Source organism: Vipera ursinii (assembly GCF_947247035.1).
Source record: "Vipera ursinii genome assembly, chromosome: 2".
NCBI classification, from domain to species: Eukaryota; Metazoa; Chordata; class Lepidosauria; order Squamata; family Viperidae; genus Vipera; species Vipera ursinii.
In genome coordinates this window covers 283646624-283703221 of record NC_139513.1, presented here as the reverse complement: position 1 = coordinate 283703221, position 56598 = coordinate 283646624, and the positions used below count along the sequence as shown (strand labels likewise).

At 52.8% G+C, this 56598-nt stretch overlaps 3 protein-coding genes across 11 annotated transcripts; 2 read left to right on the top strand and 1 right to left on the bottom strand.

Moving 5' to 3' along the window:
- Positions 1–3696: 3696 nt before the first annotated feature.
- Positions 3697–22302, top strand: TPM2 (tropomyosin 2). Of its 8 annotated transcripts, none has more exons than XM_083356554.1 (9): positions 3697–3938; positions 4303–4428; positions 14906–15039; positions 15997–16114; positions 16216–16286; positions 16909–16984; positions 18306–18368; positions 19830–19899; positions 22126–22302. In XM_083356554.1, the coding sequence occupies exons 1-9, from the start codon at positions 3825–3827 to the stop codon at positions 22206–22208; spliced, it is 855 nt and encodes a 284-aa protein (XP_083212680.1). In that variant the 5' UTR covers positions 3697–3824; the 3' UTR covers positions 22209–22302. The 8 variants fall into 8 exon arrangements, with proteins under 8 accessions (XP_083212680.1, XP_083212678.1, XP_083212677.1 ...); XM_083356552.1 differs by lacking the exon at positions 16909–16984 and adding an exon at positions 18078–18153 and having other exon boundaries at positions 3698–3938; XM_083356551.1 differs by lacking the exons at positions 16909–16984; positions 22126–22302 and adding exons at positions 18078–18153; positions 20154–20633 and having other exon boundaries at positions 3698–3938.
- Positions 22303–25788: 3486 nt separating this feature from the next.
- On the top strand, positions 25789–34749 carry LOC310633674 (gamma-secretase subunit Aph-1b-like). 2 transcript variants are annotated; one of them, XM_083351517.1, is made up of 7 exons: positions 25789–25929; positions 26024–26194; positions 32899–32972; positions 33235–33357; positions 33439–33566; positions 34079–34202; positions 34337–34747. In XM_083351517.1, exons 1-7 carry the CDS (start codon positions 25817–25819, stop codon positions 34366–34368), a joined length of 765 nt encoding a protein of 254 aa, XP_083207643.1. In that variant the 5' UTR covers positions 25789–25816; the 3' UTR covers positions 34369–34747. The 2 variants fall into 2 exon arrangements, with proteins under 2 accessions (XP_083207643.1, XP_083207642.1); XM_083351516.1 differs by having other exon boundaries at positions 34079–34749.
- Positions 34750–37366: 2617 nt separating this feature from the next.
- On the bottom strand, positions 37367–48174 carry CA9 (carbonic anhydrase 9; the record flags this gene model as incomplete). The annotated part of the gene is made up of 12 exons (XM_083353531.1): positions 47789–48174; positions 46982–47074; positions 46072–46138; positions 45254–45411; positions 45041–45173; positions 40307–40354; positions 39744–39815; positions 39318–39365; positions 39013–39111; positions 38118–38153; positions 37643–37736; positions 37367–37436 (listed from the first exon to the last, which is right to left on the bottom strand). Exons 1-12 carry the CDS (start codon positions 48107–48109, stop codon positions 37367–37369), a joined length of 1239 nt encoding a protein of 412 aa, XP_083209657.1. The 5' UTR covers positions 48110–48174.
- Positions 48175–56598: the final 8424 nt, after the last annotated feature.

The window sequence follows — 56598 nt, the reverse complement described above, 5'->3', positions numbered from 1 at the left end:
GATCTAAATCCTGATCTAACCCCTGACCCCGGGGATCTAAATTACCTCTAGGGCTCTTGACTGCTTTTTCCAGATCTCTTCTAGAAAAGGGAGGTTGGAGACCATTCTAAATTCCTCCAAAGCAGGTCAAATGAAGTCTTCTGCAGGAGCGGGAGTAGAGATGGTGGAAACCTCTTTTCACTCCAAGAAGCAGCATTGATTGGTGCCTAGAAGTATCTGCTTTCTCAAGATTCATAGATTTAAAAAAAGGGGCCCAGATCACTTCACAACATAAAGTAAGAAGCTGGGCTGTCTAGCTACAGCCCAGCTTCTGTAGAATACAACCATTCAGCCTGAATGGTTTGACTTCAGATCCACAGTTGGTGACGATTTATGGCACTAGTGCAAATACAGAGGAATTATTTAAGATCAACAACATTCCTTTAGCTCAAGATGGCCTTACTCTGGGGCTGCTGAGGACTGATGGAATGCAAACTTAGTCCTTGAAACCGAAAGTGGCTAAATCATCCGGCAGAACTCAGAAGGTGCCTCTGCAGAAGGAGACTTCACCCGAAGCATAACACCATTCAGGCACATCACAAAGGTGAGGTTCTGGAAATGCAACAGGCCACAGGTGAGTTGCTCAAGATCAAGAAGGCATGGAATAAAATTGAGAGGTCATATTCTGCTTGGATGTCCCAAGAGAGGCGCAAGAATGGAAGAACCCAGGTCCAGAGAAACTGATGGGGGTGGTTCAGGATGGGGGTGGGGGGGGGTGGGCTTTGGTGGGCTGCATTTCAAGAGGAAGCTTAATGGCCAGGTTTTCTGGGGGCTTTCACGAGAATTGCTGGCTGAGCAGGCAGTTTGATTCCAGTTCTAATTTTAGGAATTAAAGATTCTTTAATAAGGTAGGCTAATTAATAAGCAAAACTGAAGAGACACGCACATATTTAGATTTAAAATTAGATAACCTATGCAGTAAAGTGAAAACACTTTTACCTTGAATTTGGGCAATTTTTTGTGTGAATTAGTGGCAGACTAACGTGGCCTTCCACTGACTAAACTGTAACGCAGAGCTTTTTTCTGCATTTTATTTTTGGTTTTTTCATGTAGCAATGTGCTAATTTAACCTTTTCTTACATTCTAATTAATATTGTTAATATTAAAAAAGGTAATGGTTCCCCCGCACATGCGTGCTAGTCGTTTCCGACTCTAGAGGCCGGTGCTCATCTCCGTTTCAAAGCCGAAGAGCCAGTGCTTGTCCGAGGATGTCTCCGTGGTCATGTGGCCGGCATGACTAGACGCCAAAGGCGCACGGAATGCTGTTACCTTCCCACCGTAGCGGTCCCTATTTTTCTACTTGCATTTTTACGTGCTTTCGAACTGCTAGGTTGGCAGAAGCTGGGACGAGTAACAGGCGCTCACTCTGCTACGCGGCACTCGGGATTCGACCCGCCAAACTGCCGACCTTCTGATCGACAAGCTCAGCGTCCTAACCCACTGAGCCACCGCGTCCCTTTATTGTTACTATTACTTCCCTTCAAAGCATGAAGGCTGCATTTCTACTACACACTCAAATCAAGCCGAAACTGGACTTGGGGGATTAGGGTTACGTCTGCGCAGGAACCAGCAGTCCATTTCTTTGGAGAGAAGTTGGGTTTCAAAGACAGGATGAGGCTGGCCAGGAAAGCCGCAGGGCCCAATCCCGAACAAGAGGGTGGAGGGCAACTACTGACCAAGGGGCATGGCCATGTGCCAGCACACCTGCAGAGGTTCACCTGCCTGGCCTGCAAGACTTTGGTTGCATGTGGGAAGAAGGCATGGGACCCTGGCGGTTTTTCTGGGCCTGAGAAGACTAGGAATCACAGGTTGGGGCAGAGCCAGTGCTCAGGCCCCTCAGAGGCGTTTGTCCTTCTAGAGTTTCTTCTGCCTCGGCTGCTCTGTGGGAACTGACAAGCATGGACAGATCCCTTGCAGTGAGGCAGAAGAAGAGAGCCTTCAGGCTGGCTGGTCCACCAGCCTGGCAGTAGAACTGGAAGGCTTGTTGGGACTTCCTTTTTTTATTTTATTTTAATCCCATTTATATCCCACCCTTCTCCGAAGACTCAGGGTGGCTTACAACCTAAAGCACAAATCAATGTGCTTAGCAATAGCCTTCATTCTACGTATATGCCTGATTATTAGGGCTTTTGCCCCCCCAAGCGGCATTATTACAAAGTCAGCTTATTGCCCCCAACAATCTGGGTCCTCATTTTACCTACCTCGGAAGGATGGAAGGCTGAGTCAACCTTCCTTCCTTATGACTCTGTTTCTAAAAGGCTCCGGTGCCCCTCATTGTGCTGGAGTCTGGGGAGAAGCCCTGGGACAGCCAATCAGCAACCCAGCAGGCCTGGCAAGGCAGCAACTGTGCCAGGACTGGAGAAGCCATTCTTTGTCCAAGCGACCTGCCCAGTATTCTTCCCCCCCCCACACACACACACACCATGGTCCTAGGAAGCCACATAGCAGGATAGCCCGATTGAGAGTCGCTCTCTGACTCATGGGTGACCCTTGAGAAAGGGGCTGTGCTGGCCATGAGGCTTGGCTTTGCCACCCAACTGGGGCCTCTAGGGGACTACCACCGGGTCTGTGGTCCTGCCCATCCTTTTCTTGGAGCGAGGGACCCCCCCCCCTCTTCCTCAACAGCTGCGCCTCAAGGCCTGTGCACAGGTCTCTCAGCCTTGCATGTGGGAAAGAAGGGCACGAAAGGCCCCCAACCTGCCCCTGTGCGGTCCCCACACCTGGTCCCAGGCAGCCTACTGGCCTGCTTCTCTCTGACTGGCGGCACACAGAGACCGAGGTCCTGCCTCCCCTTGCGCCTACATTCGTCTGCCTTGTCCCCACCAGGGTGGCGGCCCACCAGCATAATCCCCCCCCCCCATTCCAACACCAGTTTTGACTCTGGACCAGCAGTAGGCCATAGCGGCATGGCCCCGCTGCCAACTCCTACAGCTTGCCTCTCTTCCCGCCCCACCCCTCCAGTGCCAGTCCACTCCGGGGAGCTTTTTCCTAGCTGTTCCATTCTCTCATTCCCAAATCCCAGCCTGGAGGTCTGACAAGTTTTTCACCCAGGCCCTGGGACTACTGTAGTCCTTGATGTGTATTGCAAATGCAGGAATTTATTCAGATCCCTCCAACAGCCAGTGCCCCTCCCAAGCTCCCACCACCACCACAGATTTCCCCCCCCCGAATCCCAAAGGTCCTTGCACCCCCTGCCTGCCGCGGTCGCTCTGGCGCAGTCCCTTGGCACGGCTGGACAGCGAGGGGATTCGGATAGAGGAGGCTGTAGCCCAGGCTTTGCTCGGCTGAGGGCTTCACTTAAGCCGCCACTGGTGTCTGCCACGCGTGATCCTGCCTCCCGGTTCCCGATTCCGGGGCTTTTGCACCGAGATGTAGCAGCGGGGCCCCGTGGCTTGGTCGCGCGACGTAGCGGGCCGCAGAGAAATCCGTCTCGGCGGGGCTTATGGAGCCTCCAGGCCGCCCTGACTCGTTGGGAGGGGGGCCGGGAATGCCGAAGCGCTGACGGCCAAACGGGGAGAGATGCGCTGCCCCCTTGGCGGTCTGCCTTTCTCTCCCCGCCCGCAGGCCGGTCCGAGTTTGCCAGCTTGTCCCTAAAAGGTGCTGCTTGGTCGGCGGGGGAGGGACCGGCCCCTCCCCAGCTTTTAGGCAGCGCCAGAGGTCCGGGGCGCCCAGCCAGCACCCGCCGCTCCCGGCTCCACTCGGCTCCTTCGCGTCTCCGCCGCCCGTCCTCTCCTCTTTCTCCAGCCGTCCGTTCCGTCGGTCTCCCAGCCGCCGCCGCCGCCACCATGGAAGCCATCAAGAAAAAGATGCAGATGCTGAAGCTGGACAAGGAGAACGCGATAGACCGAGCCGAGCAGGCGGAGGGCGACAAGAAGCAGGCGGAGGACCGGTGCAAACAGGTGACTCGCCCGCGACTGCCCCGGAGAGCCGGACCCATCTACAGCCCGGGGTCCCCGGCTCCCCAAGCCCCCTTAACCTTCTTTCCCGCCGGGCACATAGGCTCGGGGACCCTGGGTGCCCTTCGGAAAGGCAAGGGAGGTCCTCGGTCCCTCTCCCCTCTCCTAAAGTGGCGGAGGTCGAGAGGGGCACCCCTCGGCTCTGAGTTCAGGGCGGCATCTGCCTTCCCCCGCTTTCCCCCCCCTCCTCTCCCCAACCCCCCCTCTCCCCCGTTAAGCCTCGCTGGCGGACAGCAACGTCCCAGCCACCGCGCCGCTTGACTCCCGGCCGCCTTTTTTCTCTTCCACCCCGTCCCTCTCTCCGCAGCTGGAGGAGGAAAAGCAGGGCCTGGAGAAAAAGCTGAAGGGGACGGAGGATGAAGTGGAGAAATACTCCGAAGCGGTCAAGGAAGCCCAGGAGAAGCTGGAGATGGCCGAGAAGAAGGCGGCCGACGTAAGTCAAGGGAAGGCTGGCGGGGCGGGGCGGGGCGGGGCGGGGTCCGTGGGAGAGTGCTTTCGGGGTAAGGGTCGAGTTTGCGGGGCGGGGTCGGCCGGGGCGCACTGATGAGCAGCGGCAGATGAGATGCGACGCCCCGGCAGGTATTCCGAGCGCTTTAAGCCTCGAGCAGCTGCTGCCTAGGGCGCCGGGGAAGGCGGGGGGGGGGGTTCCGCGCCGAGTAAATTGGACTGCCCGAAGCTTAAGAGAGGCATCGCCGGGCGCCGCGCCAGCCGCCCGAAAATCCCGTCAAAAGTCCTGCAGTTACAATTCCTGAGCTCCCTCCTCTATTCCGGGCAGACCGGCTTTGACCCCTGGCGAGAAGGCCGCGCAGGTGGCCGCGGGCCGGTGGCGGAGTAATGTTAACTTGGCACCCTATAAATAAACGCTCCTTTCCAAGCCGGGCCCGCGTCTGGGTGGAAACCAATCCGGGAAACTTAAGGAGCTGCTAAAACGGAGCTGCCACTTGGAGGACAGCCAGCGCACACCGCCGTGGTCAAATACCCCTGCCTGCCGGCGACGAGCAGCACCCACGGCTGGGGAGGCTGGCCTGGCCAGAAGGGAAAGCAACAGAGACATGGGGGACAGGGCCATATCCAAAGAGGAGGAAGAGGAAGGCTCCGGCAGGCCTGCCAGTTTCCCAGAGCGTGAGGAATGGAAGCGCCAGGCCCAGATCTGTGCTTGGACCCCCAGCCTTGGCTGGTGGGCCAAATCATGCAGCAGAGGGCAAGGAGAGGGGGGGGGGCTGTACAAGAGAAGCTCCGAGCGCTGGAACAGAGTCTCCTATTCACCAAGGGCAGCTTCTTCGTGGGACCACCTGCCCTTTCCAATGTGCAGGCTCTTCCAGGCTGGTGCCCACCGGAGGAGCCAGGCTCCACTGCTGAGATGTGCAAAAAAGGATCCCTCTTTCCAACCATCCAGACCTGCCTGGAAAACCTGGCTTGCCTCTCTGGCACTGGGACCCAGTTCGGAAAGGAGCTTTTTCCCTGCCTGGAGCAGCTGGATCTCCTCTACCCAAGGCACCTCCAGCATCAGGGAACTGCTGCTCCCCTGCCCCCAGCCCAGGAGAACCTAAAGGGCACCCCCAGCATCAGGGAACTGCTGCTCCCCTGCCCCCAACCCAGGAGAACCTAAAGTGCTCCCCAAGACTCCTCTTCCCTCTCCACAGAGGATCCCCACACTTCCTGGGGCCAGGGCCTTCAGCAGAAGCTGGGAGGAAGAGGGAACGCTGCCGCCCTCCTCTGGCCGCCTTCTCTCCCTCTCGCCTTTGCTCATATTTGGTGATTCCCTGAGCCAGGGGATGGAGGTGGGGCTGGCGGGGGGAGGAGCAATGCCTTGGAAAGTCCAGCCGCTCTTCCCTCCTGGTGGCTCCCTCCGCCTCTACTGCACCCCAGGGTCCCGCGTCCTCCTTCCGTCCCTGTGCAGAATCCCCACGTCACCCCTCTTTCTGGATCTGTGTAGTGCTTGCTGCTGGGGTGTTGGATTTGAAGGGAACTGAAACTGCACACGCAGACACCTGTACTAACTATGGAAGTCTTCGGAGGACCGTGTGATCCAATCCCTCAAGAGGATCGAGGCTCAATCCGGTGGCAAGGAGAATTGAAGGGGAAAGGTTGCCCAAGATGGGTGGAAGTTCCTAAAGAAAAGCAATTCTGGTGAGGAGGAGAAAAAACAACAACAGAAGATGCTTTAAAAAGCCCATGAGATTGCACAAAAAGGTGTAATAAAGTTCTGAAAATAAGCAAACCCAAATGAAAAGAGACTCGGGTCACAAAGGAAGTGAAAAAGACAAGCCCTCTTGAATTGTTTGCTGGCATCAAGAAAGCAAATCTCTGAAGAGTTTAGCAGAAGGCGCTCATAAAAGGGGCTTTAGTTACCGCCAAAATAAAAAGAGCCAGGCTCAACGGAAGAAAGCAAAGCACTAACAGGTTACACTTTCCATCTCCTATTTTGGTCCACTCTTCCCCCCCCCCCCCCCCCGTTTTCCATCAGACATTGTGAGAGATGGATGGGTTGAAGAGCAGGAATGAAGCCTGAGATGAGAGAAACAGCCAGATGGAGGAGAGCATCAAAGAGGCCTGGAGAAAAACAAATATCTGTCTTCCAAAAAAAAAATGGGGGAGGGGCAACAATAAAGAACAAGTGAAGCTTTCTGATATTTCTGCCTTGGAAGAACACAGAGCAGTTCATAAAAAGACTGATCTATAAGCATTCCGACGGGTTAATCAACACAAACCTCCATGGATTTCCAAGAGGAATCTTGCCAGATTACTCTTATACAGTGTTTGTTCATGTAACTTCCTTAATAGATTGTGGGAATGTACCTGTTGATTTCAGCCAAACATTGCTGCACCCCCACAATATGCTGATTAATGAACTAGTTGAGCATGGCTCGATGGCCTTGGAATTAAAGACCTCCAGGGCTGGCTTGAAAGTAATCCTTGTAGCATGATGGTTAAAGCTTTTTGCATCAGACTGAATGAAGGAACTTGCTTGGATGCCGCCAGGGTTAACCCTGGGTTCTCTACTCTTCAATATTTTTATTAATGAGTTGAATGCTGATCAAATCTGAAGGCACCTCAGCTTTTGATAAGATAGCTAATACCCTAGAGGGCAGAAATAATAATCAAAACTATCCTTGGAGCTTGGAGAAATGAGCTGAACAGAATGAATTTAACAAGACCAGTGCCATGTTTCTTCAAATGTAATGCCAAAATTTTATCCAATGTGTGTGTGTGTGTGCGCACACACATACACACACACACTAGATGAGGGGTTCCAGGCTTGGTAATCGTACTTGCAAAAAAACCCCAAGAACCTTGGGGTGGATTGCAAGTGAGTTTAAAGCAATCATGTGACATGACTGCCAGGATGAAAATCTTTAGGATGCCGGACTGTGGTTCCAGGTTAGCTGTGCTCCAACCATCTCAAGGACGGTTTTGTGCTTTAGGAGGAGATATTGAAATGAAATGCCAGGGACAGCCCTCCTTTTCCAGGTTTGTCCTTCCATTTTCCAACCTGTAGATCATGTCCATTTGTCCACAGCACATGACTGGTCCATCTCTGACCTCTGGCCAGCAGCGGATGTAGGTTCAGCCACAACTCAGCCTGGTTGGCCAAGCCCTGAAGAGCATCAGAGTTCTGTCACAGGTTGTGACTCTGGAGAGCCAACAGAGTTGCCCTGAACAGACAATTGAATGGACATGCTGCCCCTGTGAAGCAGCTGAGAGGGACAGAGCCTTGGTGGAGCAGTGGGCTAATGCCTCCTTAAGTAACACCAGCTGCCTGCAATTAGTGCAGGTTCGCATCCCACCAGGCTCAAGGTTGACTCAGCCTTCCATCCTTCCGAGGTAGGTAAAATGAGGACCCAGATTGTTGGGGGCAATAAGCTGACTTTGTAATAATGCCGCTTGGGGGTGTGTGTGAAAGCCCTAATAAGCAGGCATATACATAGAATGAAGGCTACTGCTAAGCTTGTAAGCCGCCCTGAGTCTTCGGAGAAGGGAGGGATATAAATGTAATTTAAAAAAAAAGACTGGGTCAAGACAGGCTGGGTTTAGCAGGGTGCCAGGATGCCAGGAGGACTCTTGGCACTGGTCCTCCTTGGGGGTAAGAGCGATATCAGACTGTGAAAAGGAGAGGACCAGAGGGCAGGAGGGGAGCCAGCAGCCAGACAGAGGAGCAGGGGAAGTGCAGCCAAGTGATAGAAAGGAGGGTGAAACACCCCCCCTCCCAGAACTGCTTTCCCAAATCAAGTATCAGCCAGTTTGAAGCTGAAATCCCCACACAGATCCTTCCTTGGGACCAGCTGCGGAGAAAGGAATTCTTTTAAAAAGAACAGTGAGATTTAACTTGGGAGTTCAACATCCTGCTGGAGACACTCTCTCACAATGCTTCTTCCTTCAAACTCCTTCATAATGCTGTACATGCTTGGAAGCCAGGCCCCAAAGTGGTCTTTGGCTGTTCCAAAACCAGACTGACTTCCTGCCCTGTGTCAGACCAGAGACAAGGTGGAGATGAAGGGAATGTGCTGGCCTTGCTGGGTACAAAGCAGACCTATCCAGGTCAGTTAAAAGTTTGCCCAGTAGCAAAGGCTGGCTGCAGATTTGCTGAGCAGATGGTTGGGAAAAGTCATTTCCTGTAACTCTGGAGAAAGAGAACCTCCAAACGGGAGATACCTTTATTTGCAACCCTCATCCAAGAGAAAATGCTTAGAACTGCCTTCTGTGGGTTGAGAGAGCCACAGCCTGGGCTTCTCTCTCTGCCGGTCCCGATACTTTGCCTGCCTGCCCACCTGCCACTGGGCTGAGCAGGATTGCTGCTCGGTTTGCTTCAGGATTTTAAATGAACTTTACACCACCTGGTTTCCAGCAGCAGAAACTCTGAGTTCACAGACTCTCTTCTTGACTTCCACCAGTGCTTTTTGCTCTCTGGGGGGGGGGGGAGAAGAGAAGCCCATCATCCGTCCCTTTTTTTCAGCCGGGGAAGTCTCAGGCAGAGTTGCGAGTCTGAAGACATCCATCAGCCTGCCCTCCACCCACCCACCCCAATCGAGAGCCATCCTTCATCTAGCTGGGCATGAAATAGGACAGGAAGATGGCAGCTGAAGATGGTGTTAGTCAATACAAAACCTGCCAACTGCCAAGTCCAAGTATGTTTGAAGACGACCCCAAATCCTCTCTAGAGATTCCGCCGTTTCTTCTAAGACAGATGGCAGTGTTCTGCTCAGCGCCTTGGGTGGATATTTGGAGGCCCTGGAAGTTGAGAATGGGCTGTTATACCTTACCTCAGGGGTCTTCAAACGTGGCCCTTTTAGGACTTGTGGACTTCAACTCCCAGAATTCCTCAGCCAGCCATGCTGGCTGAGGAATTCTGGGAGTTGAAGTCCACAAGTCCTAAAAGGGCCAAGTTTGAAGACCCCTGCCTTACCTGTTTGTATACTGGAGGTGGATAGCGGCAGTCTCCAGTTACACCACTAGGTGGCGATAAACTTCCTTGGGAGGAATGGACTCCTCCGGGCAAGTGACGGGAGGCCAAGCTGGCTCCTTCAGGATCCCCATGGATATGACTGAAGTCAGGGGGGTCTTCAAACTTGGCCCTTTTAGGACTTGTGGACTTCAACTCCCAGAACTCCTCAGCCAGGGCTGGCCAAGTTTGAAGACCCCTGACTTAAGGTCATCCTGGGGCTCGGCCGAGGGGCAGCGGGCTTTTCCCTTCCCCCTCTCGAGGCGTCTCTAGCCTCACCTTGGCGCTAGGTGCGGAAACCCCACCTGGGCTGAGCGGAGGCTGTCGGCTTGGCTTGAAGCGGGCTCTTTAAGGCAGGGCTTGGCCGAGCCCGCCGGAGGAGGGAGGCGCATGCCGGGCAAAGCCGGTGGGGCGGGGAGAGGGGGAGGAGGAAGAGGAAGAGGTGTGGGGGGGGGACGGCGGCAAGAGCAGCTCGAAGGGCCGCCTCGGTCCCCACCCACCGCGCTTCTTCCTGCTGGGCGGGCGGGAGAGCGAGCGAGCGAGCGAGCCGAGGGAAGGAGGGCCAAGAAGAGACCGCGGCCCGAGACCCCCGCCAGCTGGCCGGTCAGTCCGTTCGCTCTGCGCCCGCGTCCACGGCGGGTCCAGCGGCCCCCTCCATCCCCTGCCCTCCGCCTCGCCCCCCCCCAAAAAAAAAATTCTGGGACCATGGCCGGGGGCAGCTCCATCGAGGCGGTCAAAAAGAAGATCCAGACGCTACAGCAAGTGGCGGACGAGGCCGAAGAGCGCGCCGAGCACCTGCAGCGGGAGGTGGACGCCGAGCGCCAAGCCAGAGAACGGGTGAGCGGCGGGCCCCGATGGGGTGTCCCCTTTCCCCACCCCACCCATCGCCCGCCGGGCCCCGCGTCGCGGCCGCCCTCCGAGGGCTGCCCGGTGTTCCTCTTCGAAGCATGGACAGAGCGCCTCGTGGCCTCAGCCCCACGGCCGGCCGGCCGCCAAGCCCAGCAGCAGGCGACTCTTGTTTCGGGCGCAAGAGGGTGCTTTGCCAGGATTCCGGGCAGCTCCGTCGTTGGGCTGAGCTGCCCTTTTCGGATCGATCCTCCTGGGCTCCCGCCGAGCGGGCCCTGCCCTGCGCAGGTACGCCGCCTCCTGCTTTGGGGGGCTGGCGCGGCCGCTCCTCCTCCCCTTCTCCGGGCCAGGGGAAATTCTTCCCTGGCTCAAGCGGAAGCCCGCACCAAGTCTGGCTTTCGGGGACCCCGAGCTGCTGCTGGCCGCTGCTGGCCGGTGCCCGCGCTCGGCACGGCGGCTTCGCATCCTTCGCGACCCGCTGGATGGGCTTACATTGGGGGAGCAGCAGCCCCCCTATAGCCTCCCACTGAGCCAGGCCACGGTCACCTGGATAAGTCCCGGGCGGGGAGCCGGCTGGCTGCTTCTGATTGCCGGTGGATGTGGGGAGAACGCTGGGCTGCTGTGCTGGAGGACTTGCTTCCCCTTCCTACCTGGACAGCTGAAACTGAGGGGGGGAGAAGGAGGGGGGGGTTCTGGCTTCTGGGAGAGATGGGCCCAAAAGCAAAAGGTTTAATGATGTGAGGAGAGGCAGGTTGTGCTTGGTTCAATTCCCAGGGTGGACACAAGGTTCCCAGAGGCTTATCTCAGCCACTTGGAGGAATCATTAAAGGAGAATATTGTAGCTCAGGGTCGACATGGGGGGTCTTTGTCGGCTGTTTTCTTGCAGGCTTCCATGACCCAAACTAGGTAACATCATCAGTGCTACTGGTTTGCTGAGTGAACTGCTGTTTTCACTCTGCGAAGTATTTCAGAGCTGCTTTGAAGGCGCATCTAGTTGTTTTTTTTCCTGTGCAGTAACTGCTTTCTGGATGCTTTCTGGATTGAACCCTCAGCCTCCTTCACTGTGGAATGCCATGTGGGTAACAAAGGGGGTTGTCCTACACACACACACACCCCGCCCATGGCTGATCCAGACTTACTGAGGCTCTGCACTTCCAAGCCCCGTGAACTGTTCATGCAGGGTGTGGAAGTAGTAATAATAATAATAATAGATTTGGAAGGGACCTTGGAGGTCTTCTAGTCCAACCCCCTGCGCAGGCAGGAAACCCTATACCATTTTGGACAAATGGCTGTCCAGTCTCTTCTTAAAAAACTTCCAATGTTGGAGCATTCGCAGCTTCTGGAGGCAGGTTGTAAAGCTCGCTCGGCTCTAATGTTTCTAGGTGGGTTGCCTTCAGAAGTGAGCCCCCAGGCCTTGATGGCTCAGCAGGGATTGGCTGAGGCTTCTGTGAGGGCACCGGATTCCATGGGTGAATGTTGGCAGTCCAGACAGGAGAGCCGAGTCTTCTGGGTGCAAAGACAAGGCCCTGGATGGAGAAAGCAGGAACTGGGCTGGGCTACTTGGACCGTTTGTCCTCTCCTCCTGCCCTGCGGCCTGGGTGCTCTGAGGCTCCTCTCCAGTCCAGGCCTGGTTGCTTCATCCTGGGCTTGATTGCGCCTCCCCCTCCTCTCCTTCCTCTCCAGCATGTTGTGTCATGCACTAGTTTCCTGCCAGGCGCCCTCTCCGAAGCCCTGAGAAGAGGCTGCTTTTTCTGACCCTCTTATATGGCCCAGGTTCTTGGGCCTCCCCCATGCCAATGGCGGCTGGACCTGGCAGGATGCTCCTCCCTTGCCTGGAATGTGTGGAGTTGTGGGGGGGAGGGCTGTCTCGCTCCTCCTCGCCCCCCTGCCCCCCTCTGAGCGTGCAGCCCACCTCCATCTGCTGCAATAAACAGGAAATCCTCCCCCCCCCAGCTCGCATTGTCCTTTTCCTCTGGGGAATATGCTGCTGGGGGGGGAGGGGGGCATTCCTCCTGCTTTAGTCAGCACTGCCTAAAAGAAAGCAGCAAGGCTCCCTGGGCTGTCCCACCCTTGCCGCTGCTGCTGCTGCTGCTTCACCGTTTCCCGTCAGTCTTTGCTGGACTTGAGTCAGCCTGCCAGGAAGGGCCGTTTAGGGAGGGGACCTGGAGGCCCCTGGCAGTGTGTGGGAGCCCCCACCCCCCGCCCGTGCTTCTCCATGGCGTTCCTGTTCTAAAGTCCAGAGTGTCTCAATGGGGGTGGGGGGTGGGGGGTGGGGGGGGTGGATCTTTTCCCCCATCAGTGCTGCTAGAGCTGGCCACGAGGCTGCTGTGCTCACTCGAGATGCTTGGCTCCTTTTTAAAATTCCTTTAGTGGGTTCATGGATCACTTCCGGTTCCCAGCAGTCTCCTGGCCTGCCACGCCCAGAGTCCCACATTCCTCCTCCCTCCTGCTCAATGGAGCTCCTGCTGGCTTCTGGGGGCTGTACAAGAGAGTCTATCAAGCCCCATGGGGCAGTGGCAGGTTCCCAGGCCCCAAGGCAGGATGTAGGACGAGAGAGAGAGAGAGAGAGAGAGAGAGAGAGAGAGAGAGAGAGAGAGAGAGAGAAAGAGAGAGAGAGAGAGAGAGAGAGAGAGAGAGAGAGAGAGAGAGAGAGAGAAGAGATGGGGTTGGGGTTGGGGTAGCGGGGAAAGCCAGCAGCTCTGCAGAAGGGAGGCCAAGGAGCCCTGGAGAGGCTGCCCTGTCTCTCTCTGTGTGTGTGTGTGTGTGTTGGGGGAGGGCCTGGTGGCCAGAGATGCCCGAGCACAGACTTTGTACCCAGCAGAAACGTTCCTCTTTTCTTTTACACACAGGCACTGCCCTACTCCACCTCTCCTCATCGGCTTCTCTGCCCTTTGGGGCGGCTCTTTCTCCTTCCTTCCCTGCCCATCAGATCCCCCTTCCATTCCTTCAGGGCTAAGCTGCACAGGGACACTCAGATCCCTAACCAAGCTTAGCCAGTGGTGCAAAAGCTGACCGTTCAAGGTGCTCTGTCCATCCAGCTGTTTAGAGGGGTGGAGTTGCCACCCCCATTTGGTGGGAGAGGAGGCATTCCCTGATGTTAGCAGGAATCTACAAAAGGCAAAGGGACTGTTTGGGGAATTGGGTCCCAGACTCTAGGTCAATTTCCGGGTTGATAAAGCATACGGTCTGGGAGTGAATAAGTTACTAGTGTGTTTCCCACACGTGGGTGCATCAGGATCCCAGCTTCTGCCCAAGAGAGGACTGTGGTCCCTCCCCTTTCTCTGATTCCAAAATACATTCTTTCTGCCATCCTCCAGAAAAGGGCTCCTACCTGATTTTATTACTTTTATAAATCAGTTAAGTCAATCAATCAAGGATGGGAAAGATCTCAGAAATACTGAGGTCTGTTTCCTGTATTAAACTGAAGCAGGATCAATCCATGTTCTGCAGGCTGGAGAAAAATGGCATAAGGGCCAGATCATGGGGCCTGGGGTCAGGCTGGGCATCATCAGACCCATAAGTAGACCCAGACTGTGAGATTAACTTCACGGGAAGAGTAAAAAGGGCTTTTGCTGAAATTGGCTATAACCATAGAATTTTGCAGGCCGGACTGAAGGGTGCCTCCTTTCCCTTCAAACATTCCTGTGAATTCCTGTGTCCGTTTGAGCCTCTTCTGAATATCAGTGGGACCTGAAGACCTGCTCCACCCTCTTTGCTCCATCAAGGTCATCTTCCTTGAGGTCTACAGGAAAAGGCCTGGTGTGATTGGGGCTTGCAAAGCAGGGCCAGGAATGGAGTTCCTCCTGAGGCTGGCCCTTGCTGAGGTTGGAGGTCAGGGGTCAGGGTTGACCTTCTGGGTGTGGGTCTAGGTCACGGATGGCGAACCTTTTAGAGACCGAGTGCCCAAACCGCAACCCCAAATCCACTTACTGTATGTGTGGGCATGGCCCATCGGGTGGGTGTGGCCCATCGGGTGGGTGTGGCCCATCGGGTGGGCGTGGCTGCAGTGGTAACTGCAGACAGGGTGGGACTAAAAAGTTCAATCAATCAATTCCAACTTTGCGAGATCTTCCCCCCCCCCCCGTGAGAAGTTGAAATTGATTGATTGATTGAACGAACCTTATTTTTTTGCATACAGCAGTGGAGGCCTAAAGCGAAAAGGTTTTATAAAACCCAGCTAAAGGCCTTGGACTAGGGCAATAGTGCATGTTCCCTCAGAGAGGGCTCTGCGTGCCATCTGTGGCACGCGTGCCATAGGTTTGCCACCACGGGTCTAGGTTTAATCCTGGAAGTTTCTCTGTGGGGGGCTGAAAATGTGCTTCCCTGGCTTACTCTGGTCTTGCTGTTTCCCATCAGAAGCACCCTTGCCAGGCGGTTCCCAATGTTCCTAGAAATCAATCATCTTTGGTGTGTGTGTGTTGTACTGGATGGCTCATGGGGGTTGTCTGGTATTTGGGGGAAGAACAACCAACCTGCCCTGGGTAAAGGCTGGTATTGGATCCCCACCTGGAGGTGTGGGGGAGTGAATTTTCTGAACTGTAAGTTATGATGAGACCGCTCTGGCTGTCGGTGTAAGCCTTAAGGAGGGAGAGAGACTGGTCTCAGGGCAGTAATTTCTTTGCAGGCTGAGTCAGATGTGGCATCTCTGAACCGCCGTATCCAGCTGGTGGAAGAGGAGTTGGACCGAGCACAGGAGCGCCTGGCCACCGCGCTGCAGAAACTGGAGGAGACGGAGAAGATGGCTGATGAGAGCGAGAGGTGGGACTAATGTTCATTGGGAGGCAAGCATGCACCCTTCATCTGATTAACCCCGATGAAGCCACGGGGCTTCTGGCTGAAGGGCTGGAGAGTCCTTGTGGCTACTTAAGAAAATAAGTGTAGCCCAAGAAATCTGCTTCCAGGGCAAGACTTAGATCCTCCCGTGCTATGAATCATGTCGGGCAGCAAAGGACCTCCAGCATTTTCGGTCTTGGGCGGGTGCTTCAGCCTCTTCCCATGTGATGCGTAAAGTCTTTAAGTCTTCCATGGACGTTCTTGGCCATGTATTTTGAGGGCGTCCTGGTGGTCATTTGGGAGGGGTCCATCTGACTTCCATCTTGGGGATTCAGTTGTTCTCCATGAAGAGACTGGCAAATTGGAGTCTTCTGCGCGTGACCATGTTAGGTAGTTTGCAAGAGAAACTCTTTTGGAGCACTTCGTTGTTAGTGACATGGTCCAAATAGCGAACCTTTAGGATTCGGTAGAGGCATCTTTGTTGAAAGACCTCAAGTCTCTCCTTAATACTTGCTGACGCCTTCCAGCTCTCACTGGCATAAATGGCAGTCTTGGATCACTAAAGAGGCGAGCAAAGGGAGTTTTTCAGGAGAAGGCAGGTGTAATAATACCAGTCACTCCCCAGCCCCATTCTGCCTGCCTACCTGCCTGGATGGCTGCAGAGAAAATTGTTGGGTTGCCTGGACCTGAACCCAGGGCTTTTAAAGCACTGAAGACATGACCTGCCCCTGTCCCATGAGATGAAGGAGGGGGTCAAAAGTGAGCAGGACCGATGGGGACTACGGTCAAAGCCCAGGGACCCCTAGCGAAGGGTTGTGCACTCTGGATGGTAAGCATGGCAGGGTGCAGCTGTGTGCTCAGATACTGGTGTCGAGGTTGTGGTCAGTTCTCCAGCCCAGCAGCTGCAGGAGAGTTTTCTTGACCAGGGCTTGTTTTCTCCAGAGGCATGAAGGTCATCGAAAACCGAGCCATGAAGGACGAGGAGAAGATGGAACTACAGGAGATGCAGCTGAAGGAGGCCAAGCACATCGCTGAAGAGGCAGACCGCAAATATGAAGAGGTGAGCCCTCGAGGCTGTGGGAGGGAGACGTTGGCCCTGGCCCTGGTTGCCTTTGTGGGGGGCATCCCACCCACTCATTTGACGTGGCCTTTGCTTGTCAGGTGGCCCGTAAGCTGGTGATCCTGGAGGGGGATCTGGAGCGCTCTGAGGAGAGGGCAGAGGTGGCCGAGAGGTGAGTACAGCTAGGGGAGCTGCCAGCTCCTTTGTCCGGCCACGGAGTGCAGGGGGCCCAATGGGCAGAGAGCATCCCCAGCCTGCTTCCCTCTCCTCCCTTGCCCTGCATGGCTTCCTCTCTCACAATCGGCCCATTTCTCGGCTCCCGTTTGAGAAAGCATCCCAAGCCCCCCTTCAGCCCCTGCGCTCCTTTCCTCTCTGCTCTGCAGGGAGCTGATGGGCCCCGGTGGCCTTGAAGGCAGGGTGGGGCCCTTGTGTGTAAGTGGGGAGACGGTCCCTGTGCTTCCCTGTGTGATGGTGCTTCCATCTTCTCTGGTCTTGCCCTCAAGAAGACGGACGCCAAGGTCCTTGTCTTAACTGAGCCCCCGGCTTCAGATTATTCCTGAGGCCTCTTTCCCACCCCATGTCTCTAGGAAAGAGCAAGAGGATTGACAGGATTGGCTCTCCAGAGGCACCACGTGGTTTCTATCTTGGCACAAATTATTGATGGCTTCTCCACATTTTGAGTTCTGGGCAGCCCATCCTGGGCCTAAGCTGGGGGGCGGGGGCGGGGGAGCAGCCCTGGCTGTGTAGATCCCGCTGGCCTTCTCCTCCGGCTAATCCTTGCGTTGCGTCCCCAGCCGTGTGAGGCAGCTGGAAGAGGAGCTCCGTACTATGGATCAGGCCCTCAAATCCTTGATGGCTTCAGAGGAAGAGGTACTGAGTAGGGGGCTCTTCTGCCCTCTTCTCCCTCCTCTCTTTTGCGCCTTTGCGGCGCGCTTTCTCTCCTCTGCTTTTCACCCAGTCCTGGGTCCTCGAATCTTTCTCCTCTCTTCTGCCTCCTCTGCTGAGTTTCTCTGGCTGGCATCTCTCCTGGATGCTTCGTGTCCCGATGGAGGCTCAGGTCTGGCTGCACCCCCATGGCAGAGAGGGCAAAGGAAGGTGCAGAGGGGCTGCTCTGGGGCCTCCCAGCTCAGCGTGACTGCAACGGAGGTGGTCCCTCCTCACTGCTGTTTGGGTGCTTCTTCTGGCCTTGCACGGAGGGCTGAGCAGCACTTTAGGAACCACCCATGGCCTAGTTCAGGGGTAGGCAACCTTGGCTCTTTTATGACTGGTGGACTTCAACTCCCAGAATTCCTGAGCCAGCCATGCTGAGGGGAAAGGGAGAGGTTTCCATGCTGAGCTATGCTGGCTCAGGAATTCTGGGAGTTGGAGTCCACGAGTCATAAAAGAGCCAAGGCTGCCTACCCCTGGCCTAGCTTTTCCTTGGAGGACGCAGAGGCAACTGAGGTGGGGTGAAGGGTAGTGTGTGTGTGTGTGGGGAGGAGGCGGCTGAAACAGCAGCATCTTCCCACAGAAGCAGCCGTCTCAGCCTCCATCGCCACCAGCAAGGTGACCCAATGGCCCCTTCTTGTCCCCCTGCGTTAGCTGCCCGGATGGAAAGGCAGGCTGGGCATCCCTGTGTCTGAAGGCGGCTGGCTTGGGAGACACGGGGGAAGAAGGTTCTGCTGGAGCGGCAAAGGCCCCCTCCCCACCCCCCCCCACCCCCAATTCAGCTGATGTCGTGCAGCTCAGTTTCCAGCCCTGCAAGAGGAATCTCTCTGGCCCTCTTCTTTGGGAACCTCCCCCACTTTTTTTCTCTCCACTGATGCTCTCCCTCCCCTCTTTCTCTCTGCTCCTTTCCTTCCTTCCTTCCTTCCTTCCTTCCTTCCTTCCTTCCTTCCTTCCTTCCTTCCTTCCTTCCTTCCTTCCTTCCTTCCTTCCTTCCTTCTGCCCTGCCTCTGCCTCTCTCTGTCTGGCTGGGACACAGTAAATGCGGGGACCTTGAGGAGGAGCTGAAAATTGTCACCAACAACCTCAAATCTTTGGAGGCTCAAGCTGACAAGGTAGGGGTGGGGGAGCGGGATGGGGTGGGACAGCTCCTATAAGAGAAGAGGGTCGCTCTGCAGTGTGGGGAGTAAAGGGGTGGGGGTGGGGGAAGGCTGCGGGCTGCCGCGCCTCGTCATTTATCCCTCCTCTCTCTTTCCTCTCTGCCAAGTATTCCACCAAGGAGGATAAATACGAGGAGGAGATAAAGCTGCTGACAGACAAGCTGAAAGAGGTGAGGGGGAAACGCTTCTTCTTCTGGGGGGGGGGTGTTGGGGCTCCATACGTGCGGGGTGGAAAATGGATGGAGGATCTGGCTCCGAAGGATCAGTCAGGGCTCAGCTCCTGGACCCTGGGAGGCAGGCAGGCAGGGAGGGACAGGCTGCTCACCCCCAACCCTCACCCCCCCCAACCTTGGCCATGATTTTCATTGGAGGAGGATGGGGCCACATAGCAGCAGCCCAGAAAGGATGTTCCCTGGAGCGCTAGAGAGCAGAACACACACACACACACACACACCACACCCCGTTGCTGGAGATTCTCACTGCAGGGGGAATCTGCACCAGGAGAGCCATCAAGTCCCTCATTGACTTGACGTTGACTCCTTGGCCCCTGTCCCGTCTGTTGCCATAGTCTCCGTTCTGTGGCCTGAGTACCCAGAGTTGCTGCCCTTCCTTCCTTTCCTTCCTTCTTGCCTGACTTCTCATATATTATATTTTATTGAATTTTTTTTAACATAGTCACCTTAATATCTGGTAAGTAGGGCGTCGTCTGGGTTTACCTTTAAAAGTAATCCCTAACCATTCATTTCTCTAATTCCATAATGGACATAGTAGCTTTCTTTGATTTTTCTCTTCTTCCGGTAATATTCTCTTTAACCAACCTTAAATTAATACATCTCTTCACGTTTCGATAGATAACCCTGGAATGTAAACATTTTTTTTCCTAGTATTTAACAGCCACAGCAGTATAAAGCTTCTCTAAGGGGTCCTCTTAATTAGTAGCAATCGTTAAGTCCTGTTTCCAAAGTCCTTATTTAGATTCGTTTTCCCCGCAATGTTCAAGACATTCTTACCGGTTAAGATTTTCTCAGAGTTATTGACACTTAAGCGTTACATCTTTTTCCTCATACGAGCCATCCCAACAGTTTTACCTTTCTCATATCTTAAAAAAAAGAAAAAAAGAGAAGACAAAAAAAGGATTTCTGCTGTGGGGAGACTGTGCCCCCTGCTCAGGGCGGGGGGAGCTCCGTCCTCTGCTGAGCGCCCCGTTTCCCACTTGCCTTGGCCCAGGCCTGTGCAGGCAGCCCCCAAGGGTGCCCAAGGCCCTGCTGCTTCCTTCCCCCGTTGGGAGAGGAAGGAGGCAGCTGGGGATGGAAGACATTTTTGCCCTCACCTGGCATGGCCAGATAGATCCCTGTGTCTGGACGGGGCGGTCTGGCAGAACCACCGCCGTCCCTGCGTTTTATTCTCTTTAGCCTCATCCTGCTCAGGTGGGCAGCAGGGAGCAGGTAGGGCGGGGTGGGGGGGGGGGGAAGCAGGCAGGATAGGGAGCTGGGGATGGTCCCTTGGGCCTACTCTGGGGGTTCAGAATGGAGTCAGGAGTACTCCTTTCTCCAAGGCTTCAGGGTGGCTTCTGGGCATCTCCTTCATTTCTGGGCCAATGTAAACTCTTCTCTCTGCCCCAACCCCGCCAGGCTGAGACTCGGGCAGAATTTGCTGAGAGGTCTGTGGCAAAGTTGGAGAAAACCATTGATGATTTAGAAGGTAAGTCCCCCTCCTCAAAACCTCCCCCCCAGCACTTGGCCTGGGGATGGGTGGGTGTGAGTCGATGCCTGCAGACAGCTGGGGAGGGGGGAGGATATAGTGAGACCTCAGTGCCTCTGCGCAAGAGTCCCCTCCGTCTGCCCCTCTTCCTTCCTCTCACTTTCACTCTTTTCTCCCTCCTCCTTCACTACTGCCTGGCTGTCTCTCACCCCCTGCATTACGTCCACCCTCCCTGCACTGCACGCTGGCTGCAGACGAGGTCTATGCCCAGAAGATGAAGTACAAGGCCATCAGTGAGGAGCTGGACAATGCACTGAATGACATCACCTCTCTTTGAGCCCCATCACGGCTGCACTGCCCTGCCCTGTCCAGCCACCCCTTGAGCACCCCGTCCTTCCGCAAATGCCTTGTCAGCTCTCTCCCCCTCCTCATACTTCTCCACCCCGGGGGAGGGGGGGTGAGGGGGGGTTTCCATGGAGGGAGTGGGGTTTTTCTACGCCCAAGTGCCTTAGGGCTGCACTACAGGGGCGCTGGCTGTGCTAAGAAAGCAGCCTGCCTTATCTAAAGCGGGGGACTCGCCGGCCAGGGAAAGGCCCATTGCCTGGGTGGGACGGGAGGGCCGCAGACCCCTACTGGACCCTCCTGGCTCTGCTTGTTCGTCCCCCTTGCCTGTCTTCCATGGTGCCTTCCATGTTCTGTTCTCCTTCATTTCAATAAACATCTCTCAAGCTCTCCTTCTCTTCTCTCCATTTCTGCCTCTTCATTTGAACCCTTGGGTTGCGCCCATCAAGCCTCATGCCCATCAGCCCTGCCGCCGCCCACCCCCTCACCTCTTTGGGTCAAGCGGAGGGTGGGGGAGTAACAGAGCCAAGATTCCTCACCAGCAGTTAGTCTCACATTTCTCTGGCTTGGGGTTCCCAGGGCGGACAGGGTGTGTGTGTGTGTGAGGGGTGAGGCCCCAGATGAGTGGGGGAGAGGCCCAAGCAAGGCGTGTGGAGCAGCTCCAGGATTCCCAGGCTCCGCTGTCTGCCAGGTGCACCGAAAGTGGGAGCCGAGCTGCCCTCCTTCCCGCGGGTGCAGCAGTGAGAATCGGTCAGTGCCTTTTTCCGGGGTGTCATCCTGGCACCCCGCAGCAGCTGCTGCATTAAGAAAGTGCTCCCTTGCCTGCCTCTCGAGGCGGACGTTTCCTGCTTCCGTGCCTGCACTTGTTCGTGGGGAACAAGGCGGAAATGGGGGGGGGGAAGGGTTGGTTCACTGGCTGTCCTAGGAGAGCAGCTGCCTTCTCTGGGGGTCTCGGAAAGAGGCTTCGGAGTGTGTGTGTGTGTGGGGGGAATCGAGCACCTGGCCTCCCCGGTTTCTGTTTTCCTCTGCACTGACGCCTGTGTCTTCCTTCTTTCCTTCCTTCTCTTTTTTTCGCTGCCGCCACCACGGACGCCTCGGCCTCTTCTCTAGCACGCTTCCAGCAGGAGACAGAGAAAAACCGTCTCCTTGCTAGAGAACTCCGGCTGGTCCTCAACGGCCTCCACAACTGAGTTAGCGTCTCCCTACTCTGGGAGGGTCCCTCCTGCTCTCGGGGTGGTGGTGGTGGTGGTACAGGGCTGTAGCAACACTTAGCTGATGTTGGGTGTCCCTGCAAGAGGGGGAAGGGCTCGTGCCTGGGGTGCATTCAGGGAAGAGGAAAAACCTCTGCCCCCCCCCCACCCTGGCAGCAGATGCTTGGAAGGGTGGGGTGTCCAGGGATGGCTGGTTCCTGGTGGGGAAGGGATGAACTCCACACACCATTGCCGCTGGGCGGGGGGAGGATCTGGAGGGAGCCTCTCCCTGGGCTGGAGAACACAGGTGGTGGGGCACAGTCCTGGTCAGCAGTGCCCCCTCTCTCTTTCCATCTTCTCTGAATAGTTGCTGCCCTCTCAGCCACTTAGCACCCTCAGCTAGCTGTGAAGCACCTGGTTGGTGTTGTGCGCTTGGCCTGGCCTTCTCTTAGCAACCAGGAGGGAGAAGGCTGCCTGCTAGCATCTAGGGCAGCCCCTTCTAGGTAGCCTGGCATCCTTGTAGCTGCTGCTCTTCTTCGGAAGACATGAGACTGATGTGCCCCTTGGGCGTGTGTGTGTGTGTCTGTGCGTGTGCCTTCCTTTCTTCCTCTCACTTGGCTGGGGGGGGCTCTCAATCTGACTGTGTGTGCCTGTGGCTCGGTGCGTGTGTCCGTCGCCTGCCTTGTGTTTGCAGAGAACCTGGCCAGTGCCAAAGAGGAGAACGTCGGCATCCACCAGGTCCTGGACCAAACTCTTCTTGAACTGAACAATCTCTGAGGGGCTGAGCTGCGCCTCCCCCCACTCCCACCCGCAGCTCTGTGCAGCGGTGCAGTGCTTCACTTTCCAGTGCAGATATTAAAGCAAGCTGAACAGCAAAGGTGGTGTGTGCCTGTTCATCTGTGGAGCTGGGTGCGAGAGGGCTCTGGCAGTGGCTGCCATTTCATGGTCTGATCTGTGGGGGGGGAGGGGAGGGGGCTCCTGGTTCCAGTGCTAGCAGCCTGCTGGCCATTGGAAAGAGGGCAGCTCCTGGTTGGTGAGGCAATTAAAAAAAACACACGAGACTTGGGGGTCCTTGGATCAGCCGTTAAAACTTTTCCAAATCCTGAAAGCCAGAGTTGCTGTTTTCTGGTTTTGACGCATGCGATATTCCTGCATGCTGACCTGGGTGTCCGCCAGACCACCCTTGAAAAATGGACATGAGCTCCTCCAGGAAGCAGATGTATTCAGGCATCTGGCGCAACTGGGGCCCTGTTGCAAGCACCCTTCCCCTCTCTTGCTGGGGCGGGGAAAGCCCAGCTGATATATTCCTGTGCTTGAGGAGTGCCAGCCTCTCTTCTGGCCAGCTGTTCTTCTGGATGAGCAGCCTTAGGAAGAGCCCCGTCCAGGGGAGGAAAGGCAGGAAATGAGTCAAACCTGAGGCTGATTCACACCAACAGCCTTCCCTCTCTCTCTCTCCCGCCATGCACATTGTCCTTGTTTCCTCCGGATACCCCAGAGAAGATCTCCTCTCCATCCAGTCATGACCTTCTGGCTCTTCCCCTTTCAACCTCTTTCAAGTGAGCTTAAAGGCCGGCCATTTGCCCCTCACTCCCAGGGGTGACTCCAGACGGCTTACAACCGAGTAAATCCTCATCAGTGGCCCAGCGTTGCATTGGAGGAGGGCCTCCCTTCTGCTCCTTTTCACTGCCACCAGCTGCTCATTTGGGGACTTAAACCTATAAGCAACAGTCTGCATGGAACTGGCCAAAGTAAGTGGAAGAGGCTTGCATAAGCAATGATGGCCAGTTGCCTGCTCTCCTCCTAGAATCATTGTATTATCTTCTCTTCACAAGAAGCCCAAGTCCCAGCTGCCAGTTCTTTAGCTGATGTTGCCCTTAATATGCCTCAGGTTCTGCCTGAGAATCTGGGATGGCTTAATGCAGAGGTCCTCAACCTTGGCAACTTTAAGACTTGTGGACTTCAACTCCCAGAATTCCTCTTTGCTGGCTGAGGAATTCTGGGAGTTGAAGTCCACAAGTCTTAAAGTTGCCAAGGTTGAGGACCCCTGGCTTAATGTATCGGTGTGGTCCATGTGCAGTTCCAAGCAGGGTGGCCTTTTGCAATTGATGGGTGGAAATTTGGTCACTGTGTAGGTTTTCCATGTGCTGACCGTAACCTTTTTGGTCTGGCACCCAGTGTGCTGGGAGCATCACAGCCGGTTGATGCCACAATTTTTCAATTTCGATTTTCAGATCTTGATACTTCGTGAGCTTCTCTAATTGTCTGTCTTCTACTATCCGCTGATAGCGCCACGCCAATTATTCACACTTTCCTCATTTCAAGCACAATTATTTCTGTTCTGAGCCAAGATTTGGTCTGTATTCAGAAATCTCACAATATTTTAATGGGTTCCTTTTTCCCCCAATACTATTCATTTATTATTACATTTATTTGCTGCCTTTCTCGTTTTGAAGTGATTCTGAGCGGCTTACACAATTAAGAGCATAAAACCATGAGACAAAGACAATAAAAATAGAATTACAATCCAAAATAAAGTTATACTTAAAATACGGGGAGAGAGGGAGCAGAAAATACAGAGGTGGGGAGAGGGGATCTTCCATCGGTCCATTAACCATCTCCAGCATGATACCCTCCTGCGCCCCCCATTGGGTACCCAAGCCATCTGGTAGGACCAGGTCTTCAGGCCCTTACGGAAAGTCAGAGGATGGCAGCCAGTCTCGCCTCAGGGGTGCAAGCTGTTCAAGAGAGTGGAAGCCATGGCAATGAAGGCCCTTTCCTGGACCCTGGCCGATGGGGCCCACAGCATGCCGCCTCTGCTGGTGGTTGGGGCGGGCCAGTCCCATGGGGTGAGATGGTTCCTGAAGTAACCTGGATCCATGTCATCCAGGGCTTTAAAGGTGACGACTGAATTGCACCAAGAAAACTGGCATCCAGCACAGCTCTATCCAACAAAATGAAATTTAATGTCGACAAAAGATTTTACACCTAGGCAGGAGAAACCAAAGGGACAAGTACAGATTAGGCCAAACCTGGCTCAAAAACTAACTCTGAGAGGGACCTTGAAGTCCCAGTGGGTGATCCCTTAAACCGTGTGCGGCAGCAGCCAAAGAAGCTAATACAATCCTTGGTTGTTTAACCAGAGGCATAGCATCAAAATCACATGAAGTATTAGTATCGCTTTATAACACCTTAAGTAAGGCCACACCTGGAATACTGCATCCAGTTTTGGTCACCACATTACCAAAAAAGATGCTGAGACTGGACAAAGTGCAGAGAAGAGCAACTAAGATGATTAAACGGCCTGGAGACAAAAAACATACGAAGAACGGCTGCAGGAACTGGGTATGGCTAGTCCAGGGGTAGGCAACCTTGGCTCTTTTATGACTCGTGGACCTCAACTCCCAGAATTCCTGAGCCAGCTGGCTCAGGAATTCTGGGAGTTGAAGTCCACGAGTCATAAAAGAGCCAAGGTTGCCTACCTCGGGGCTAGCCTAAAGAAAAGAAATAGGGGTGACATGACAGCAGTCTTCCAGTATTTGAGGGGCTGCCACAGAGAAGTGTGTTTGTGTGTGTGTGTGTGTGTTCGCTCACCCTACAAAAGAAATAGGGGTGACATGACAGCAGTCTTCCAGTATTTGAGGGGCTGCCACAGAGAAGTGTGTTTGTGTGTGTGTGTGTGTGTTCGGTCACCCTAGAAAAGAAATAGGGGTGACATGACAGCAGTCTTCCAGTATTTGAGGGGCTGCCACAGAGAAGAGTGTGTGTGTGTGTGTGTGTGTGTGTGTGTTCGGTCACCCTAGAAAAGAAATAGGGGTGACATGACAGCAGTCTTACAGTATTTGAGGGGCTGCCACAGAGAAGTGTGTGTGTGTGTGTGTGTGTATTTGGTCACCCTAGAAAAGAAATAGGGGTGACATGACAGCAGTCTTCCAGTATTTGAGGGGCTGCCACAGAGGTGTGTGTGCGTGTGTGTGTGTTCGGTCACCCTAGAAAAGAAATAGGGGTGACATGACAGCAGTCTTCCAGTATTTGAGGGGCTGCCACAGAGAAGAGTGTGTGTGTGTTATGTGTGTTATGTGTGTTGTGTGTGTTCTGTCACCCTATTCTCCAAAGCACCAGGATGCAAGGAAAGAAACAAGGGATGGAAACCAATCAACGAGAGAAGCAACCTGGAATCAAGGAGAATCTTCCTGACAGTGAAGTCGGCCGCGCACCCTTCCCCCCCTCCCCTCCGCCCCGCCCCGCCCCCTCGCAAGGCCGACACTTCCGGGATCTGCGCGCGGGGCTCTGGGCGGGGCGTGCGCGCGGGGCGGGGCGTGCGCTTGCGCGACGGCGTCGCTTCAGCGGGGTGGGGGGGGGGCGCTGGTTTGGGCTCGCTGCCGGCCATGACGCTGCCGGTCTTCTTCGGGTGCGCCTTCGTGGCCTTCGGGCCGGCGCTGGCGCTCTTCCTGCTGACGGTGGTGGGCGAGCCGCTGCGGGTGATCATCCTGATCGCGGGGTGAGGACGGGGGCCGGGAGGGGGGGAGGGAGGGCGGCGTCGGCGTCGTTGCTGACCGAGGCTTCCTTCCTCCTCCTCCTCCTCCTCCCCGCAGGGCCTTCTTCTGGCTGGTCTCGCTGCTGCTCTCCTCGCTGGTCTGGTTCGTGGCGGCCAAAGCCAGCGACCCGGCCGACCAGACGCTGCAGCGGGGGCTGCTGGTCTTCGGCGTGCTCTTCTCCGTGGTGCTGCAGGAGGCCTTCCGCCTCCTCTACTACAAGCTGCTCAGGTGCGGGGAAGGGGCGGGCAGGACCGGCAAGGCGGCGGGGGGGGGGTGGGCTGGCTATTGCTAAGCACATTGATTTGTGCTTTACATTGTAAGCCGCCCTGAGTCTTCGGAGAAGGGCGGGATATAAGTCCCATTAATAAATAAATAAGTAAATATAAATGGGATTAAAATAAATCAATCAATCAATAATAAATAAATAAATAAATAATTTTATTTGTATACCGCCCTTCTCATTAATAAATAAATAAGTAAATATAAATGGGATTTAAATAAATAAATAAATAAATAAATAAATAAATAATTTTATTTGTATACCGCCCTTCTCATTAATAAATAAATAAGTAAATATAAATGGGATTTAAATAAATAAATAAATAAATAAATAAATAAATAATTTTATTTGTATACCGCCCTTCTCCCGCAAGGACTCAGGGCGGTGAACAGGGCAAACATATCAAAATACAAAAATGAAAAAGGAATTAAACACGATGCCCAAGTTATAACAATAGATTAAAATGCATTTAAAACAACAATAAAATCCCAACCCATCCCCCGTCAGGCCAGGCTGGCTTGTTCGAACAAATAAGTCTTCAGCTCGCGACGGAAGGAGCGAAGGTCGGGCGCCATCCGGAGCTCAACCTGCAAAGGGTTCCACAATTCCGGGGCGCCCACAGAGAAGGCCCTCCCCCTGGGGGCCACCATGGGACATTCCCTGACCAGAGGCACCCTGAGGAGGCCCTCTCTGTGGGAGCGCACAGGGCGGAGGGAAGTTGACGCCGGCAGCAGGTGATCCCTAAGGTACACGAAGGGGAAGCCGGTTAGGCCTCTGGTCCCCAGCGCGAATCGGGCAGGGCCAAGCCGGACTGGCCTTTGTGAGGAGGAGGAGGCCCCCTCCATCCCTCCCCTCCAGCTCTCGGGGGGGGGACGTGTTGCCCGTCCCTCATTTGTCCCGCCCAGTAGACCTAAGGTGGGCATCCCGGAGCCTCGCCCTGCAGGTTGGTGGGCCCCGGCGCCTTCCCCGGGACAGGGGCTGCTCCCGGCCAGCGGCCTGCTGGGTGTCCCGGCCTTCGGCTAGGCTGGAGATTGGGCTCTGGCCTGTCCCGGCCAAGGGTTCTTCTTCCTTGCGCGGCCCCTTCCGTGGCTGAAGGGCTCCTCTCCGGCCAGAATCGCTGCCTTGAACTCCCGCTGTTCCCTTCCCCTCTCCGGGGACGGTCCTGCCTCTCCAGGCGGCTCCCTCCGGGCTTCCCCCCCCAGTAGCGTCTCCACCTGCTCCTCCTGCCTAGAGTCTTCCCAGCCCCTTATTATCTTGGTGTGGTTGCTTAGTGGCCTTCCTAAAATACAATAACTAGAGCTTAGGGCGGGGGTAGGCAACCTTGGCTCTTTTTGGACTTCAATTCCCAGAATTCCTGAGCCAGCTACGCTGGCTCAGGAATTCTGGGAGTTGAAGTCCATGAGTTGTAAAAGAGCCAAGGTTGCCTACCCCTGGCTTAGGGTGTTGATGCCCCCCAAGTTTACATTAAGTTTTATTTACAGTTGTATTTCTTTGTTGGCTCCTATTCAGCTTGAGATCCTCCAAGGCCCCCAGAATCTTTCCACATCTGTGGCTCTCAAGTACGATCCATCCAATCCTACACTCAGAGTCGCTTGGCAGAGACAGATGGGCAGCATGTAAATTATAAATAAGCAACCTTCATGCCGCCTTTTGTGCACAGGGCTAGGAGTTTGCGAGGGCTCTGACGCCACACTCATCCTTCATCTGAAAGGGGCTCTGACACCCAGAAGCTTCCTCCAGAGTCCCCAGCGCAGCGGGGTCTGAGGATCCATCACAGAAGCTCACTCCTTCCTTTGGGCCCACTGTTCACCTTTTGTCCGGTGTTCTGCTTTGGGCCATGTGAGGCTACCTGATCTGGACCACGTGATGAAACAGTGGTGGCCCAGAGGGGCTCTGCTCCCGCACCCTTTTCTTTTCTCGGACTGGCTTGGCTGTTCCCTTTTGAGCTTTTGCTCCTTGGGGGCTTTGGCTTTTCCAACTTTCTCAGCTATTTGACAATACATGCTCTCATTTCCCGTTCTTGTTACATTTAACTATTTGTCAGAAATTCCCCGTTTCTTCATTTACTTTCATTTCTTTCCCCTCATTGGATGATGCCTTACAGGTAGTCCTCACTTACTGACTGCAGTTGGGGCTGGCAGCTCCGTCTCTAAGCAGTGTCATAAAATGAAATGTCGCATGTCCACGTTGACTTATGTTGTCCTTCCGGCTGTGGTCATTAGGCAGATCACCTACCAATCATCCCACCTCAGTGGGATGCCAGATGACCATAATTTGCAACTTCCTGCTGGCTTCCCCTTTTACTTTGCTTGTCAGAAGCTGGCTGTGGATCTTGCAAATGGGGATCATGTGACCATGGGATGTTGTTGCCAAGTGCCCAAATCACAATCACATAACTATGTTGTTGTTGTTAGTTGGACAATGTTCCTCCAGGCTCCAGGCTTTCCTGTCCTCACATAACTATAGGGTCCCTGCAATGGCGGGACTTTGTGACCAGTTTTAAATCTCCAGTCATAATTTTGAATAGTCACTGAACAAATAGTTGGTAAGCGAGAACTGCCTGGATTGTATGTTCAGCATCTTATTTTAGAAATATTACCAAGTTGCTCCATGAGGAATCTGTGTGTGGAATTACACCTGCACTTCTTCCCTTCAGATTGTTGGAATTTGGCCTCCTGAAATCAAGTTTCTAGGCTCCAGTTTTTTTTTTTTTACCAAAGTGGTTGCTTCTTAATGTTTCTGCGGCACCTTATTGATTAGGATCAGATCCAGGAGAACCTTATCTCTTCATTCTTCTAGAAAATGGAATAACCCATAGAAGGGAATATTTGTATCTTGGTTGAACTGTGGAGTCTTTGGTGTTCTCTGAGCTTGGCTGTTTTCTTGCAGACATTTCATTACTCAACTAGGTAACATCATCAGTGCTAGAAGGGAGCAGGCTTTGTGCTCTGATTAATTGTAGTGGCTGCCCTGTCAGTGTTGGTGTTTTGTTGGTAGTTCCTTGATTAGGCTTTTGTTTACTGTTTGCTTGTTTGTGTTGATAGTTCCTTGATTGGGGCATTGTTTACCACTTGATTGTTGATCTGATTTTAATCCTGGTGTTAATCCCTGCTTGTCTGGGTGTTGCTTGCTGGTGATGAATGGTATGTAAATGTTTTTTTTCTGTATGTACCTGTTGATGCCTGATTTATCAGAGTGGCAGGCTTCCAGGACTTCTCTAGTGTTTTTGGATTTAACTTGGTCTAGAATGATCTGTTTCCCAGTTGAAACGTCTGTCCATACGTTGCGCAATTAAGGAGTTTTCATCGGGTCTTCTGACTGCTAGTTGGTATTCATGGATGCACTCTGCTAGTCTTCTGCCTGCTTGTCCTACCTAACAGCTGTTGCAGTCCTTACACTGTATGTTGTGGTACATGACCCTCGTTTGTTTCTTCTGGGTCTTTTGGTCTACTTAGGATGATTTGAAGGGCTTTTCTTGGTTTGTGTGCTGCGCTGATTCCACGAGGTTGTAATAGTCTATTTGGCAGTTTCCGAGATGTTTTTGACATGTGGCAAAGTTATTGTTGTGATTTAGGGTCAGCCTGTGGGTTCGGCAGTTGGGTCGGACGACTCAGAGGAGGAGGAGGAGGAGGAGGAGGAGGGTGTTGAAGAGCTTGCCGAGGGGGTTGGACAGCTTGATGAGAGCCCTCAGCCAGGCCCCTCTCACCTGGTCATGATGCAGACCCAGCTGTGTGAGCCTGACAGCGTGGATGAAGATGACCCACAGCTGGCCCTTTTCAAGGACGCCCGACGCAGGAGACAGTCAATCAGGAGTAAACAGAGGAAGGCAATGGGGCTCCTCGGAAGGAGGCAGAGAGAAGCCACGCCCTGAACTCTATATAAGGGGGAATGCGTGGGAGGGCTGGTTTGCTGAAGGCAACCGCTTGAAAAGCTCCTGTTTCTTGGTTTGTGTCTTGTTCTATTTGTTTTTGTAACAATACATTTGGCAGGCGTAATTCCAGCCTCTTGCCTTCTTGTAAAAGGGGTTGTCCCTGCTTTTTCTGCAGGGCAGGTAGAAGGCTGGTACAGAACAGTTATGCTTTTCACGGCTTTGTGAAAAGGTTGTGCTGTATTGGGTTGAGTGGTCAGGCACTTTTTGATAAATGAGGGGTCCTTGGTGCTCTCTTTTCTTGCCGATGTTTTCTTGCAGACGTTTCATTGCTCTAAGTAGGTAACATCATCAATGCTAGTAAGTAGTGCTGTTTATATTTTGGTGTCTTGCCTATCTGTGTGGGTGGAGGCGGTCTTAGGAGATTCTGCTAAGCTTGTAAGCCGCCCTGAGTCTTCAGAGAAGGGCGGGATATAAATGGAATTAAAATTAAATTAAATTAAAATTCTTCAATAGGGCTGTTTACTGATGGCTCTTGGGCAGTTTCTTGATTGGGGTATCGCTTACTTGATTGTTGGTCTGAAATTCACCTTGGAGTTAATCTATGCTGATCTTAGTGCTGATTCCTGGTGGGGATCTGCTGGAGTCTTTTTCCTCTTTGGGGCTAGTTCAGGGGTAGGCAACCTCGGCTCTTTTATGACTCATGGACTTCAACTCCCTGAGCCAGCCAGGAATTCTGGGAGTTGAAGTCCATGAGTCATAAAAGAGCCGAGGTTGCCTACCCCGGGCTAGTTGATTGTCTTTTTTGCATAGTCTATGTGTCTGTTGATGGTGGATTTGTCAAGAGTGGCAGGCTTCTAGAAGTTTCCTGGCCTTTTTGGATTTGGCCTGGTCTAGGATTGTCACATTTTCCCAATTGAAACTATGGTTAAATCTGTCTACCTGTTGTGAAATTAAAGAATTTTTCATCATGTCTTTTGATTGCCAGTCGGTGTTCATGGATGCATTCAGTCAGTCTTCTGCCTGTTTGTCCGACATAGCGGTTGTTGCAGTTATTACATTGTATGTTATAGATGACTCCTGTTTTTTCTTCTGGGGTTGCTGGATCTTTGAGTTACTTAGGATGTTTTGAAGGGCTTTAGTTGGCTACGCTGATTCCATGTGGTTGTAGTAGTCTGTGAGTAGAAATCAAAATTTGGATGCTTGGCAACGGGTTCATATTTATGATGCTTGCAGTGTCCTGGGGTTGTTTTTTTTCATGTAATCCCCCTTTTGCAACCTTCTGAGAAGCAAAGTCAATGGGGAAGCCCCATTCCCTTAACAGCGATTCACTTAACAACTTTGGCAAGAAAGGTGGTAAAATGGGGCGAAATCCACTTAACAACCGTCTCGCTTAGCAACAGAAGTGTAAGGCCCAATTATGGTCATGAGTCAAAGAGTACCTGTACCTACCCGTGTTTCCCCCAAAATAAGTCCAGGTCTTATATTAATTTTTGCTCCAAAACATGCATTAGGGCTTATTCTCCAATTAAGGTCTTATTTTCGGGGAAATGCAGTACTAAATGCATCCATCTGGTTGACGATCTTAACTGGGCCTTATTTTGGGGGGCGGAGCTTATATTAGCACCCTGAAAAATCAGGCTGGGGCTTATTTTCCGATTGGGTCTTATTTTCAGGGAAATGGGGTAGTTAGTGTGGCTGGTTTTACAACAGGTTGGTGTTTCTAATTTGCGCCGTGTCCTTTGCTGGAGAAGCTATCCAGGAAGGATTGGTCTTCTGTTTCCTTCTTCCTTTACCAGGGCTATATTCTTTGGAAGATATGGTTGGTTGTTTTATGAATCTTCCCTAGTTATTCCTTCCCCATTAGGATGGCGCGCGGGAGTGCATTATAGTCTCCGCTGTGACTCCTGGAAGTGCTATCCCCAGCAGCCCTCCTCAGAAATTGCAGGGCGATTGGTAAACCAGTCATTGTACGGACAGATTGCCAAGCGCCCAGATCCTGGCCACATAACCAAGGGGGCCTTGGGGATAGCACGGTGGCTGGACACCCAACTTTCCAAGGCTGCCATCGCTTCAAAGGGTTGTTAAATGAGGGCTCATAAATGGTCATAAATGGATGGCGCGTTACCTGTGACCTCTTTATCTTTTGCTCGGGTTCTTGACCTGTAATGGATTTTTCTTTGACCTGTAATGGATTTTTCTCCATGGTGATTCGTCTCTCTCACCAGATCTTCCAGTGCTGTACCCATTTTCCACACACTGTGTTTGCTGGTCATCATCTCCTCTTTCCTTTCACTTTTCTTAGCCTTGTCTAGAAACCGACTGACCTGTGTAATTCAGCTCCACGCTTCCCGCCACCCCCCACCGTTCTTTTTTTTTTTAAAAAAGCCCTTCACATTGTTTGTCCTCATTTATTTAACTAAACTAGAATTAACAGTTGAAAGCAAATGGAAATTTTATATAAAGAAGTATCTCATCTGCGCACGCACACGCACGCGCGCACACACACCAACTTTGAAGCCACTTCAAAGCAAGGGGGAGTGCCTTGGCCCCACTTCGTCTCTCCCAGAGGCACAGAGGCCACGGACCTGGCCTCAGACTGGGGCTGGCCTGGTGCACAAAGCCAGGGGACCAGCCTGCACACACGGTCAAGAAGGCTCCTTCTGGGCAAAGAGTAGCCTTTTCAAGTCCACGGGAGAAAGAGGAGGTCCAGGCCTGCAAAGGGGTGCCAGCTTCAGCCCAGATGATCTGGAACTCAGCCTGTGCTTCTACTCCTTCCCCCAGGAAGGCGATGGAGGGGCTGCCCGCGATCAGTGAAGACGGCTGCTCTCCCATCTCCATTCCGCAGATGGCCTACGGTACGTTTCCCCCGGGAGGGCTCAGGGGTGCCTGGGCAATGAAGGTCGTTTAGGGACTCCACTGGGATCCCTGCAGAGGGCAGGAGGGGGGCCAGGAATCCCTGGGGTGCTGGGAGAAGAGCTTCACGCATGGAAGGAAGCCCCTTCCCAGGCCCGGAGTGGAGAGGATAGGGGAGGAGGATGTGGCCAAAGGTCCTGATGGGTTGGAAGATGGATCGGCCCTTTTGGGCCCCGCTCAGGCCAGCACTTCCTGTCTCCACAGTGGCCGGCCTAGGGTTTGGACTCATGAGCGGCGCCTTTGCCATGATCAACCTGCTGGCGGATTCTCTGGGGCCTGGCATCGTGGGCATCCAGGGAGACTCTCAGCTCTACTTTTTGACTTCAGGTACAGCTGTCCTTGCTTGGGTGTGTGTGGGGGGGAAATGCCTTCGCTAGCCCCTGCCCCTCACTGTCTCTGTCCCCACAGCCTTCATGACTCTGGTGTTGATCCTACTGCACACCTTTTGGGGCATCATCTTCTTCCACGGCTGTGAGACGCGGCGCTGGGGGGAGGTGGCAGCTGTGGTGCTCTGCCATCTCACCGTCTCTGCCCTTGTGAGTAGCCTTAAAAATTGGGTGGGTGGGGGGAGAACAGGGAATACTAGGCTGTAGCCAACATGCACCTTCCAGGCCCGTCTCTGCTTTAGCTGCCCCAGTGAATGGACCCAGGTCCCCTGTGGCGAGGAGGGTCTTAGTCATCCTGGCATCTTAATATTGTGATAGCTGAGATGCTGCCTTGCATGTGGCCCCTGGGAATCCAGGGCCCCAGCTTGGCAAGGCAAGCCCCCCCCTCTTCCTGCAACAAGGAGGGTCAGCCCCTAGCCAGCAGCTTACAGGCCATGGGGTGGGGTGATTGTAGGCCACTCCACCTCCTCTGTGCAGTTGTTGTGCCCCTCGGCTGGGCTGCTGTCCAGCCTCGGGGAGGTAGAGGGCTTTTCTGGGGACCTGCAGCCCCCCCGCCAGACACAGAGACGGGTGGGAGAGGGCCACGTCTCTGGCAGAGGCCAGCAGGGTGGGCTGACACACACACACACACACACACACACACACACGTTTTCTGTTTGCAGACCTTCTGGAACCCGGTCTACCTGGGCAGCCTTTTGCCAGCATACCTGCTCATGGTGGCTATGGCGGTGTGGGCCTTTCATCTCTCCGGAGGCTCCAAAAAGAATCTGCAGCATTTCCTCCTGTGTGAGTGCCGTTCCAGCTCCTGCCCATGGCCACTTCAGGTCCCCCTCCCCACCGGGCACTTGCCCCTGGGGTAACCCCTCTGCCCCCCAGCCAGCTGGCTCAGCCCTCTCCATATGCTACGCTCCATTTCACAGGCCTACGGACCACACCCCAAGCGGGATCCTGAGCCTTCCGGCCACATTGCAAGGAAGCTGGGCCCCAGACTCTCTGCGGGGCATCCGATGATTGTGCCCTTGGAACATTGCGGGGTGGGGTGGGGGGCAAAGATGGGACCAGGGCTGCGGAACGGCCGCCTCTCCCTCCCCCCTCCCAACCAGCACCAGGAAATCTGTCTGCACTGTGCCATTTCTTCTTGACTCTCACTGCATTTGGCTGCTGACACTTGTTCGGGTGGGAGGGGAAGGGGCGTTGGCTGAGATCCAGGCGCTCTCAGAAGTGGGGAGAGCGCCCCCAGTCTTGCGGTGCTTGAGAGCCCAGAGCAGAACAGAGCTGTAGCTTCCCTTCTTAAGTAGCACCAATAAAGAGACTGGAGAAAAATCTGTGTGTGTTTGGGGGGCGGTCAGGGCAGATGGCCTTGGCCTCCAGTGAGATTCTTGCTTGGTCAGCTGGTGTGGCCATAACTGCAAAAGGGTCACCTGCCATCACACACAATGAGCTGGACGGGTGAGCAGAGAGCATCGGGCAGCTTCTGAGACAGCAGCAATGCAGTCACCATCTTGGTAGGGGGGGGCTGGGACAGGTTTACGGGGGGGAACCATGACTTGCTGTAACTCTATGTGGTTAGTTGCAGGTTCGTGTATTGCAGACATGTCAAACACAAGGCCCGGGGGCCGGATGCGGCCCGCGAAGTGGTTTCATGTGGCCCGCGAAGCCATCCTGGAAACAGTGAGGGAACGGCCCCCACTGCCTTGGCCCTGGCCCAGAGACCCTCCTTCTGCCAGAGACCCTCAGATCTGTCCCACTCCTGCCCGGGCCCCCATAGGCACCCTTGATGCGAACAACGTAGAGCTGGCCACGCCCACCCAGTAGGCCATACGCACTCTAGCCACGCCCACCCAGTAGGCCACACCCACCCAGGCCATACCCACCTGGCCCCCTGAGGGCAACCACAATGCTGATGCGGCCCTCAATGAAATTGAGTTTGACACCCCTGGTGTATTGCATGAACTCCAACTAGGTTGGTTCTGCCACCGTATTGGCATGTTCTGTCCTGTCCCAAGTGACCAGTCCCCTCAGTTTTGCTCTTCGTTGGGTTTCCTTTTTGGCGCCCATCCCATCAAATACGGGGCATCATTGGCAGCTTCCTTGGGGCGGGTCCCCTCCTGGCACACTGGGCACCGGATGCTTTGCGGGGCAGGCGCAGTGGGGGAGGGGACTTTTGTTGCAAGGTGCCAGCGCCGACAGCCTTAAATTGGCACAAACACCTTGGGCCGCTCAGTTCTCGGGCATTGAGGAGCAGACACCCCTCCCTCCCCCAGAACAGACGGGACAGTCCTCGACTTACAGCCACAATTGGGGGCAGAATTTTGATTGTGAAGCTTGTGCAGCTAAGTGGCTTGTGCCCGATTTTACGACCTTTTTGCCACAATGGTTAAGTAAAATCACTGCAGTCGTGAAGTCAGTTGTGCAGTTGTTAAGCTAATCTGGCTTCTGCCATTGACTTTGCTTGGCGGGGAAGGTCAAAAATGGCAGTTATGTGATGAGGCAACCCTCATAAACACCTGCCAGTTGCCAAGGGCTGAATTTTGATCATGCGACCGCAGGGGGTGTGTGGGTGTGTGTTTTGAGCTGGAAGCCACTTTTTTCACTGCCGTTGTAACTTCATTGCTAAATGAATAGTGGTAAGTCGAGGATTATCTGTAAACGTAAGACTTATTTTCCTCTTGAGGATGTGCCACTTCCCTTTTAGAATCTTCAAGCCATCTTGTGGCAGTAAGTTCCACAGGAGAATTGTGTGGCATCTGCTGAAGCCCTTCTCCCAGTAGGCGAAACAGAAGATGCCAGCAGCCCTGTTAGTGTGGATGTTAGTATTACCAGACTGAAAGCCTCTTCGTGGTTCATGCATCATTCTAGGTTTTTTTTTTCCTGTACATCCCCCCCGGGTATTTCTTTTTTTTTAAATCCGGCCTGGTCGGGGAAGGGGGGGATCATCCTTTGGCTTCAGACATTCCCTTCCACCCACCTGCTTGCAGACAGGGAAGGGGCCTCGAGTAGCCTCGGCTTCTGCAGATGAACCCTCGTCCTATAAAATCAACCGAGGGGTGCGGGAGCAAGCCCTGATTCACAGGCTGATTTCTCCCTCTGTCTCGCCTGCTGATTTCCTGGACCGCTTTGCCAGCGCTAACCGATGCCGCGTTTGCCCTGCGCACCCGCTTTGCCCAGGGGCTGCATCCCAACAGCTCTGCTTCAGTTAAAGGTCGCGTTGGAGCGGGTAGGGGAAAAGCAGCACATTCCCAAAATAAACCTGTTTTTAGAATCTGCTCTTTCATTCGGGGTTTGTGTAGAGAAGGCTGAGCTTAAGGCAGCTTTCGGGCTGCTGTCACCCGGCAGCCACGCAATGAGCTTGTGAGAACAGTCGACAGAGCGGCAAGGCTGCTGTGTTTGTGCAGACCATCAAGAAGCCATTAATCGGACCAGTCCGGTCTTTGGCCAATCAGGCTTCCCAATGAGAAGGGTGGAGGAGAGAGAGAGAGAGAGAATGACATGACTTCTGTAGCACCAGCCCTCTCCACAGCCGCTGGGCAAGCCTTACGCCAAGAGGGCTTCCTGGCACCCAGGTGGGCGCTGCCACACCTGGAACAGCCCGCGGTTCTTTCCTCCTGGAGACCCGGAAGGTAAGTAAGTCTCGGGTTCCTGGCTAGAAGCGCCTCAGGAAGCACAGTGGCTTGCAATTTGGGCAGGTGGCCCCGCTATTCCACAAGTCCAGGGGGGAAGCCTTCTCAGGAAGACCCCCCCTCAACTCCGCTGGGCTGGGCTCCTCTGCAGCCCCTCTCTTCCGGCGGGGGGGGGAGGGGGATCTTGTGTTTGGGTTGCTCTTCCTCCGGCTGGCCTGAGCACCATCCCAGCTGCCAACGAGGGGTGGTGGTGTACGTGGAGCTTTGAACAGGCTGGGGTAGGAAGGAGCGCCAAGGGCGTGGGGTGGAGCGTGGCCAGTGGGCCGCCAGCTACAGTGTTTGCTCATCAGTGGAGGCCGGAGCGTAAAGGGCAGCAGGTTTTGTGGCTTGTCCCCTGTGCCTGCCGAGAGAAAAGGGAGCAGGTGGCATGGGCATTGCTCTCCTTCCCACCCGCGTGGCCTTCCTCCGAGGCCCTTGCATCCTCGGTGGGCATGCACAGAAGAGGAGGAGGAGGAAGGTGTGGGCCAAGCAGGGCCCTGTGTGGCTCTCTTGCCCTGGGAGCTTTTGGAAAGCCATGCTGCCTCCCGCTGTGGGCATTCCTCTCACCTGCTTGCCAGTCTCCGGTGCTTGTGAATGTAGAAGAGGAAGGCGAGGGCTGTGGCCACAAAGAGAGAGCCGAAGACAATAGCCAGAATGTCCCCTGCAGACAAAGGTGTCCCCTGATGAATCCACCCCCCATGGGAGATAAGTCTCCAGCGGAGGGGTGGGGATGGGGGGGGCAGATCAAGTTGGTGCTTGAAACATTTTCAGACTGCAGCTCCACCGACCCAGCCAGTAGGATTCATGCTGGAAATTCACAGGCAGCAGCCTTTTCCTCCCCCGCCCGGTGGCTGACTGCCCAGCCCCTCCCGAGTTGTGTTCAGGTTTTGGAGGCAGGTGAGCCATCTCTCCCCCCTCCCCCCCCCAAGCCCCATGCAAGGGCACCGGAGCTGCCCCCAAATGCTGTTGGTGTTGCCATCACACTTGCAGGAGGAAGGGAGGGCTGACACGGCCAGCTGTGAGCGGGTGCCCAGGCGCTTACCTGTGTGAAGGGAGGCGTCCACCTGCTTCTCGGCATCTGGAAGCAAAGCAGAAAGAACACCCACCAGAGTAGCTCAAGAGGTTGGGAAGAAGTGAATCCAAAGCCCTTCCAAGCTGCCTTTCCTGGGTTGGAAGTGCCCAGAGCCCCCCACCTGCTGGGAGTTGGGCAGCATATGCAAATAAGAAATTGCTATGGTTTGTTTGCAAGAGAGGGAGAGAAGGTTTGGATCACATGTATAGCTGGGCAAAAGGTAGTAAAAGTGGCTGGGTCTGGGCAGTGCCCAAGAAGTAGAAGCTCTCCCTGTGCCAGCCTGATACCACAGCACCAGAAAAGAACTGGTTCCCAAACACGCTGAAGCCCAAACTGCTAGCAGCCCCCGATTGCAGCCTAGCCTGACCTGTGTGGATGCTGACAGTATCTTGGGGGGGGGCTGGTGTGCAGCCGCTCCAGTTCTGCTCCTGAACTAGCTTGCTTCCAGTTGAGCACCGTCAGGCCAACGTCAGAGGACCTTCTCCCCCAGGAGGTCTTTTGACTCCCCCAGCCTTTACTCTGCTTGGCTCCAAGCCCAGCTGAAGGTGGGCAGTGGCTGCTCCTTCTGAGACCCACCTGCTCTGTGCCCATTGCGGGCTTCTGATCTGGAACGGGCGTTGGGCACCCAGAGCAGCGGGTGGGAGGCCACCCAGGGCACCCCAACATGGGGGAAGGGAGACCTCCTCATGCCTTCTTCCTTCCTCTGGGCTGGAGGGCTGAATCCATTGTGGCCACAGACCACCCAGAATGCGTCCAGAAGCCATTTGGCAAGACTTTCGCTCCCCAACGCTACACACACAGACACATCAACCAGCTTCTGAGATTGTCCTTGAAATAAAGGAGGGGGAGTTCAGCTGACCCTAACCTGGCCCTGTGTAGCTGGTTTGAGTACCTTTTCCAGAATCCGGGGGGTCAAGTCGGTCTCTTGGGGCGCCATCTGGCAGAGGAGAGGAGAGACCTCCATCTAGAGGGAGACGGGGGAATAAGCAAAGGGACCTTTGTGTGGAGAATTGGGGAAGTACCCCCCCGCCTCTTTCTTCATTCCCCCAGACTGAGGGTGAGGCATTTCTTCCTGGCCTCTCCAGGATGTTGACCACGGACGTTGACATGTCCACACACCCACTCCCCCCCAAGCCCGGCCAAGGAGAGCCAGGCATCCTGGAACCCTACCTGCTTCAGGTTTTGTCCGGCCCCCTCCCTCCTCCAAAGGCCCTCCACCTGCAAGGCACAGTAAAGGAAGGTCAACTGCACACGCCCATAGCCAGAGCCACTTTGGATCCCTGCCATGCTCCTCCCCATTTTTCTGGGTCCTCCCCCGTCGGGGTAACCCCCCAGTGGCAAACTCCCCTGCCTCCTGGATCTCAAAGGGGTTGGTAACCATGAGAACAAATGCCTTTACTCAGGATCTGGCCTTATAACCTCCCCACCACACACACAAAGCCCGGCCCCCACAGACAGACAGACAGACAGACAGACAGACAGACAGACAGACAGACAGACAGACACACACACACACACACACACACACACACACACACGCATCAGCTTCTGAGATTGTCCTTGAAATAAAGGAGGGGGAGGTCAGCTGACCCTAACCTGGCCCTGTGTAGCCGGTTTGAGTACCTTTTCCAGAATCCGGGGGGTCAAGTCCGTCTCTTGGGGCGCCATCTGGCAGAGGAGAGGAGAGACCTCCGTCTAGAGGGAGATTGGGGGGGGGAAATAAGCAAAGTGACCTTTGTGTGGACGGTGGGGAAGTAACACCCCACCCCCCCCCGCTGCCTGTTTCTTCCATTCCCCCAGACTGAGGGGAGGCATTTCTTCCTGGCCTCTCCAGGATGTTGACCATGGAAGTTGACATGTGGGTAGAGAGTGAAGGAGCCCCCAACAAGGCCGGCTTAAATTAGCTGGATTGGGGACTTTGCCTGGCACAAGTTTGTCAGGCAAGCAGCATCCGTAGCCCGCACGAAATGAATCACCAGGTTAAGTCAATAATCAGGTTAAATGTAAAAAAAACCAAGTTTGACCTTGGGGAACAGAAGGGGAGGAGGAATACCTCAGCTCTGAACCTCTAAGCAAAAAGCAGTCCCCGCCCCTCCCTCCCTCCCTCCCACTCTCCCCCCAAGCCCGGCCAAGGAGAGCCAGGCATCCTGGAACCCTACCTGCTTCAGGTTTTGTCTGGCCCCCTCCCTCCTCCAAAGGCCCTCCACCTGCAAGGCACAATAAAGGAAGGTCAACTGCACACGCCCGTAGCCAGAGCCACTTTGGATCCCTGCCAAGCTCCTCCCACTTACACACACACACACACACACACACACACACAGGTTTTGCTGTTATCGCTCGTTCTCTTACGTGCGCGCTTGTCCGAATGCGGGCACACGCACGGCGGAGCCAGCCCAGGAAGCCCCCAGACCTTCCCCCACTTTAATCAGCCAGGATCACAAAAGGCCTGGGGGGGGAACGGGAGGGGGGAGTCCGCTGCCTATCCGAACCTCAGCGGGAAAGAGGGTGGGCGTGAGCCTCCCGGACAGTTTTATGTAGGTAGGGATATTTGTACAGCCGCCCATCTCACAAGAAGGTGACACTCTGTTTCTGCCCAGGCTCCTGTCGCTCGAAAGCAGAGAGGCCGAGTTAAGCCAGCACCTGCCCCGTGCGTGGCCCGTTTGGCCGTTTGGGAGAGCCCCGGGGTCCCGAGCTGAGGGTAGGATCCCCAGAGAGGGTCGCTCCGCGGGGCAGAGTAGCCTGCGGCTCTGGCTGCTAGAGCAGGGGTCCTCAACCTTGGCAACTTCAAGACTGGTGGGCTTCAACTCCCAGAATGCCTAAGCCAGCTAGTTGCCAAGGTTGAGGGCCCCTGTGCTAGAGGGTCAGCGCCCTTCTGCTGCCCGGGCGGGCCTGGGATGCAGCCTGGCCATTCTTGCCCTGGGGAAAAGCCGGGCAAACGCTCTCTTTGCTTGGCCAACGGTGCTCTGCTTTGGGGCCGGATGCCGCCTTTGACTGCCGGCGTTGCTGATAAGACTCGGCACAGAGGGAGCGGCTTGTGTGCTTTTCAGGGCCATGGCAGAGGTCGGACAAACCCGGTAGCCCATGGCCGGAGAATCATGAATGGGAGGTGGGGTGGGTGGGGTGGTGATCCAAGGAGAGGCTGGGCACAGAGCCTTTTTTCTAAAGCTACTTTCTACCCAGCAGGTGATTTCCTGGGAGGGAGGCAGCAAGTTGTGCAGAGAAAGATAGAAAAATGTGGGTTAGATAGCATGACCACCAAATGGATTCGTAGCTGGCTGACAGGCCGTACTCAGCGTGTGGTCCTCAATGGAACTGCATCTATCTACATGGAAGGGAGTGTGTAGTGGGGTGCCCCAGGGCTCTGTTCTGGGCCCAGTGCTCTTCAACATCTTCATCAACGATTTGGATGAGGGGATAGATGGGGAACTCATCAAATTTGCAGATGACACCAAGCTGGCAGGAATAGCCAATACTCCAGAAGACAGCTTAAGATACAGAAGGATCTGGACAGACTCGAACACTGGGCGCTATCTAACAAAATGAAATTCAATGGTGAAAAAAGTAAGGTTCTACATTTAGGCAGGAAAAATCAAATGCACAGATATAGTATAGGTGGTACCTTGCTCGATAGTAGTAACTGTGAGAGAGATCTCGGAGTTCTAGTGGACAATCACTTAAATATGAGCCAGCAGTGTGCTGCAGCTGCCAAAAAAGCCAACACAGTGCTAGGCTGCATTAACAGAGGGACAGAATCAAGATCAAGTGAAGTACTAATACCACTTTACAATGCCTTGGTAAGGCCACACCTGGAATACTGCATCCAGTTTTGGTCACCACGATGTAAAAAAGATGTCGAGACTCTAGAAAGAGTACAGAGAAGAGCAACAAAGATGATTGGGGGACTGGAGGCTAAAACATATAGGGAACGGTTGCTGGAATTGGGTATGTGTAGTTTAATGAAGAGAAGGACAAGGGTGACATGATAGCAGTGTTCCAATATCTCAGGGGCTGCCACAAAGAAGAGGGAGTCAAACTATTCTCCAAAGCACCTGAAAGCAGGACAAGAAGCAACGGATGGAAACTAGTCAAGGAGAGAAGCAACCTAGAACTAAGGAGAAACTTCCTGACAGTTAGAACAATTAATCAGTGGAACAACCTGCCTCCAGAGGTGGTGAATGCTCCAACACTGGAGGTTTTAAGAAGAGACTGGCCAGCCATTTGTCTGAAATGGTATAGGGTTTCCTGCCTTGGCAGGGGGTTGGACTAGATGACCTCCAAGGTCCCTTCCAACTTCTTCTTCTTCTTCTTCTTCTTCTTCTTCTTCTTCTTCTTCTTCTTCTTCTTCTTCTTCTTCTTCTTCTTCTTCTTCTTCTTCTTCTTCTTCTTCTTCTTCTTCTTCTTCTTCTTGAGTGCAGAAGAGAAGAAGGAAGCTTGGACTCTCGGGAAATGAAGGGGGCGGAGAAACAACTAAACCCAGTTTCCAGGAAGATGTAAGGAAGGTGCAGAGATACCAAGTCCATCCAAATCAGCTGGGCCAATGGGCCGGCATCTGGCAGCAGTTCAAGGCCAGGTGAGGGCCAGTAATGGGGAATAAAGGGCCAGCAAGGGGCAGATGCTTTTGTTGAGCAGTTCCCCAAAGCCAGAAGCAAGTGTGCAGCTGGATGTACTTCCGGAGGCACCTTTCAAGTGACGTCAGATATTTAGATTTGCTAGTCAGGACTTTTCTTAAACTGGGATCGTTTGGCGACAGCAATTCACGTATGGATTCTCGCAGATGACGTCTTCATCTTGAAAGCTGCCTCGATCCTTTGCTTCTTCCTGGACTGTCTTTTTAGTTTGGTTCAGTATGATAAATTTAGCCAAGAACCCCCTTTCATCATCAACCCATGTTGATCATCAACCATCCATTTTTAACAAAGCCAGCTTAGCAAGAAAGGCTGGAGCAGAAGCACAAACCACGAAAGACTTTTGTCTATGGAGATTCCCAGCCATCCAGGTCATAGTTATCCCAAAGGTGCTTTTTTCAGGAGGCAACTGGAGTTTCTTGTTTTCCTCTGAAGGGGTTTCGCTTCTCATCCAAGAAGCTTCTTCAGCTCTGACTGGATGGTGGGGAATGGAAGGATTTATACTCCTTGCAGACAGCTGGTCATTTGCCTTCTTTTAGAGAGTCGTTGAGGCCACCTGGAGGTTTTTCTGTGTAGTCAGGTCACCTGAGTAGTGCAAATGGGTATCCACGCTCTAAAACAGGGGTCTTCAAACTCGGCCCTTTTATGACTCATGGACTTCAACTCCCAGAATTCCTCAGCCAGCATGCCTGGCTAAGAAATTCTGGGAGTTGAAGTCCATGAGTCATAAAAGGGCCGAGTTTGAAGACCTCTGCTCTAAAAGAATGCAAATGACCAGCTGTCTGCAAGGAGTATAAATCCTTCCATTCCCTACCATCCAGTCAGAGCTGAAGAAGCTTCTGGGGTGAGAAGCGAAACTTCTTCAAAGAAAAACAAGAAACGCCAGTTGCCTTGTGAAAAAAAACAAAACACCTTTGGGACACAAAAGACTTTCTGGTTCCCAGAAGATGGTGGCTGAGTTTCAATCATTGCACTGAGTCATTCCCTCCTTTCATTCTCCTGTGTGGACTTTGCAAGGGAGTGTAAGCAGAGTTTGTGTACCCGCCTAAAGAGGAGGTTGGAGCAGCATCAGCTGCTCCCCAACCCCCATGCCTTTATAATTTTGCAGGTGGATGGCAGCATGTCACTGCACATGAGGTTGCCCATGAAGACAAGGTGGAAGCTTCAGATGCTCAAACATGTCCTTGCCCACTTCTGCCTTGTTTCACCAGTCTGGGGAGGGGGGGGAATACCTGCTTGTTGGCAACTGGTCAGCCAGCTTTCTGTGCTGGTTGTTAGAAACCCCTTTTCGCTTTGGGTGCCTGCTAGATCACATACTGCAGACGGAATCTGTCTGTCCCATTACATTCTCAGTGGGAGTCCCACCTCCCATGATGTAGAAATGTTCTGCCTCCTGGGATTTTAGCATATAATGCAAGCGGATCTCCACCCCCAAAAAAGGAAGATGCCCATTAATCAAAGGAGGACTGGGGGAGGGGGGGCATCCCCACCCCCACCCCACTGGAAGAGACTAATATCTACTTCTCCCGGGGACCTCTGGGTTGGACATAGGCGTGGAGCTGGATTCCCTGCTCTTTTGCTTAGCTGGCTTCAAGGTTGAGTGGCCTTGAAGCCCCCACCCCCACCCCCACCCAGCTTGGGAACCGTTGCTCCCTCTGCCTCCCCCATTCCTGCCTGGGGGTTTCTGTCGCCCTGCGCCCTGCATGTGGGAACCTGAGAGGCTTCTAGCTTGTCATGTGGAGAAGACAGAACTGATCCCGTTAACACAAGTGCCTTATGCTGACTGTTGGCACTGCCTTGATTTTTTAAAAAAATTAAGTCATATTCTCTGGCCACAAGCTCATGAAAGATTGGAGGTATTAAAATAAAGGCTCAGCAAAAATGGGAGATTCATCTCCAAAACTTAAAAGTTAACCTTTTCAGTACAGAAAGAGGGAGGATTATGATGGAACTGCCAGATGGAAGAGGAGGAAGAGGAGAAGGAAGAGGAGCAAAAGGCAGGCCAACCCGAGGAGGCGTCCAAGGAGCCCCAACGAGGAAAGAGAGCTGCTCCATCTTCAACGTCAAGAAGGGCAAGGTTGGATCAGGCCCCAAATGGGCCATTAGGACGACGCTGGACAATTCTGGAGTAGACTAGAAGGGGACTAGAAAATCTTCAAAGATATCCTTATAAATATGGCGTTCTTGGATTCAAGCATTCTTGCAGGTGAGGCTGCTTGGCAGGAAATCTCCTTGGGTCTGAAAACAGGAGGTGCTCGGCTCACTTACCAGTTGGCTGAACCTTCTCGAGGCTGTGAAAACTTGAAAAGACCCTCCGCCCATAAAGATCCTGCGGCAGGCGGAAGTTACTCTGGATAGGCTCGTCCTCGTCTCCTCGGAGGGTGTCCTCCAGCAGCAAGATCTGCAGGGAGAAGGACCACCCATGGTCACCCAGAGGAGGAGAGGAGGACCACGGAGCACCCCTGCCTTGCGAAGACAAACCTGTTCCTGGGAGAGCCGAACTGTCTGATTAAAGACTGTCCAGTTCACCGTCTGGTAACAAGGTGGGGTGGTCAGTGAGCCATTGTAGCGGAAATAGCGGCCAAAGTCATCAGGGAGAAGCTTGGCTACATCAAAGCCAGCAACTACCGTTTCGTCTCCTAAGAAAGGAGAAAAAACTGTGAGGATCATGCCAGGAGGATGCAGAGAAAAACAAGGAGACAAGCCATCTAGAGCAGGGGTCTTCAGACATGGCCCTTTTATGACTTGTGGACTTCAACTCCCAGAATTCCTCAGCCAGGCTGAGGAATTCTGGGAGTTGAAGTCCACAAGTCATAAAAGGGCCAAGTTTGAAGGCCCCTGATCTAGAGGGACACTGCTGCCTGAATGGAAGGGCGACCCAAAGGTCACCCTAAGAGCATCTCATTCAGGTGAATGGAATGTGGTGGTCAAAAGACATCACTGGCAGACACACACAAGGAGCAACCGTTGTGGTTAATCAAGACTATGCCAATGTGCCCACTTCTTCGGACTTCAGCTCCTTGCCTCATCAGCCCTGCTTTTCCGACTTGGATGGATGCGTCATGTAGGGAAGACACTAAACACAGCTGGGGCAGAGACCGAGGGCTGGTGCAGAGAGGACTGCTGGTTCTTGCTTTAATGGATGTAGACGCGCCCCATGGAAATGGTAGCATCGCCTGCAGGTGACCTGGCCTTTCTCCTGCCTGGCTCCAGTACTCCCAGATCTCCTGCAGGGGGATTTTCGGCTGGACCCAAAGCAGAGAAAGGAGGGGGAAACTCCCCCCCCCGCCCCTTTTTACCTTCCTCCTTGATTTCACTCAGATGTTTGAGGATGTGCTGATAAGGTTCATTTGTTTCCATCCCTACCTGGAAAAGGAGACAAAAACAGGAGGGAGAGGTGTGTAGGCTCTCGGCCTCATGTCACCAAGGGCCCGGCTTCTCCAGAGGGAGACTCGGCATCCTCTGCTTTATATACAAACATCACCCGTTGCATATTAAAAAAAAAACTAAACAAAACCGAGATCATCTTCTAGAACAGGGGTGTCAAACTCAATTTCATTGAGGGCCGCATCAGCATTGCGGTTGCCCTCAGGGGGCCGGGTGGGTGTGGCCAGGGTGGGCGTGGCCTACTGGGTGGGCATGGCTAGAGTGCGTATGGCCTACTGCAGGGGTAGGCAACCTCGGCTCTTTTATGACTCATGGACTTCAACTCCCAGAATTCCTGAGTCAGCATAGTTGACTCAGGAATTCTGGGAGTTGAAGTCCATGAGTCATAAAGGAGCCGAGGTTGCCTACCCTTGGCCTACTGGGTGGGCGTGTGCAGCTCTACATCGTTCGCATCAAGGGTGCCTATGGGGGCCTGGGCAGGAGTGGGACAGATCTGAGGGTCTCTGGCAGGAGGAGGGTCTCTGGGCCAGGGCCAAGGCAGCGGGGGCCGTTCCCTCACTGTTTCCAGGATGGCTTCACGGGCCGCATGAAACCACTTTGTGGGCCGGATCTGGCTCCCGGGCCTTGTGTTTGACATGTCTGGACTAGAACAACAATAGACATTTCTTGGATCCTCCCTGAAAGGCAGCTGATGGAAATGCTGCCACTGTTCCAAGGGTGAATCCCGCAGAGCTGCATCTGCCTGGCCCACCGCTCAATTCCTGCGCGCGCGCGCGCGCACACACACACACACACACACACACACACACACACTCCCCTCACCTGCAGAAACGCAGCCAGCACAGCCAGCCCTCCTGGTTTACTCGCAGCCTCCTGGACACTCTCAAAACGGGAGCTGTAATGGACCACGTGAATCTGGAGGCAAACACAGAGGAGAGCACTGAGCACGCTCAGGAAGCACCTGTGTTGGTCCCTCCGAGGTATTTCTTGCAGCTTAATACGCGAAGAAGATCGTACTTCATGGGACCATCAGGATAACCCGAAGCATATATGTTGCACAAACCACATCAAAACCCTGGGAGGAATTAATGTTCCACCCATGTGCTCCTCCCCCCTCCCCATGAGGTAGAGCAGGGGGTCTTCAAACTTGGCCCTTTTATGACTTGTGGACTTCAACTCCCAGAGTTCCTGGCTGAGGAATTCTGGGAGTTGAAGTCCACAAGTCTTAAAAGGGCCACGTTTGAAGACCCCTGAGGTAGAGGAAGGAAACTCTGGAGTTTTAAGCTCCTGGAAAATAACTTTTGAACACAGAGCTGTGTCTTTCTTGGCCAGAGAAAATTCCAGAGACCCCAATGCAACCTCCTTGGGGGTCCTAGAAAAGCGAAAAGCCCTATGCTCCCCATTCAAATGATATTACTGCATTCTGCAAAGCGTACCTTTTTTTTCTCTTCCTTGTTCAAATAATTTTATTAGAAAGACCCTAGACTCCTCATCAGCAGCTCTATACCTGGGTTTGGCTTCAAGGCCAGCAAAGCACTTTAATCTCTCGAGACCTAAAAAAGGGAGTAAATGCCAAGCAAAGCAACTTGGGCTATTGGCAGGAGCCGTGGACAAAAGACTGGGATTTACCTCACCCGCATAACGGTGCCCATCCACTGTGTGTTCGGAGCCAGGCCTGGTTTGCCCTGATCCCCAATGCAGGTGTAGCTGGTCTGCTTGGTACGGCTGGGGGAAGCCACCCCCGCTAAGTGTCATTTTCTTGGGCAGACCTAGAAGAACTGAGGAAGGGAGAGGATGACGATTAAAGAGGGAGGAGAGCAAGGGGGCCCTTCTGCACCAGCGCTTCATGCAGGAGAGCAGCATGTCTCCACAGCATCTCTCGCTTGCAGGAAGTACTTTTTCCAGGTTTAGTGTTCCCAACCAGGTGGCTGCTATCACCCACAGAGCCATGGAGCTAAACACCCAGTCCTGGTTTCTGACCGAAGGCACATCATCAACCCTTACAGTGGGCAAGGGAGCAGGATCTCATCTGCCAAATGTAGTTGACTTAGACCAAGTACTGAGTCAACTGCCAGGCACAAAAGTTTTTCATTTTGTGGAAGTGCCCTAATCCTCAAAGTGATCTTAAGGATTTATACTTGGGTTTCAGGGAAGTCTGTGCTGCCAGCAGAGATCTCTGCTGCTGAGGGTTGGCCCTGCCTAGAGCAAAAGGGAATCTCCAGGGAATTCTATTCCGGGAGAGTGAGAAAAAAGGAGACACATCTGTGGAAAAGTAGACCCAACTGCTCACGAGTTCCTTCTTAGGGAAAACCCTCAGGGCCTCGTGTAGCCTGGGCTACTCCAGGATTCCTAGGGCTAGTAGGGGAAGGCAAGGTGACTGGACTCTGTTAACGTGGAGGTGTGCCACTGGAAGAACTGAGGAACCAGACTGAGCACAGATCATCTGAAGAAAATCTGTGTGGTCACTAAGAATCAGGGCTTTTTTCCTCATAGAACGCTCAGAACGGAGTTCCGGCACCTTTTTTGGATGGAACCTTGTAGGGTAGGCAAGGCGGGTTGTATGACATGTGTGAGTTCCGGCACCTTTTTCTTTTACAAAAAAAGCACTGCTAAGAATCAACTTTAACTTGATGGCATATAATCAGCCGACTGAGGACAGGAGGAAAACAAAACACGCTCTCTTGGATCCTAGGCTGTAAGCAGCAGGAAACGCCTTGCCGTTGGGTTCCCTAGCCTGCCAGGCCTTGACTCCCATTTCCCAGGTCAAGGTACATTGTTCTGACCTTTCAGGGCAAACTCTGTCCGTGGATAGAAGAAGTGGGGGGGATCAGTTGCTCCAGTCTCTGAGAAACCTTAACGGAACAAACAACCGACAGGGAGGGAAGTAAAGGTGTGAATGGAGGAAATGCAAGTAGCAGGAACACCACTGGAAAGTGATGGTTCTCCATGTTTAGAAGAATCACAAGCCATTTAAAAAGAGGCCACCACAAGACAGAGTGGTGGGAAACCCTCACCGACGCTGTCAAGAAAGCAGTTACTGACAGAGGATCCTTTAAGAAGCTCAAAAAGGACGATTATAGCCTGATAAAGGAAATGTGGGATGGATTTGCTGCTGAACAACAGTATCCATCATATGGTCCTTAATGGATCCACATCTAGGTGTATGCAACAGGGCAGGTCCTCAGCCTTGGCAACTTTAAGACTTGTGGACTTCAACTCCCAGAATTCCTCAGCCAGCAAAGCTGGCTGAGGAATTCTGGAAGTTGAAGTCCACAAGTCTTAAAGTTGCCAAGTTTGAGGACACCTGTAATAGGGCACTTCACAGTTCCATTCCCGGGGGCCAGTGTGTTCTTCAACATTTTCATAAATTACTTAGACAAGGAAATAGAAAAGATCCTTAGCAAATTTGTAGATGACATTAAGCTGGGAGAAAGAGATTGCTAACAGTTCAGAAACAGGCACAACATTTAAAAGGATTTTGATAAACTTAAATACCGGGTCTTATTTTACAAAGTGGTGCAGTTGAGTGGGTAGAAATATTGGGTTCCGATTTTATCCGAAAAACAAGGGGCACAGTTGCATAAGAGGACATACCTCGTTTGGCAGTGGCATGTATGGAAAGGATCTGGGCATTCTGGTAGGCCATTGATTAAGCATGAATCACCCATGTGCTGTAGCTGTCAAAAGAGTTAATGCAATCGTGGGTTGCGTTCACAGATATATAGTTGTGATCACTGCCCTGCTCAGTCTGCACCAAGAAGACTGTGTCTGCCACCAGAATACAATCCTGAAAAACTGAAACGGGGCAGAGGAGAGGTGTGGGGCCTGGAGGCTAAATTCTACAAAGACTGGTCAGAGGAACTTGGCATGTGCAGAAAAAGAGGCTAAGGAGAGCCACGGGTGTGGCCATCCTATAGGGAGAGAGGGTGTGGATTTATTCTCCATAGTCCTCAAGAGCAGGACAAGAACCAGTTGAAAGTATGATTCAAACTTGAAATAAGGAGGAGGTTTGCAATAGTGGCGAATATCTGTAGCTCGAGTGTAGGATGCAGGTGAAGGTTCGTTCTCCGAGCTTCTGGGTTGGTTTCCGAATGTTTCATTACCAGGCTAGGTAACATCCTCAGTGGTGTCTAGGGGATGCCCTAAACTCTAGTAAATCAAAATTGGGGAAAAAGTCGTTAGGTTATTGATTGTCTAAATACTGAGTGTTAATATAAACAAGATTATATATATATATATATATATATATATATATATATATATATATATATATATATATATATATATATATATATATATATATATATATATATATATATATATAAAATGTAAGAAAGTTGCCTCTATGTGATTATTAGAATAAAAATTGTGTTATTTAAAATTTGAGACAGTGTACATTAAGAGGAAAAGAGGGGAAATATTTACTGTACTAGGTTGAGATTTGTACCAATCAGATTTGTATGTAATTGGATTACTGTAACTCAGTCACCATGTTGCTTTTCGATTATGTAGTTGTAATATTAGAATAATAATAATAATAATAATAATAATAATAATAATAATAATAATAATAATTTGTTGTTGTTAGTTGCGAAGTCATGTCTGACCCATCGTGACCCACGGACAACGTTCCTCCAGGCCTTCCTGTCCTCTACCATCTTCTGGAGTCTATTTAGGCTCACACCTACTGCTTCAGTGACTCCATCCAGTCACCTCAATCTCTGTCATTCCCTTCTTCTCTTGCCCTCAATCTTTCCCAGCATTAGGCTCTTCTCCAATGAATCCTTCCTTCTCATTAGGTGGCCAAAGTATTTGAGTTTCCGCTTCAGGATCTGGCCTTCTAAAGAGCAGTCAGGGTTGATCTCCTCTAGGACTGACCGGTTTGATCACCTTGCAGTCCAAGGGACTCGCAGGAGTCTTTTCCAGCACCTTAGTTCAAGGGCCTCAATTCTTTGGTGCTCAGCCTTTCTTATGGTCCAACTTTCACAGCCAAATTAATAATAATAATAATAATAATAATAATAATAATAATAATAATAATAATAATCGTTCGGAAACCAACCCACAAGCTTGGGAGAATGAAGCTTTACCCTCAAGGAGGACGTTCTTGAATGTGGGAGCTACAAAGCAACAGAACAGCCTGTCTCCTGGAGTTGTGGGTGCTTCCTCACCCTTGGGAATGGTTCTGGACACAGCCATGTATCTTGGATGGCCCAAGGATTCCTGTCCCTGGGAAGGAGAGGAATCCACATTTCCAACACCGCCATTCTATGAAATGCCGCCTGCTGGATCATAAGCACCGAAAGGAACTGAATGATTGCTGTGTGTAGCAAAAGAAATATACCAGGCGCTCCCCCATCCCACCGCCGCTGCCCCCTGAAAGATTTTAATAGAGCATTGAGAAATGAGACGTCGTGGCAGGAGAAGCTAATGGAAAAAGAAACTCAAGCACGGACGTTCCTAAAAAGAAGATTCTAAAAAACACAATGCAAATAATTAAAAGGAAGAAAGGAACGGAAGAGGTCAGGGCGGATGCACAAGAAGATTTGTGTGAAGTTCTGAAAACAGAAGCGAGTCCTAGCAAATACCTGGTTGACAGGAGATCAGGAAAGTCAATCTGTTCTGGTTGGCAACCGGTGCCAAGAGAAACAAATGCAACCTCATCAGATACATTCGGAAATAAAAGGAAAGGAACGAACTAATATTGATTTACACTGACGATTTTAAAATATCCAGGGTCAGATGTACATTGTCCTCGCTTACTGCAGAAATGTACTGACCATCTTGGTTAAACCCTTTACGGATTACCTTGGAGAAATTCTGAGGTCCCAGCGGGTTGAACGAGAAGTATCCAACGAAAAGGAGAACCAGCAACTTACAGACCCATCAGTCCCAGCTAATCCTTCAGAAGACATTTGACAAGCAGGCAGTAAAGAGACTGATCTACGAAAACCCTGATGAAGATGTGTTGAGTACCGGAATTCAACACAAGAGTTCTCAAAAACAGGAACAACTTGTCTTGACAAACTCTCTCTCTCTCTCTCTCTCTTTTTTGATTGGGGAACTTCTGTAATAGATTGTGGGAAGGAGCTTGTTGCTTTTGGGTGGCAAGCTGCAAACTCCATTTCTTTCATAAGCGTGTGGATTAGTGTCCATTAACATTCTGATCAGTAGCCAATTAAGGGTGGGCGGGCTGCAGTGATGGGCAGAGGGAGCATGGACATGCCCCCTGCACTCGTTATAGCCTCTTTAAAGAAACCCCATACCTGGTGTGGCAAGGGGGCATTGGTGACCTTGTCGTTCCCTCCTTAAACATTCTCCTTTCTGGGACTTATATTGTGCTTGTATTCAAGCACAGCTTCTGCTCAAGGTCAGGAAAAGGCCGTGTTTCTCCAAGGAGGCACTGAAGTGTGCAGAGAACCTACCTCCGAAGCACCTTTTCTGTTTCATATCCAAATAGCCGCACACCCTACAGCCCTGGTTCAAAAGTGCCCATTAAGATTCCACACCATCTGGTGAGTGAAGTAGGCTCAGCTTGGGGCCTTTAATCTTCAACCTGTTTATTGATGTCTGGAATAAGGGAGCTTATCAGATTTGCAGATCATGCCAAATAGGGCGGAATACCTCATGCTGTAGAAGGCAGAAATAAAATTCAAACTCGAGTTGGTAAGAGGTGGATGCAAGGTGCTTCCCTTAGGATAGAGGCCAAGAGAATCAGGGATGCCTGGCTTGATTTCGGCATTTCTGAAAAAGATTGCAGGCTGACTATAAGCCAGCATTATAACACCGCTGCAAAAACATGGTCAATACAAGCTTAGGGTACTTCACCAGAAGGATGCATTTGAAGTCGTAGGAAGTTTCATTTTATTCTTGCTTTGCTCTCTGCCTTGGTGAGACTCTTCCTTTAGGGCTGCGTGTCCAGCTCCATTTGTCACATTTTAGGCCAAAATGGCCTAAAAGCGACAAAGGTGATCGGGCGGTAAAAGTTAAACCTCGTGAAGGATAAAAGCAGTCCCTTTCTCTGGGAATCCTGACTATTTTGACCACCAGTTATGGAGGCTTATCGAACAGCAGTTTTGTTCATGAAACCCTTAAACTCTAACAGATGATCTCTCTTTCATGAATGTAATCAAGCCAAGATAAGGGAGGCTTTCAGTTGAGGGGGCTGGATTCCACAATTCTGGGGTCCTCCTAAGATTGAAATACTTGGAATACTTTGCCACGTTAGGCTAACCGTGGTACAAAAAAGATGTTGAGACTCTAGAACAGACATGTCAAACACAAGGCCCGGGGGCTGGATCCGGTCCACGAAGTGGTTTCATGTGGCCCGTGAAGCCATCCTGGAAACAGTGAGGGAACGGCCCCCACTGCCTTGGCCCTGGCCCAGAGACCCTCCTTCTGCCAGAGACCCTCAGATCTGTCCCACTCTGGCCCAGGTCCCCATAGGCACCCTTGATGCGAACGATGTAGAGCTGGCCACGCCCACCCAGTAGGCCATACGCACTCTAGCCACGCCCACCCAGTAGGCCATGCCCACCCTGGCCATTCCCACCCGGCCCCCTGAGGGCAACCACAATGCTCATGCGGCCCTCAATGAAATTGAGTTTGACACCCCTGCTCTAGAAAGAGTGCAGAGAAGAACAACAAAGAGGATTAGGGGTCTGGAGGCTAAAACATACGATGAATCGCTTATTTATGGGGAGCTATGCCTTCTAGCTGGTGACCAGTGAGTGGGAATCGGAAGAAGAGACCATCCAACACAAAGATGGCCCTTTATCCTGGCGTTTGTCACAAATCAACCCATCATCTGTCAAAGGACAAAGTAAGGCCATGTGATAAGAGAGGCGGCTAATAAATTTTTTCAAATATAAATAAAAATCAATCAATCAGCTTGAACAGTGACTAGGGGTGCTAGGAGCCGGTGTTTATAATTAAACAAGTAGTAAAAAAAAAGGATGGCAGTCATAGCCATGCAATCAGAGCCTCACCCTGTCCTCTGTGACGTAACTGACCCCGCCCGACTGCAGCCATCTCCTGTTTGCTTGAACCAAGCCACCCCTTGCTAATCCCTCTGGTTTGGAAGGATCCCTTAGGTCAGTGATGGTGAACCTTTTAGAGACGGAGTGCCCAAACTGCAACCCAAAACCTACTTATGTGTCTTCAGGTGCCGGGTGGGCATGGCCCATTGGGTGGGTATGGCCCATTGGGAGGGCATGGCTGCAGTGGTAACGGCACACTGGGTGGGACTAAAAAGTTCCATCAATCAACTCCAACTTTGCAAGATCTTTTTTCCCCCCTGCGAGTTGATTGATTGAAACTTTTTTTTCTTGCACAGGGCAGCGGAGGCCTAAAGCAAAAAGGTTTTATAAAACCCAGCTGAAGGCCTAGGACCGGGGCGACGGCGTGTGTGCCCACAGAGAGGGCTCTGCGTGCCACCTGTGGCATGCGTGCCATAGGTTTGCCACCATGACCTTAGGTGATCTGGGGGAAATCTGATTCTGGAGTTTGGGCATCATTGTCAGGGACCCTCCGTTGGGCCAGGGCAAGGGTAGTGTTCACTCAAAAGCCAAGCTTAAACCTGGCACCAGGCACAATCTGCTTTCACAAGAAGCCCAGAGATTCTGCTTTCACGAGAAGCCCAATGATGGGAAGGAAAGCGGGATGCAAATGAGATGGCCCTTGTCCAAAGAAGCAGGAAGAACTCTGAATGAGGAAACACCCTGGTCCCCTGCTTCGAGCTTAATAATAATAATAATAATAATAATAATAATAATAATAATAATAATAATAATAATAATAATAATAATAATAATAATAATAATAAATAAAAATAAAAATAAAAATAAAAATAAAAATAATGAGTTGGGACCTTGGAGGTCATCTAGTCCAACCCACTGCTCAGGCAGGAAACCCCATACCATTTCAGGCAAATGGCTGTCCAGTCTCTTCTTAAAAACCTCCAGTGTTGGAGCATTCACCACTTCTGGAGGCAGGTTGTTCCACTGGTTAATTGTTCTCAGTGTCAGGAAGTTTCTCCTTAGTTCTAGGTTGCTTCTCTCCTTGACTAGTTTCCATCTGTTGCTTCTTGTCCTGCTTTCAGGTGCTTTGGAGAATAGCTTGGCTCCCTCTTCTTTGGGGCGGCCCCTGAGATATTGGAACATTGCTATCATGTCACCCCTCACCCTTCTCTTCATTAAACTACACATACCCAATTCCAGCGACCGTTCCCTATGTTTTAGCCTCCAGTCCCCCAATCATCTTTGTTGCTCTTCTCTGTACCCTTTCTAGAGTCTCAACATCTTTTTTACACCGTGGTGACCAAAACTGGATGCAGTATTTCAGGTGTGGCCTTACCAAGGCACTGTAAACCTGGGGTGCTAGTCCCAGCTGGTCCTCAGCAGCCCCCGGGATGCTCACCAGTGTGGCCGTTGTTCTTCAGGGGAAGCTCCTTTTCGGGAGGCACATTGTAGCCAGACAGTATCAAAGGCTCCAGCTTGGCGCTGAAGCTGACAGCTGCTGTGTTGATGTTGATGGGAGACTGCATGTGACCCTCACAGTTGGGAAACATGGACGCCCACTCTGGCATGTCTGAAAGAGACAGATCCGCTTCAGGGGCCTCGCAGCCGTTTACCTGCCTCAGAGGGCGGGGAACGTTGGGTGGGGGTTAGGAAGGGGGAGAAAGCTTGACAAGGAGGAAAAGTGGAGATCGGCCGGCTGCTCTCCTTCTGCTGCTCTTCCAGAACGTGCAGGATAGAGCGAAAAGGACACTTTTCGCGGGCACTTCCAGGCCGTTTTTTTCTGGGACGGCGACATCGCAGGCGTCTCCCTAGCTCTGGCTTTAAAACACCGACCAGCTACCTCTCAACTGCTGCCTGAACTGGCTGAAACTGGGAAGCGGCTGGTTCTGCCAGGCTACGGTGCCAGCGAAGCAGCCGGATCTTGGGGTCGATCTGGGCAGTGACTAGGAAGCTCGCCTCCGGTCAGTAAGTGCAGGTGGGCTGACAACTCTGCACTGGGAGGGAAGGAGGACGGGAAGGGCCCGCGGAATGCAGTCAGATGCCCTTGGGGGGTGGGTGGGGGCTGAGTGCAAGAACAGCTCTTATCGCCTCTGCTGCAGGGACAATGCGGGCAGGTGGGTATGAATAATGACCCACAATGACTAAGGAATGGCTGCGGGGGTGGGGGCAGGGGCGAGGCAGGTGAGGGAGAGCAAGGGGCCTTCCCTGCTGCTAAAACCTGAGGCCCAGATATGCCGAGGCAGGCTTTGGGCTCAGAAGCCGGAGAAGACCAGCAGAGAGGTGTGACCGGATCTGGCTGATCATTAACCAGCGTTCACCTGGCCGGTGGGGGGGGGGGCAGGGGAGGGAGACCAGGCCTATTACCTTTGTAGCTCCAGTGATGGTCTTTGTGCCCTGGAAGACCTGGGGAATAAATAAGAG

Coding starts and splice junctions, on each gene's coding strand:
- TPM2 (XM_083356554.1), top strand. CDS start 3,825: ATGGAAGCCATCAAGAAAAAGATGCAGATGCTGAAGCTGGACAAGGAG. Junction 3,939..4,302: donor CGGAGGACCGGTGCAAACAG/GTGACTCGCCCG, acceptor CTCTCTCCGCAG/CTGGAGGAGGAAAAGCAGGG. Junction 16,287..16,908: donor AGGGCAGAGGTGGCCGAGAG/GTGAGTACAGCT, acceptor TTGCGTCCCCAG/CCGTGTGAGGCAGCTGGAAG.
- LOC310633674 (XM_083351516.1), top strand. CDS start 25,817: ATGACGCTGCCGGTCTTCTTCGGGTGCGCCTTCGTGGCCTTCGGGCCG. Junction 25,930..26,023: donor GTGATCATCCTGATCGCGGG/GTGAGGACGGGG, acceptor TCCTCCCCGCAG/GGCCTTCTTCTGGCTGGTCT. Junction 33,358..33,438: donor GCTCTACTTTTTGACTTCAG/GTACAGCTGTCC, acceptor CTGTCCCCACAG/CCTTCATGACTCTGGTGTTG.